Below are 72089 nucleotides of genomic sequence, written 5' to 3'. Positions count from 1 at the left end.
CTGGACACTTTGGTGAAATTTAATAAATTATAAAAATGCCTTTTATATCAAATATCAAAGAAGAAGAAAAGATGGGGTAATGAGAGAATAGCATCTTCTCTGGGGTGGAAGTGGGTTTTTTGTATATTTCTAAAAATTAAAGAATGAATGTCATTCAGATTTTTATCTCCAAATTCAGGGCAATTTGTGCCTGTGCATTCAGTAATTATTTTAAATGAATTTCCTAGTTTTTTTTTTCTTCTGATTTATTTCAGACTCAATTCATATATCCTGTTATTCTCTTTTGTTAATTTATTGATACACAATTTTCCCCCTAAGGTCTGCTAAATTTAGCTTTATCCCGTAACCTTTACATTATCTCTGTTATTTTTCCTCTTAAACTATTTTATTTCTTTCTGTTCTATTTGTTATTTAAAAACTTATTTATTTTCCATTTAGATCTATATCTTTTACTTCCTTTACTGATTATGATTTTTACTATATTATAATTGTAACTTTAAGAGGTTCTGGTGACTGACAAAGTCTGTTTCCTGAGCATTAACTTTGGTGAGAATGGAGAAGGACATCACTAGTTGGGTAGATAGTTGATAATTTTTTTTTATTTCCATGGCAAATCATAAAATAAATAAAAAAGACTTTCAGTCCTATATGCTCCTTTTTGTTTCTACAATAGCAGTGTCAGAAAGGCAGGAAATGAGACATAAGTTACTAAGATTCGCAAAATTTTACATTGTATAAGTTTTCATTTAACATCTTTATCCAGTGAATAAAAATATTGCTGGAAGAGCCAAAACACACCAGTCTCAACATTCTTGCTGTAAATGAATCCAAAAGGACATTATATCAGATGCAAGGATGACACACATTCTACATTCTATGTAGAATCATTAAAATCTTACAGAATTTGTTGAAAGACATAACAGAAGTAACTCTTCTATGGGCTTTCATGACACACTGTCTCTTGCTTTCCCTCTTATTTATATCTCTTGTCCAGATTTATTTCTTCAGTAGGCTCCTCCTATTCTTTATCCCTCCACCTTCACCTTTGGTGATTTCATCAGCTTCCATGAGTCTAATTATCATCTCTGTATTAATGCCTCCCAGGTCAATATCCAGGCCCAGTGTCTCTCCTAAGCTTCATGAACTCTGTACCACTAATTAATTGCCTATTAGAAGTTTCCAACTCAATGTCCCAGATATTTCAAGTTCAACATGTCCAAAAACAGAACTCATTATTCGCCATCCTTTTTCTAAACTTCTCTGTCTCTTCTAGGTGGTTCAGTGGATAGAGTGCCACACCTGGAGTCAAGAAGCTTCATCTTCATGAGTTTAAATCTGGCCTCAAACTAGCTGTGTGACTGTGCAATTCACTTAAACCGGTTTCCCTCAGTTTCCCCATCTGTAAAAATTCTCTGTCTCTCTGTCTCTCTGTCTCTCTGTCTCTGTCTCTCTCTCTCTCTTTCTCTCCCCCCACCCCAGCTCATTTTGCCAATGAGGAAAGTTAGAGTTAAGTGACTTGTCCAGGGTCTCACACCTAGGAAGTGTCTGAGGGCAAGATTTGAATTTAAGATGAGTCTTCCTTGACCCCAGGACTAGCACCATATGCTCTATAGCACCACCTAGTTGCCCTTAACATGGAAATTACAGGATAATAAAAGTATCTAGCTCACAGGATTGTCATGAGGATCAAATGAAATAATACATGTAAAATACTTTATAAACTTTTAAATTTGCCTCAGCTTCCTTATTTGTAAAATGAGATAAAAAAAAGGAAATGGCAAAGAACTCCAGTATTTCTGTTAAGAAAACTCTGGATAAGGTCACAAAGAATCACAAATATCCCAAAACAACTCATCAACAACAATGTGTAATATTTGTATTAGTTTTTTTAATACCTTTAAGCAAGTTTCTCATTTCATACCTTTTGACAGTAGTTATCTGAAATCATTATTCCAGCTCCTGCTTTTTTAAATTATATCTGAGATATAATAATAAATTATATTCCAATTCCTTATCTAACCGTATATGTCATTGTTTTAGACAGACTTTATGCAGCAAATTGTTGGATTCTGTTTCCTAATCCATTTAGTTCCTTTCTTCTGTTTTATGGTAGTCCACTAACATTAAAAATTATCATTTCTCTTTATCAAATTTTATATTAATTTTTTTTTTCTCAACCAGTACTAGGACCTTATGGTTTGTTTTGCTTTAAATAATCTGATCTCAATCTTCTCAGACTCTTCTCCTTCCAAACCTCCACCCCAACTCAACCCAAGCCAACCAGATTCCGACTGTATTTATTGTTACTTTTTCACATTTAACATGTTTAACATGCTTCTGTGTCCCTGCTGCCTATTCCCCATTGTCCCACATCTTTGCTGAAATGATATTTAACTGTTGTGATCTATTCACAGAATTACAATTCACTTCTTTTCCTTTCCCCTTCCTTGATTCCTCCAGGATATACTAGTATCTTACTTCTCTTCATTTTTTTTTTTCCAATTCGTGGTTTGTTTGTTTTTTTTGTTTTGTTTTGTTTTTTAATGATTTCACTCAAGTTGAGATTTGACACCTCTTGCACTCAGCCCTTCCACATATTTCAGGAATCTTCCTAACCCATTCCAAATTACTCTTTGAAACACCTTCATCCATGACTCCATTTGTAGAAATATTAATTCATAAAGGAGGCAACATTCAATTAAGTGACCATTAGATTCAAAGATCCATACCTGAATCTATATTCTTATCATTCATCAATCCCCTACTCTTCCTAAGCCTCAGTCATCCCTATCCATAAAATAAGGGAGTTGGACCAGACTACCTTCTATGTTCTTTCCCCTTCCACTCTCCTATTAACAGCTCTTTTCCAGCTCCTTCTCTAAAAAAAAAAATTTTTTTTTTACCCCAATTCTGTGGCTCTGCAATAAATGTTTTCTTTGTTCTCTTAATGACCTCACACAAGATATCTAAAAAATACTACTAGTCTTGAAGGCCCTTTGTTGCATGTAAACATTGATTTTGTTTTGTTTTGGTTTTTTTTGCTAATACTGATGAGAACTAGATAAGAAGTACCTATCGAAATTAGGTTTAATTGAAGTCTAGAGGCAGGTTTGGGGTACAGGGAGTCAAATAGAGCTCCCCTGCAACCCCTTTGGATTCAGCGCAAGGATACAGAGTTAAATGAGGTCTAGTAGTGCAAGAGTCCTCTGTAAAGGAATTTACAGACCCAAAAACCTAGAATGATAAAAGAGGTTTATTATGGGGTTTGGAATTAAGGTTAAAAGGTAGGAAAATACCAGAGCCTAGGGTTGGTTCTGGTGGGCAGAAATCCTTGACATGGCCGGAATAAGGATGCCATGTTTCGGATCTCTGCAAAGGGTGGACTCCAGTTTGGCCCTTTTTAATTTTATTTATTTTATAATTATAAATTTTTTGACAGTATATATGCATGAGTAATTTTTTTAATAACATTATCCCTTGTAATCATTTTTCCAAATTATCCCCTCCCTCCCTCCACTCCCTCCCCTGGATGACAGGCAATCCCATACATTTTACATGTGTTACAATATAACCTAGATACAATACATGTGTGTAAATACCATTTTCTTGTTGCACATTAAGTATTAGATTCCGAAGGTATAAGTAACCTGGGTAGATAGACAGTAGTGCTAACAATTTACATTCACTTCCCAGTGTTCCTTCTCTGGGTGTAGTTGTTTCTGTCCATCATTGATCAACTGGAAGTGAGTTGGATCTTCTTTATGTTGAAGATATCCACTTCCATCAGAATACATCTTCATACAGCATTGAAGTGGACAGCATGGTTCTATTCATTTCACTCAGCATCAGTTGATGTAAGTCTCTCCAAGCCTCTCTGTATTCCTCCTGCTGGTCATTTCTTACAGAGTAATAATATTCATAACATTCATATACCATAATTTACCCAATCATTCTCCAATTGATGGATATCCATTCAGTTTCCAGTTTCTAGCCACTACAAAAAGAGCTGCCACAAACATTTTGGCACATACAGGTCCCTTTCCCCTCTTTAGTATTTCTTTGGGATATAATTGGCCCTTTTTATAATAGGGGTTTTGGATAATCTGAAGGGGCTTGTGGGTGGAGTCCCAGGTTGGCTACTGGCTTGAGTTCCAGCCAGGGTTAGAATTTGAATGGAATTCAATGGGTTTTTAGATAAGGAGGAAACTGTGCTTGGGGTGGGACAGAGTCCCTGAGGCAGAGTCCAACGAGATTTTAAGAATTTTGGGGTTTCCTCATCAATACTGTCATGCTACATGAACTTATTTATCATTCTTGTGTTTCTTTGAATTTGCAAACCAAATTTCTGATATACATCACCTTTTTTTCTGTAAAAAATGATACAAATTCTTTCTTTAAACTGAACACAAAATGCTTTTTTCATTGTGAGTTTTACAGAATGTTATCTAGGGGCTACAAATCGATTTCCTTTGCTTTAGTAGGATGTCACATTTTAGCCTTTGCTTTCATTTCTATTGATGATAGAAGATTCAGAACATCTCTCTTTGAAATGTGATTTTCTCCTAAGCAACTTAAAAGATCCTTTGTTTAATGTTTAAAGCTCTGGAATTTGATAGCTGTATTTCTGAATGATCTTAATTTAGGGTTCTTCTGCCACACCCTGTGGATTCTGTGTGCTATGCTCTCCATTTTTAATGTTTCTGGGCAACTTTTTGTTACAAGTTCCTGGAGTATAGTATTTAGGGCTTTTATTTCATCTTAATATAATTCTTAGGTTATCTTACTATGCTCTACCTAAAAGGTGACTTGCCTTTGCTCCTAGAGATCTCAAGTATTCTTTTCTATTTTGCTAGCTATTGACCTATTATGTTATTTTTTGTTATATAATTTCATTTTTGAAGACAGTCTTTTCTTCCTTTTTGTCTTTCTTTTAAATATCACTTTTCCCAAGACTTCCATTTTCCCACCCAAAAGGACCTGCCCTTTTAATAAATGAGAGCAAATCAATACATTGGTCTTGTCTGAAATGAATGCTTCATTTCCTACCCATCTATATAGTCCACCACCTCTGCCAATAAGTGGTAGACATCAGTCATTCCTTTTTGTTCTAAACCATCAATTCTTTTTGAAGAATCATTAAGAAGCCTAACTTGACCTTATATCTACATTTAACAATTTATATTAAGCTCCCCAACTGTTCTAAGATTGCTGGAATTCATCTGATCTGTGTTAGGAATCAACTTGTAGTTATTATAGCATCATTCCCCTTTTCATCTCTTTTACTCCACACAATTTATTGTATTATTAGGCCTTTGTTGTATACTTATTTGTTCAGTACCTGCTGGGTTTTTTTCCACAGATTTTTCCATATTTCCTTTTACCCCTTTAGATTCATTTGGCACCTATCTTGTATTAAGATAATGAAAGAGAGCTGGGCTTTGATACCACCATTCACTTATTCATTTTGCTGGAATTCTCCTTTGTCTCTATATCTCCATAACCTAGCAGTATCTAGCCCAGACTAGGTATTTAATAAATGTTTGAATTTAGATTTTCATCTCCATTGTACCTAGGTGTTTTTCCTGACTAAGGAAGCATATTTGAAAGTATTTTATTCTGTTCATAAATGTTTTGTTCAGTTTGAGAACCCCTTGGAATGGTTTATCAACGGTGTGCTTCTCTTCCAAGTTCAGCTATAGAAAGGCAACATAGTACAACTGGAAAAGAATTGGACTTAATTATCAGAAGACCTGGGTCAAATCTTGCATCAAATCCTGATTCTGAAATTTATTAGATGACCATAGACTTGTCACTTAATCCATATGAACTGGTTTCTTCATCTGTAAAATGGTTATGGATGATTTTTGAACTATCTACCTCATTGTGTTATTAGGAAAGCACTATATAAATGTGAATTGAATTTAGCTATAGAACTCAGAGCTTAAAATGTGTACAATGTTACAACTAGATAGATTCAGAATTGGATGAATAGCTGAGACAAAAGGATAGCTGTTCGTGGTTTGATGACATATTGGAAAATGCAGTAAAGTGTCCCCCAGGATCTCCACCAATGCTGTTCTAATTTTTTTTAAATCAATGACTCAGATGACATCTGAATGCATGCTAGTCAAATTTATAAATTACACAAAGCTGAGAGGGACTGTTAACAGACTGAATAGCAGTCTGAAATTGAAAATATCTTCATAGGCTAGATACTGTACCAAAAAAATGCCAAACTTAATAGCAATAAACATCATTTTACATTTAGATTTTTAAAATTATCTTCACATATATAAAGGAGGAATGACTAGAGAACAGCTCACCTGAAAAAGCTGTTTTAGTATACAACAAGCTCAAGAATGTGAATGATATAAGAGCTAAGAAAACTAATAGGGAGGGAGGATAGAAAATAAACATTTATATAGTCCTTACTTTTGCACCCGGCACTGTCTAAGCAATATTCTCATTTGATCCTGGTGCAGTGGATAGAGTGCTGAATCTGAAGTCAGGAAGACCTGAGTTCAAATCTACTTTCAGACACTTAATTAAATTGTGTGACTCTGAGCAAATTACTTAATCTGTCTCAAATTTCCTCATTTGTAAAATAAGGAATTATAACAGTATTTAGCTTCCAGGATTGATGTGAGGATCAAATTGGCTAGTCATTGTGAAATCCTTAGCATAATCCCCAGCATACAATAAGCATCATATGCTAACTATTATTATATTATCTTTAGAATAACCCTGCAAGGTAAATGCTACTATGATCTCTGTTTTAAAGTTAAGAAACAAACAGAAAGCAATTTGCTCAGTCATAAGTATAGCTAGTGTCTGAAGCCAAATTGGAATTCAGAGCTTCCTGACTCCATGCCCAGAGCTCTATACACTATGGCATTACTTAGCTGCCAACCTTAGACAATATTAGAATATTCCTGAAGAATAAAGATCCCAAAATTCCACTGTTCTGTGCCCTGATTAGATTGTTGAGTGAATTAGTTTTGAGTTTAAATTGAGTCCAGGAAATTGAGTTTAAAAAGAGAGTCCAGGAAAAGCCTTGAAGCTCTGACCACCTTTACATACTATTGTGTCATAAACTCCAGGTGTTTTATCTCAATCCTTGCTAGGATTTTTTTGAAACCTTTTGGATTCCCCTCCTTTTGAGTTTTGCTCCGAATCTCACTGTCTCCTGCCCTTGACCTTCTTATCCTGACCCCTATCCTGTCAAGATTAAGTTATGATCCTTTCCTAGAATTCTGTTTTTTCAGTCCTCCCAATGTCCTTGCCCCCCTTATCTGCCTTTATTTCTCCTATAAGATTGCATTCTGTTGCAAATCCTACTTAGCTAAAACCCTGTATAAATTCCCTTCCTGGGTTTATCTGTGTCAAATGTTTTAGACAAGAGTTCCATGTGGCCTGTTAGCCTAAACTCTCCACATTAAAGATTAAAAACCAATCTCTGGAATTTATGACCAGAGGAGAACTAGAGATCATTATTGATCACAAAATAGAAGATTCTGATTACATCAAACTAAAAAGTTTCTGTACAAACAATACTAATGCAAACAAGATTAGAAGGGAAGTAACAAATTGGGAAAATATTTTTAAAAGTAAAGGTTCTGACAAAGGTCTCATTTCCAAAATATATAGAGAACTGACCCTAATTTATAAGAAATCAAACCATTCTCCAATTGATAAATGGTCAAAGGATATGAACAGACAATTCTCAAATGATGAAATTGAAACTATTTCCACTCATATGAAAGAGTGTTTCAAATCACTACTGATCAGAGAAATGCAAATTAAGACAACTCTGAGATACCACTACACACCTGTCAGATTGGCTAAGATGACAGGAACAAATAATGATGAATGTTGGAGGGGATGTGGGGAAACTGGGACACTAATCCATTGTTGGTGGAGTTGTGAAAGAATCCAGCCATTCTGGAGAGCAATTTGGAACTATGTCCAAAAAGTTATCAAACTGTGCATACCCTTTGACCCAGCATTTGCTGTTATTGGGATTATATCCCAAAGAAATACTAAAGAGCGGAAAGAGACATATATGTGCCAAAATGTTTGTGGCAGCTCTTTTTGTTGTAGCTAGAAACTGGAAGATGAATGGATGTCCATCAGTTGGAGAATGGTTGGGTAAATTATGGTATATGAAGGTTATGGAATATTATTGCTCTGTAAGAAATGACCAGCAGGAGGAATACAGAGAGGCTTGGAGAGACTTACATCAACTGATGCTGAGTGAAATGAGCAGAACCAGAAGATCGCTGTACACTTCAACAACAATACTGTATGAAGAGGTATTCTGATGGAAGTGGATATCTTCAACATAAAGAAGATCCAACTCACTTCCAGCTGATCAATGATGGACAGAAATAACTACACCCAGAGAAGGAACACTGGGAAGTGAATGTAAATTGTTAGCACTACTGTCTATCTACCCAGGTTACTTATACCTTCAGAATCTGATACTTAATGTGCAACAAGAAAATGGTATTTACACACATATATTATATCTAGGTTATATTGTAACACATGTAAAATGTATGGGATTACCTGTCATGGGGGGAGGGAGTGGAGGAAGGGAGGGGATAATTTGGAAAAATGAATACAAGGGATAATATTATAAAAAATAAATAAAAATAAAAATAAACCAATCTCTGTCGGCCTCAGTTTCTCTGGTATTACCAGACAACTTCTGAAATACTATAAAAGCCTCGGACATTTACTAGCTGTGTGACCCTGGACAAGTCACCTAACCCCAATTGCTCAATTGCTTTAAAAGAAACAATCACTATGTTTAGTTTTGCACATCACATTTTAAGAAAGACATAGATTAACCAGGTTGTGTCCAAACAAAGATTAAGTGAAAATCTTCAAGTTCAAACTTAAGGAGGTCCAATTGAATTAGGTATGGCTAGTTGAGAAAAGATTGGGAGGAAAAGGGAGATTTTCTTAAGAATTATAACATAAACGATGCATTTCATTTGTTCTATTTTGCTCCAAAGGGGCAAAGTTGCAAAAGGACAAATTTAGGCTTCTTGTAAGGAAAAAATTCTTAACAAAAGTGCTCAAAAATAGAATGGTCTGTCTCAGGAGTTAACATGTTCCCCTTATGGAAAACCTTGCAAAAGCTGGTATATTATGCCAAGGTAATATATATAATTAGATATGTTTAAAAAGGAATTCTTTTACTAGTAACTTCTATAATTTCCCCTTAATTATTTTCTATTTCCCCCTCTTTCAGTTACTTTAATTTTTTCCAAATTTATTTTACTTGAAGAAGCAAAATAAGTAAAAAAGAAAAATAGAAAAGCAATACAAAACAAAATGAAACAAAAGAAAACATTATCTTGTGTCCAGCAGAACATCAGGGAAGTTTCAAAGTATGACAATATGAATTTAAGGAAGTATATATATTAGCAGAAGAAATTCTATTCATGAGTGTCCCATCTTTTCTCTACTTCCTTGTAAATTGTTCTTTTTGTTCTCTGCTGAGCACCTTATTTACTTTATTCTTTTCCCCTTTTTCATTCTCACTACTCCCAAGCAAGCTATAATTAAGAAAAGATATATTTATGTATACATGTATAATATATACATACATAAACATACACACACACTCCAGATATACATAATTTTCCTATACCTGCTGACTCTTTCATTAAATTCTCCTCCGTAACTTGGCTTACTATTATTCAATCTCCCCTCACCTATGGATCCCTCCCATGTCTTCTTCCCTCACCCTTTGGTTCCCCTATCCTCCTCCCTTATTTCTTTATAAATTTGGAGGATGCTATACCCTTCATAGTATAGCTGTATGGTTGCATATTGAACCCATTCCCTATGTGAATAGATTTTCAGAACTACTCATCCTCCTCCCTCCTCTAATGTCTGTATCTATTCTTCCTCTGCACCTCCTTTGTATAACATGATCACTATTTTTACCTTCACTCTGCCAATCTACCTTTTGAACTTATCCTATGGATGATGTAAATCTTAAACATAAAATATACATTTCCTAAAGTAAAAAAAAAATTGTCCATGTTTAAACAGTGTGTCCATATTGAGTTCCTTAAAATTGCTCTTTGATATTGGCTTTTATATGTTAAATTTTCTGTTAAATTTGGCTTTAGTTGATACAAAGTCCTAAAAGTCGGTAAGTTCACTGTCCATTTTTCCCCTCTTTAAACATTAAAGATTATTTTGCTGGATATGATATAATTTGGCTATAGGCCTAGTTCTTTTTTATTGTCAGTAGATATGATTCCAGGACCTGAGGTCTTTATTGTGGTTGTACAATTCTTTTTTTTTTTTTTTCTTTAGTTTAGATTTTTTTTTATTATAGCTTTTTATTTACAAGATATATGCATGGGTAAATTTTCAGCATTGATCCTTGCAAAACCTTGTGTTCCAACTTTTCCCCTCCTTCCTCCCACCCCCTCCCCTAGATGGCAGGTAGTCCAAAACATGTTATATATGTTAAATACAATGTATGTATAATATCCATAGTTATTTTGCTACACAAGAAAAATCGGACTTAGAAATAAGGTAAAAATAACCTGAGAAGGAAATCAAAAATGCAAGTGAACAATAACAAAAGGAGTGGAAATGCTATGTTGTGGTTCACATTCATTTCCCATAGTTCTTTCGCTGAGTGTAGCTGGTTCTCTTCATTATTGAACAAATGGAACTGACTTGGTTCATCTCATTGTTGAAGAGAGCCACGTGCATCAGAATTGACCATCATATAAATGGTCAAAGAATATGAACAGACAATTTTCAGATGATGAAACTGAAACTACCCTTTGATCCCTTTGATCCAGCAGTGCTACTACTGGGCTTATATCCCAAAGAAATACTAAAGAAGGGAAAGAGATCTGTATGTGCCAAAATATTTGTGGCAGCCCTTTTTGTAGTGGCTAGAAACTGGAAAATGAATGGATGCCCATCAATTGGAGATTGACTGAATAAATTGTGGTATATGAATGTTATGGAATATTATTGTTCTGTAAGAAATGACCAACAGGATGATTTCACAAAGGCCTGGAGAGACTTACATGAACTGATGCTGAGTGAAATGAGCAGAACAAGGTGATCATTATACACTTCAATAACAATTCTGTATGAGGATGTATTCTGATTGAAATGGATATCTTCAACAAAGAGAAGATCTAATTCAGTTCCAATTGATCAGTGATGGACAAAATCAGCTACACCAGAGAAGGAACACTGGGAAATGAGTGTAAACTGTTTGCATTTTTGTTTTTCTTCCCAGGTTATTTTTACCTTCTGAATCCAATTCTTCCTGTGCAACAAGAAATTCAGTTCTGCTCACATATATTATATCTAGGATATACTATAACATATCTAATATGTATAAGACTGCCTGCCATCTAAGGAAAGGGGTGGAGGGAAGGAAGGGAAAAAGCGGAACAGAAGTGAGTGCAAGGGATAATGTTGTAAAAAAATTGCATATATATTGTCAAAAAAAGTTATAATTATAAAATAAAAGAAAAATATTTTAAAAAAAGAAAAAAAAGAATTGATCATCATATATTATTTTTGAAGTATATAATGATCTCCTAGCCCTGCTCATTTCATTCAGCATCAGTTCATGTAAGTCTTTCTATGCCTTTCTGAAATCATCCTGCTGGTCATTTCGTACAGAACAATAATATGCCATAACATTCATATGTGGTTTTACAATTCTAATTGTAGCTCCAGCATTTTTTTTTCTTGTTTCTTGCAAAATTTTTTCTTTCATCTGGGAGCTTCAAAATCTGTCAATAATATTCCTATGTTTTTTCCACAAAGGATCGCTTTGAGTTGGTGATCTATGGATTTTTTCTATTTCTACTTTCCCCTCATGTTCTATCACTACAGGACAATTTTCTAGGATTATTTCCTGCATTATTGTGTCAAGGTTCTCCTTTTGGTCACAATTTTCTGGCAGTCAAATTATTCTTATATTTTCTCTTCTTAATCTGTTCTCCAGATTTGTTGTTTTTCTTATGAGATGGTTCACATTCTATTTTCTCATTCTTTATCATGTTTTATTATTTCTTGGCCTCTCTTAGCTTCATTAGCTTCCCCTTGCCCAATTCCATTTTTCAGAATTATTTTTAATCTCCTTTTTTAATTGGTTAACTTTTTTTTTCATAATTTTCTTGTTTTTCTTGAACAGTTTTAATTTTTCTTTAGTTTTTCCCCAATGTCTCTCATTTGACTTTTGAATTTTTTTTTTTAGTTCTTCTATAAATTCTCTCTGGACAGGGAGCCATTTCACATTACTCTTTGGGGTAGAAACTTTTTTAAAGTGTCCTCTGAAAACGAATCCCGGTCTTCCCTGTTCCCATGTTTCAAAGGTGGAGTTCTTTCTTCTTTGCAAGTTCATCTTTTTTTTTTTTTTTTTTTTTTTAAAGAAGTATCTGTGTAAGCATCTCTAATCATGGGGTAGGGGGAATGATGCTTCAAGCTTCCTTTCAGCTCTCTACTCTGACCAAGAACTCCAAACCAAGGGCTCCATCCTCCTGCAGGTGCCCAGAGCCAGTAGGGTCCCTTGCCTCACTGCTGCACTCATGGGGTTCCTTCTCACCTAGGGCCTTGTCTCAGCAGCACAGCTGGACCTGGATTTCCCAATAAACCAATATTCACTCAGTCTTCCCCATTCAAACCCCTACTGGACCAACAGTCCAGGAGGTGAAAGTGTTTATAATTCCTACTGAGGCTCTAGCAACAACTAGCTAGCCCGAGGGGTCCTCACTTGGTGTTTCTAGGGAACTAGCCCAGAGGTGTTTACACTTCAGACTGGTTAATCCTGGCCCTGGATCTTTCTTCAGATCTTGTGGAATTGTATCAAAAGGACCCCTTTTCTGCCCCAGGTCTTGGTTTATCACTTCTTGGTTTGCTCTCAGGTACAAATTTGTAACACTTGTGGGGGAAATCGGAGAGAGCTAGAAATTTGCCAATCTATTCCATCATCTTCCCAGAACTTTCCCCTCTTTCAGTTATTTTAAAAATCACTCTCAGTATTATGCTGTCCCTAGCACAGGTATCCTATGTATATACTTAGTCTTATCCAGCTGACCTTCAAAATTTTATTTTCTTTAGTTTCACTCATGTAGCACGTCAAAGACTAGGGAGAATCCAAATGTGGTGACCATATTATCATTAAAGGTTAAAAAAAAAAAAGTATATTTAAATTTCAACAGATGTTTCATTTTTTTAATCTACTTATTTGTCATTCTTCTAGTTTCATCCTTGAATGTACATCATAATTTGACATGTGTCCCACAGAAAATTTTCTATATACTTATTTTCTCCAACTATTGCTTTTCTGTTATAATATGGGAGCCACCTGCCAGTGGCTGTTGGAGGTCTAACTCAGACCTGCAAAATGGATCTCTTCATGTGAGAGGATGATGATGATGATACAAGGAGACTGAGAGGCAGTTACATTGTTTGACCTCTCTCCTCTTACCTCTTGCCTCCAATTTATTTCATTCCCAATCAGCAAAGGAACATCTGCAAAGGCTCCTTTGCAAACTCCTTCAAGTTTATGATTTACAGCTCTAGAGACTCTCAGAGAATTGACCTGCCCCTTCATCTAAGCATGGTCCTTAACACTTTTCATTATTTTATGAGCAGTAATGCTCATGATCTTTCATTGGCTTCCTCCCCAAAATATTATAAATAAATCTGTATTCTAAAATTGTGTTAATCTTGGAAGTCATCTTTTTCCACTTAGCAAGGAATTCAAGTACTTCCTGGTTAAGACCGATGCTAAGATCTTTAGATCTTGATTTATTTTATCACTTAAACTCCATAGTTAATGGTAAAAGTCAAAGAATTAAAGTATTTGAGAGTTAAAAGGAATCTCAATAGCATTTAATTCACCTCATACATGAAAGGAATCTCCACTATAATCAGGTAAGTAGTCATCCACTTGAAGATCTATAAAGGGAAGAAACCCCCCCATCTCTTGAGGCAGAACATTGTTGATTCCAGTTTCTCAGTATCAATAACTTATTAAAATAAGTCATGCATGAGCATTTTTAATTGCACATTAGATCTTTATTTTATAATCTCATGTTGATTTTGATTTTTGTTCTAACAAGCTGATTGAGTTTACTGACATCAGTAAACAATAATTTCTTAACTCTTAAGATAGTCAATTGCATTTTTGTGATGTTACTTAGTGCTTGCCATAGCTAGCACCTACTACTTTGTCTTCTTGTATAAAGTACCTAAAATTGTGATAGAGCCCTAAGATTTTTTAAGCTCTTTTCATTTCTTGGTCATGAACCATATTTTTCGATACATTTTTGCCATCTTCTTCTACATTGTCCCATGCTTTTAAGTCAATAAATATAGGACACTTGCTGATTGCTTAAATTTGAAGGGTATTACCAAATTCTTCACAGAATCTATCTTATTATCCTCTGCAGCAGAGGTTGACATATATTTATTAATTATATTAAATAAACTGAATTAACTGGAAATGCATGAATGGGCCTAGTAAAATTAGGCCATTGATTCCTCCAGGAAATAAATGGTTCAGTTATACAGCATCATTCCAGTTAACTAGACCTCATTTGTATTACTCTTTATTTGGACTGGCTCTTGTCTTTTGGCTGCCATACAAATGGACATTAATAAAGCATAACCCAAAACTTTTAAATTAAATGATCTAGTAGAGACATGGATAAAAATGTTTTGGTAGATAGTATAATGGATAAAGCGTTGGTCCTTCAGTTGAGAGAACCTGAATTCAAATTTGATTTCAGACATTTACTAGCTGTGTGATCCTGAACAAGTCACAAATCCAATTGCCTCAAAAGGAGAAAAAAAACCAAAACTCTTAAACCAAGTCAGCATGAAAACCAATAATTTAACATCGTTTTCTTTATATCTACAAATTGCTTAATCAATGCACACTGCTACATAATCATACTATTTCCTTAGTTGTAATTTGAGGTATCCTGACTACATATAACGTACAGTGGCTATCAGAAAAATCAGAAGTATCAGTCTGTTCTCTGATGCAGTTATGAGCTCAGACAACTAAATCTTTTTAGTTTTTAGCATGTCTAACTCTACACAGGACAGGGCTATAGACCAGTGGTTCTCAAAGTATAGGCCAGTAGCCCCTGAGACCCTTTCAGGGATTCCATGAGGCCAAAACTATTTTCATAATACTACTAAGATGTTTTAATTTCTGATGTGGTAAAATGATAATTGGTAAAACCCACAAAATTATATGGGGAATTCTCAATAATTTTTAAAAGTGCAAAAGAGTCTTGAGAGCAAAAAGGTTGAGAATCATGACAGTAGACTTGAAAATATTAGTTTAAGTATGTTATTATATTCACTTCTTTCATTTTAAAAGGATTTAAGAAGAAAAATAGTCATTACAAGAAAAATATTTATAAAATCCTAAGTTAAAAAACTAATTGCCCAACTGGATTAGGAAACTATATTTATGTGTGTCTGTATACACACACACGCACACACACATACATACACAGACATGTGTATTGTATATTGTTAAGGAATTGGGGGAGGGAGCGGTCCTTTTCCTGACTTTATTATACCTTTCCCTCTCCCATGACACTTCCTTTTAGGAAATTTTTGTTTTCTCCTCTTTCCTTTGTTATATTGTCATGTATATGCAAACTTCTGTATGAATTGTGAACTCTATGCACTTGTTTAGATTAAACATGATATTCATTTCTCTTATAATAAATTTAGTTGAAATACAATATCTCATGGATTTATGATATTGTTTTTGATCAACAATGTTTGTTCTGTCAAATTCAAAATCCTCAAATATATCTTAACAATCCCACACTATACCACATATCTAATGTTCTCTGAAATTAACATGATTGTACCCTTAATAAAACTTTTGTAAAAATCTGCCACAAGGGGCAGCTAAGTGGCACAGTGAATAGAGAACCAGCCCTGAAGTCAGGAGGACCTGAGTTCAAATCTGGCCTCAGATACTTAGTATACTTCCTAGCTGTGTGACCCTGGGCTAGTCATTTAACTTCAATTGCCTCAGTAAAAAAAAAAAAAAAAAAAAAAAAAAATCTGCTACAAACTTATTAAACTTCACAAAATCATAGTATGCGAGAGATATGAAGATCATCTAATCCAGTATTATCCTTTTCTAGAGGTGCTGGCAGCAGATGGGCGGTGAGAAGGGGTGAGGGGGGAGAAAGGTTACCATAATTTTTACATTTTATTTATAGACAAAGTCTTGGGAAGCAACATGCATTGCCATATGTGGGTGCTGGTTATTATCCAAAATATCTTGTCTATCCTATACGGTTATAATTTGACTTTTAAAAAAACTCTTCTGGATTATACCCTTTTTCTTAAATACTTATGCTATATTTAGAAGATCTTAATCAACTATATCTTGAGTGTATGTAAAGAATCTAATTAGCATAAAAATGCTAGCAAGTGATTAACATTTAAGCTTTTAAGCAAGAAGAGAAACATTCAAGATAAATCTTAAAAAAAAAAAAACAACAAAAAAAAGCCCACTGTAAACCACAGAATATGCAAATATTAAATGCTAGCAAGTGATTAACATTTAAGCTTTTAAGCAAGAAGAGAAACATTCAAGATAAATCTTTAAAAAACAACAACAAAAAAAAAGCCCACTGTAAACCACAGAATATGCAAATATTTCTCAAAAATTTATTGATAGAAACTAGTGTTTTCAAATGCAGCACTGAGCAAAAAAATAAAAAGAGTCTGGAATGCCAATAACACTAGCGAATCTCACTCAGATTATTTCCTCTGATTTAACTAGCACCATTATTTCAAATATCAGAGATTAAATTAAAATCTTTTCTAAAAGTATAAAAAAATCTACCACTATAAAGATTAATTTAATATTCTGATAATGAAGTTTTATCCCAAATATATCCTCAAAAATCAAATCAGATTTTACCATTTATAGCTAACAAAAGTGGTTTAAAAACATATTCAATCCACAGCTGGTCAAAAAAAATTACCCATTAATGCTATTTTTTGGTAATATGGTCATTGAAGATATCTGAAATTGACTTTTCATAAATCTCTGAATGTCAAGAAAATACAGAAAATTAAACCTGGTACTATACCATTTCTAACACAAGTCTTAGAAAATATTTTTCTAGACTATAAAAATACTAAATTACATATCAAAGTTTCAGCATATCCAGCTTTTGCTACAGTAGACAAATATTTAAAACACATTTAATGATCTTGTACCACAGTATTTTTTATCATCCTGAACATAAAATACCTCAACAATTTTACTACTAAATTTATCCTGATTTAACGACCATTTTCCTCATAGTCTATTGTAATTAGATAGTTATACCAAGATATATGTTGCTAGTAAAAGAAATGGAAAAACCAACATAAATTTCTTGGTATTCAAATTACTTTTACAAGTACAATTACATTAGAGAGTTGTGGGATATCCAATTTAGGAGTACTTCCATTTAAGTAGTACCTATATCTGAACAAGATTAAGAATTATTGTGGATGAGGTTTGTTGGTTATATATTATATAGTACCATGTTGTTCAAGAAAACAACATTCTGAATCAGCAACCCTAAATTTATCTACTCTGGCATAAAAAGGAAAATCATATTTCTAAGCAACATCAACTTACAGCAGTATGTACCGTTTTATCAATGAAGTAGAAATGTACCAAGTTAACAAACTAGATCTTATACCAAATTATGGCAAAATATTTGCTATTCAAGTCAATCCACCTATATGGTCCTAAATTGGAATTTCTAAGTATTTTCAAAGCAATATTGTCATACTTTTTGAATCAGAAATAACCAAAGTGGTCATCTTCTGTATCAGCACAAATTTCATAAAATACAGACTGGTTTTTTTCTAAAATGTTTTTCGATGACATGCATCATAATAACTAGTACTATTTAAGACTGAAAACATGTCCCTTTTGACAAAGTGAACAAAATCTTCAAGAGGGCACATAGGCTTGCTGGAATGCTTGTGGTGTTCCTGGCAAAAAGAGGTGTGGAATGTGACATCAACTCCATTATAAAGAATACGGATGAAATGATCAGAAGGTTTTTCTCCATCTTGCCATAGTTCAAAGACCAATCTGGCTGCAAATCTTGGAAACCTGGCTTCAGTAATACCCAAGGCACTGAGAACTGGTGACAAAGTGACATCATGAGCAGAATAAAGAACAAAAATCTCTTCCTTTCTGCCTTCGGCAATACGCAGCATCCGGTTGACTGTCTGGTTAAGTACAGGATGAGAGGCCAACAGGGCATACTTGAAATAAAGTTTCCTTTCACGTCTCTCTTTCTCATCTTCTATCTGATGTGTCTTGATAACTTTAAAATGCTCTATATCGATACAGCCATTTTTAGTACAAGGGAAACTGACATTGTGGCAAAAGTGGCATAGCATAGAATCTATGGGATTAGCCGCTCTTAACTGCCTTGTGGGAATCCCCACTATTTTTGCCATTTCCACATACGTGTTCTCTAACTGGTTGTTTTTAACACGCAAGAGGTACTGGCGACGTTGTTCCTTTTCTAGATATTGATTTCTCATTGGGCAATCACAACTTCCAGAGCAGAAGATAGTACTCCACTGGTGCCTAAAGTTAATTTTCTTCCAATCAAAATCTGGGAGAAGACTATAGAGCAAGGCCAATCCACTCTGGAGAGTTCGGCTTTTTCCAGTTGTCTCTAAGTAAAGATGCTTTGTAGTCCAATCTTTTGGAAGGAGTTTGTGTTTCTTTAAATAAATGTCTCGTAACAGCTGTCCATTCTTCAAATGCTGAACAACACCTAATAAAAAATTACCACAAAAGTTTTCTTTAGTACAACAGTTGAAGGAAATTATATAAAACAACATATAAAGGAGAACAGTTTACAGGATGAGTTTATAAAAGCTTAATCCATCTTAAATTCTATGATTTTTTTTAAATGAATGTAAAAAAGAAATATTTAAACCCAACTCAAATGTGTAAGCTGGAAGACCATCGTCAATTAATAAAGGAAACTTTAATGCAAATTTATTGTATCAGAAATCACACAGAGATATATGACCTCCACTTATGGGAGGAATGTGATAATATATGTTCCACACCTGCTTTTCCTAGACAGCAAATATCTACTCATTTCCCCCAAATTCCCAAGGGAACAGTCACTGGCTATCTTCTACATTATTCTGGGAACTTCCCAAGAGGATAAGAATCAGCTACCATATATAGACAACTGGATGTCAAATCTTTAATTAGAAAGGACAAAGGGATGACTTTTTCTTCTCCATTAGCAAGTATTCTTCAGTTTTTAGAGGAGAATGGAGCTTCAACTTGCTCAGTAAATTCCTTCAAATGTAAATAAATTTTAAAAATCTATTCATCTGCTACTACTCCCTCATTTGTTAATCTCCCTTTTTTATCTCATTTGACCTTCTCATTCCTGAGCTGGTGGAAACAAACTTCTGTCTCAAGAGAAACAATTTAAACTCTTAAAAACCCTTTCACCTTAGTAAAAAAGATAAAAGTACGAGGGTACTATAAAATTTCAAAATCTGCAGACTCCACTAAACAATACTAAATAGTGAAATGTGAAGCTGTTAATGAAAAACTGAACACAAATTTCATAAAGCTATATGGCTATGCAGAAAAGAAGGGGGTGAATTTTAATGTAAGCATGTACAAGATAATATATGTAAGAAAAAATAAGCCAAACTAAGTTTACATAATGACTACCTCTAATCTAACAGGCACAATTAAAAGAAGAGGTCATGGGATCATTAAGTTGATGTACTCAGGAAGAAATATAAAATGTACTACTGACTATAACCAAAAAGACAATATGCTAGGCATCCTCAGGGGTAAAAATAACAAAAAAGAAAATGCATGTTACCCTTACATAAAACTATGAGTACAGAAGATACTCAGAATACAAATCTCTTATTATCACAGTTTATATCTTACTCAGCACTTATGATTTGCAGTTAATTTTGCACATGCAATAACTTCAACTAGATTGAGCTCCACAAGAAAGAAGGAATTCTGTCTTATCTAAATTTCATCTCTTTTTAAGTGAATAACACAGTCTTCTACATATAACAGGTACTTAACAAAAGTTTGCTGATTGAATGCAATTAAATCTTAAAATATTATAACAGACCTTGAAGCTTAAAAAAGAAAAAACAATATTTTTTCTATCAAAAAAGAAAATCTGTTTTACAGTGAAATATAAACTTAAGGAACCTGTTATCTACAGAAGCAGAATGGAACACCACATGGAGGAAAGGATCTGCTTTTCATTTTGTCTTCTTATTCCCCAGAGTCTAAAATAACGATTGTACATAGAAGACACTTAATAATTGTTATTGAATTGAACTGAATTTCAAAAAGTAGGGCAGATTTAAAATATAAATGATATGAACATCTATACAATACATTTTTGATAAATTCTTTGATCCATAATTAACTAAAGGGACTTAGAAATAAATGTTCAAAGCATATCCTTAAGCATTTGAAGTTGAGGCTGAGTTCATAAAGAAAACTGTACTCTCTTACATCATCTTCCCCTTGAAGACATTTTGTAGAGGCCAACCATATATATCCAACCACTTATCAGGGCTACTGGTTTGATGCACTATGACAATTCTTTTATTTAGTACTTAACTGCTTCTCTAATCATATTAAAGAAGTGACATTAGGTTCTCAAAAGTTATGCCCAAAAAAGCACCAAATATGAAAGGTCCCACACCAAGGTGGAAAATCTTAGAATAAGAATTTAGTGATTGTGTATATCTGTTGAGGACCAGTCTAGCTGAATTTGGAGAGGCTCATCACTTCCATGGAAACGGTTAACTCTAGAAAACTATATACTAATACATTAGGAGAGAATCCTTAACTTTGAAGTACTGAAGTAAAATTAATTGATGCTTCACTTGTCCTATGTGATGGGATAGATGAGAGGGTTGATCTTTTCAATTGCTTCAATTAACGAATGCTAGTTAGTTACCACTAGGATTAATGAAGCAAAAAACTGATGACAGCCCATAGCAATAGCTAACATTTATATAAAATTTACCTATGTTATCTCATTTGGTCATAATGTCTCCAAACAAGCTTTTTGAAAATTGAAGTTACATGCAAGGCGATTTCAAAAGAAAATAACTCTTTAATCACGTAAAAACAAGGGAACAAAGATTTTCTAAGGGAAAATCCATTCTTGAGAAATTCAAAAGAACAAAGAAGAAACTTGCCTGTCTGTGTGAGTTCTCCCATTTCACACAATGAATGACTAGGATAAAGAGGCAGAGTACTAAGAGTGCCTTCCATGAAGACTTCAGATGCCTTTGACATGTGATTGATGAAAGCTTCAAGTTTAGGATGATTTGGTTTCCTAAAATGGACAAATGAAAATACAATCTAGTCCAATAAATGGTTTATATTATAACAATAAAAACTATGATAAAATTGAATGGTTTGTTGTAAGAAATCATATTGTTCAAAGCTAGATTTTTTTTATACTTATAGTCTCTCTTCATAAATATTTTTAGTCTACATTTAAGAAAATGAGCTTCAAATCTACAAATGCATTAATGGGCAAGCAGTTTGGGCTATAGTGAATGGTTTGTTGTAAGAAATCATATTGTTCAAAACTAGATTTTTTTTTATACTTACAGTCTCTCTTCATAAATATTTTTAGTCTACATTTAAGAAAATGAGCTTCAAATCTACAAATGCATTAATGGGCAAGCAGTTTGGGTTATAGTAAGATCCTGAGGCTTTGTCACTAACTCTAATCCACCAACCATATTTAAAGATCAAGAGGTAAAAACTGATCTCAAGGATAAAGGGTAACAACCCTAAGCATTTCTCAGAGAAGCAAGCAAAAACTTGAGGGTGACATATTGTCATGTATAATGTACTGATCACTGAATTTTTAATATTAAAATTTAATTATTTGACCACTTACACTTATCAATAAAATTATCATTCTTCAAGTCTCAGCTTGAGTGCTTTACCTGCTATTTAAAGTTTTCCTTGGAAAGTTCAGATTACACTCATCTTTTCCTTAACTTCTATTATACATATTTGTTGCATTGTATAATTTAGCACTTTATTATACACTCCAACTTTTTGTTTCACATGTCTTGCCTTCATATGAAGATGAAAATTCAACTTTATAGTTCCTTTAAAGAATGGTAATATTTAACTCAGCTTGTTATAAATCAAACAACAAACAAATAAATGTAGGGCTATAAAGGAAATTTACAATTAAGTTAGGCAAAATAGATTTGCACATCATTTGTTTCTTTGTGTCAATTGAGCTGTACACACAAACTGTTATAGGAGTTCAAAGGAGTAAGAAAGGAGTGGAAAGTAAGCTGGAGTGATCTAGAAAAGCTTCATGTATGAATGATATTAGAGCAAGGCCTTGCAAGATGAATAGGATTTAGACAGATTGGAATGACAGGGAAATTATTCTATGCAATAAGAATGCCATGAACAAAGCCTGAAAGGTAGGAATGTGCTAGTCATGGGATTTAACTAGGAAATGGGTGGAAATAAAGTTAGAAACATTGTGGACAGATTGTAGGGGGCATTGAATGCCATGCCAAGGAGTTTAGACTGAGTCACGGCAGGTTTATCAGCAGACATATGAGATGATGAAAGCAGTATTTTTAAAGAATTAACCTTGTAGTGAATAGAAGCATATGATAAGCACTTCACTTCCATGATTAAAGCTAAAGCATTTTGCCATGTTTATACCACATTTAAACGCACCTTGAATCAAACCACTGGTTGGCCAAGAAAAAGAAAAAGAACCAGTATAAAACCTTAAGTTTTAATCTCGCAGTGTATTAATATAAAATTAATTTTAAAAGTTAAATATTTAGTAAGCAATTTCCCTAATTAATGAAATAATATAAGAATATATACATACTTCCCAACTGACTCCTAAATGATGACGTTTACTTAATAAGAAAAAGTGGGAAATTAACTGTTAGGTTATATAGGAAACAATAAGGAAAAAAGGCAAAAAACAAAACACTGCAAAGCAAACTCACCACTTGAGCTCTATTAACAGTGACATTTTAAATGAATGTAATTTTTGCTCTAAATATGCTAAAATGATTTCAGTAAATTCACCAAAAAAAAATGAATCTCAAAATGTCACTTTGGTACATCTTAAAATTATACCGTGCTAAACCTGGTATACTCTAATACAAAATGCTGTTATCCCAAATACTAGAGGGTACATAATATCTTTCACTAGAGCACAAGAAACAATTTTTTTTCACAAAGCTTAATACATATAAATGTAAGCAATCTTGGAAATTAACAGTTTTCATAAAATGAAAATAAAATTGATAATACTTATCTTCATAAACTATAGGTTACCCCAAGACACAGAAAATGCTTCTTTCAATATCTCTGGATTCTGATTCAGAATCTAAGCAAAAGTTTTGTGAATTTTATCTGGGAATTAAACTTAAAATATATAACTAAAGACAGTTACAAGAAACAGTTTCCTACATTCTCCATGTTTTCAATATGTCTATTCATAAATACTGCTTCATATTAAAAATAAATTAAATATCTGTTAGGTTTTTTTTTTTCTATAAGAAGCAGTTTTTGATCTTAGCTATTATCTCCACATAAAGGAAATACATATTCAGAAACTTTTACCTATAAAATTATTACTTAATATTTCAAAGATCTATGACTTCACTAGTGTAGGTACTTCTTTCATTTACACTGATCCTGATGCCTCCACAAATACAGTAAATATTCTTTAAGATGTTGCCAAGACCAAAAGAAAAAAAAAATCATCTTATAGGCAATGGTGGTAAATCTCTGAATTTAACTGGGCTAATCTCCAAAGCAGAGACATACAGTAATCAAAGACTTTCCAGCTTGGTATAGAACTTATGAGAGCTGCTATTAGCATAGCCTAAAATAAGTCAAGGCCACTTCTAACCCCTGAATAAAATATCAAATTACACCTTCAGTGAAGGAAGCAATTAACAAGGTATTTATCAGAAAAAGCTCCTTTCTCATACAAATTTTAAGCTGTTATACAGGTATTGGATCTGATAAAGATAGGAACAAATAATTCATCTTACCCTAATTTAACTATATAACTGTCCTTTTCTTAAACAATAGTTAATAAAACTAAGTACTTAACATATCCTCTACAGATAAACCTCAGGCATCATGTTTTTGACTTAATCTTAAGATTACAAGTTTTTGGCATTTTGGCATATGAAAATAAATGCTTCTTCAATAAAAATATACCTAACTTTGGACTCATCAGAAAATTTTATACATGTTGAATACTGAAAGTAATAAAAATGTTAAATTCTTACAAACTTCAAGGAACTGGTCTCATTTTCTTAATTCACTCTAAGTATCTATTCATATCATAAATGTTAATGCATAAAGCTTAATATAGGTCCTCAAGTCTATTTTGCATACCCATTAAAAAGTCAACAATACTGTAGTATAAACTATATACGCAATAAGTTCTTCACTAGAATACTAAAAAAAAAAAAAAGTAGTCTAATCAGAAAATAAATTCAAATAACACAAATTGGAATTTAAATTAAGTGATTCTGATGCATGCAAATTCATAGAATGACAGTTCAAGAGCAAAAAAAATAGAGGCAGCAAGGTGACACAATGGATTAAAGCACCAGCCCTGAAGTCAGAAGGATCTGAGTTCAAATCTAATCTCAGGCAGTTAATACTTCCTATTGCCTCAGAAAAAAGAAAAAAAAAATTAAGAGTAAAAACTTTTATGTATAAAAAGCATTCTATTAACTTTGAAAATTTTTTCTATAAAATTTTAAAATCAATTAATATTCTTTTATTCTAGTTTCAAGAGGTAATTTGATTCAATTCAATGAGTAGCTACTATATCTAGACACTTTGTGGGATACAAAATGAGCATATGAAAAAAGATCCCAACCATTAAGGACCTGATAATCTTGTTCAGATAAATTCAGTAGTTTTAACAGTTAAGATATTGTCCTACAGGAACATGGTGAATAGAAGGAGGAAAATTTCACTATAATTAAAAAAACAATGGAGAGAGGGAGGGGATAATTTGGAAAAATGAATATTAAAAAAAAACAAAAAAAAAAAAACAGTGAAGTCAGTTCTATAACACAGCAATTTGGATGTAGAAAACAAACTTAATTGAAACAATTATACAAGCCCTAATTGTACAAGCAGATTCAAATCTGACCCTAAGAAGTAATCAGCACAAGTTGGTAATTATGTGACATTTCAGGCCACTGAAGAGAGATACAAGCTCCAGTTCAGGTCAAAGAGTGTCTATACAAACAGGTAGAGGTGACCAAAGGAATTCACTTGATACCACCTTAATTCTGTTGTCCCATATGAACCTAGATCAAGTAAGAGCCTTTCTCCTTAATTTTTTGATTAGGTAAGTGATAAATATATTTCTATTATATAATTTAAACTAAAAAAGAAAAAAAGAACATTGTTAATATTTTAGAAATAAAATCTATTGCCTCATTAGTTGTCTTAAGGCAACTTCTGGTAAAGAAATTATTTCTATCAATGGCACTTGCTCAGAATTTATAGTCTTGAAGGAGGTAGAGGTGGGTGCTGAGGAATGAAATGATGGGTCACAGTCTGATAGTATGTATTAGAAGCAGAACTTGTACCCAAGTCTTCATTTCACCATGGCCAGCCCTCTAACCACATGACCACACTGTCTCTTGTGGATATTACATATTTCTAAATACATCCTTGGCATCTCATACTTTTTCTTGTAGTTAATTACCATTAAAATTTTAAGATCTTAGAATTTCCAGATTCATATTTTCCATTTCCTACTCTTGATATTCTTATTTATACATTCAAATATTTACTGAAAATGTAAGATATCATGGCTGGGCATAGTTGGGCATGACAAGATCATGGACCTAGATCTAGGACTTTTACAGATAAGGAAACTAAGGCCCAGGGAGATAAAGGGACTGCCAAAGTCACATGTGTAGTAAACTTCAGAGGCAATATTTGAACCCAGGCCTCCAGACTACACAACAAATATGTTCTTTCCACTGTGCCAAGTTGTCATCCAAAAAAGACAATGAATGAGACAAGTGTCTCTGCCCTCAAGAAATTTATAATCTAAATTTACATTTTTGGGCCCAAGGCAATCAGGGTTAAGTGACTCACCCAGAGTCAAGTGTTAAATATCTGAGGCCAGATTTGAACTCAGGAGAACTTGAATCCTCCAGATTCCAGGGATAGTGCTCTATCCACTATGCCTCCTAGCTGCCCCAATAACCTAAATTTATTTTTAAAAACCACAATAATCATTCATGTTTTTTTTTTTTAAATAGGATCCTGAAGAATGTTCTTTAATTTTGAAAATTAAAATGTATAAACAAAGTACAGCAACAGTTGGTGATGTAAAACAAAGGAAACAACATGTTAGTTTCAAAAATAATTATAATCATGGAAAAGACTTGTTAAATGCAGCTTACCTGTTAGCAACCAAAGTACAGTCAATTTCTGGTCTCTTTGTTTTAGGAATGGCATAAAGTGGGTATCTATCTCCATGACGAATTAACACATGAACAGAAACTAACTTGAAATAATAAGGTGCATGACCTACAAATAACAAATATATAGTTTAAATATTAACAGTATTAAGATATACTAGCTTTTATATGAATACTTTAATACAAAAAGGTATTCCTTTAAAAAACGGTGTACAGAGCAAAATTCTACTTATCAACATAAGACACTAATTTCCATGAAACATATTGGGACATATTCCTATTTTTTAAAAGATTTTTAACTTAAGATAAACAAACTGTAAGGCTGAGTCCACTTATTCCTACTATCATTTTGCCCTGCCCCCCCATTCAAGAATTTTAAACCTATAACTTTTTATTTCAAAATAGTTCTAAGAAAAAAAAGTTATTTATTGTAGATAATGAATTTCTTATACAATATTGCAAAAACCTACCTTCTGCACTACGTTCAGTAATGCTTGGAATATTGCAGTAAATACGAGCTTCATGAATAGGGTCAATAACAGGAGGTTCAGTCAATGGATCAGGCATTATTCTCTTGCGATTTTTACCATTTATTCCATTTTTGACTGGTGTTACTGGTGTTAGGTGGACTAAAAAAAAATTCAATGTAATTAAGTAGTTGCATGAATATAATTGTGCAATGCAATTCTGAATTTCACATTTAATTTATTTTTCTGAATTACATTACATTTAGTTAAGTGAATTATTCTTGAAGACACTTCAGTGTCAATTTCTTCACTGGAAATCTTTTTTATAACTTTTTCAACAGAATATTACATTTCTCTGGTGTGCTGCTGATAGCAAAGATTTGGGATATTTGGTAAGCTTTTGGGTTGGTTTGAGTTTTTTTAGGTAGTTTTGTTTTTAACTATGTATTAAACAAAACGAATATATCTAAAAGTACAACTGATTATAAAACACAAAAATTAACTACCTAGCCACAATTCCACTCACATAACAGTAAAATAATCCACTAAATTTAGGCATGCAATCTCATGTTCAACTGAAATCCTTTGCTGAAATAATTTAACAAAAGGATGGCTTCAAATGAAATTCTTTGCCAAAACAGTTTTTGTTTAGCAGGATGCACACAAGACGTAGCCATCATTTTTTTAAACTTTTGGACTAGATCCTGGAGATGATTAATTCTACTCCACAGAATACAATTGCAGGATGTTTAAAAAAAAAAAAATCACAACTATTTTGCTGATAACATAATATGGAGCATAAAAATGAAGCCTCATTTTGACCAATTTAGGTTTAAATAAAATATATTATCTATAGCTTCTTATCAGTACCTCCTATTATTCTATCATAGGACATCAGATCAGTCAAGTCAGCACAGTTTGTTCTTTACTGAAGCTCTATATTTGCTTTCTGGTACCTTGTATTCATAGGTGATTTTTTTTCCCATTCAATACCAATTCTTTATTACTAACATCTAATAAAAACAAATAGGTACTAGATTGTGTTTCAGTCTACAAATCTAAACTAAGAGATAATATGATAATTCGTGTCAGTATCTTCTCCAGCTTTAAAATTAAAGGATGTCCAAAGTCACCATAAGTGAGGCTTCTGACACATTGAGGGAATTCTTTCTGGGGATTTATAGTAAGAGATAAAGCAGTAACACAAAATGAGAACAGGAGGAAGTGAAATGAAGAACAGAAGGTAATAGTCAAATCAATAGATCTACTTATATATAAAAGAAGCCCCAAATCAAAAAACTCAAGATAACTAAGATAACTGTAGCAATAAAGGCAATAAACAATTCTATTTGTCAGAAGAGGATTTCTCTCAAGGGTTCCCTAAAAAAGTAAGTTCTAAATACATTACTAAAATAATATTACTATTACTAAAATATTATAATAATAAAACAAAATTACTAAAATAAAATAAAACAATAATAATAATAACACCTTGCAATTATATAGCCCTTTACAAATATTTTCTCATTTGATCACCACAAAAACCCTGGAAGTGCTTAGGTAAATTCAGAATTTCTGAATTCAAGCAGTCTACATTGTTAGCTTCTCTCTATAACAGGGATTTCAGGCATGTGTTTACCATACATGATGTTTTCTTTTTTTCTTTAAAGCAAGCTTTACATAAAAGATTCATAGTTTCACATATAATCTCCATTTTCTATTCTACTTTCAATATTCTTTTTTTTTGATGTTTGACAAGTTCAGAATAAAAAATAAAAATTTTAAAGTAATGATATTAATTTAAAAAGAAGAGTCTTAGATTTCAGAGATCATTTTGGTGACTGTGACCTGTTAGTCTATGAAAAATCACCATTAGAAAGAGCACACAAAAAGGAAATGAGGAAAAATAAAGTATTATCATTAATGGAATGAAGTCAATCATAAGCAAATATGCTTGTAATCTCTGTATAAAAATTTCAAATATCTTATAATTTTGCTTTAAAAAAGATTCTCCTTCCTCCCTAAATGCTTACTGCTTACCACATTCAGCCAGTCTCTCCCAAAAATCAAACTCAAATCTACTCACTACTACTTACTGAAGTTCAGTGCTATCTATATTGGTCAAATAAGCAGTATTCTCATTTCTTAGTTCCCTTACTCCCTCCAACTATAATATATTATTCCTGTATACTCCCATTTCAGAATCAAAGGATTAGCATTGAAGCAACTCTCCTCTGTTGATTCTCAATAATTAATCAATCAATATTTATCAAGCTCTTACTTTGTCCTAAGCACAATGATAAACTCAGGACTACAAAAAAAAAAAAAAAAAAAAAAAAGGCAAAAGACAGTTCCTTCCCTCAAGAATCTTGCAATCTAAGAGAGGAGACCAAATACATACAAAGTTATATACAGAATAAATAGGAAATCATTAACAAGGGGAAAACATTATAATTAAAAGGGGCTGGGAAAAGATTCCTATGGAATACAGGATTTTAATTGGAAAGAAACCAAGGAAGGTCATTTGTTGTTATATAAACTCTCCCTGATCTTTGGGGGGGGGAGGGTGGGAGGAGGGTTGGAAAGGCCTTCTGGGCTTTTGGGAGGGGCCCTACCTTCCTACTTATAGGAGAAACTCCCAGATAAGTAATTTCCTATGATTCAATTGGAGATCTTGGCCTGGGGCATAATCACTACCCTCTATTGGTTTGAAAATTAGTCCTTCAAATTGCTCCCTAGCTTGGGACAGCAAAAAAAATCAATAAAATCAAACCTGTGTGCCCAGACTTTTACAAATAATCCTAATAGTATTTTGCCTGCTAAAAATAGCTGTTTTCTTATGTAATAAACCCACTTTTTGCCACAAACTTCTCCAATGCAAAGAATCTGCAACATTGACCACGATCTCTCAATCCTCATTTCTCACACCTCAACAATTGGAATAGCCACAGTAAAGCATTCCAGGCTTATGGGAGAGCTAGAGAAAATGCCCAGAGCCAAGAGACAGATTGTTTTGTTTGTGGAGCAGGCAAGAGGCCAGTGTCACAGAACCTGAGAGTAAGTAGTGGGGAGGAAGGTGTAAGACTGAAAAGGTAGGAACAGACTGGGTTATGAGGATTTTGGGTGCCAAACAGATCACTCTGTATTTGATCCTGAGACAACAGGGAGTCAAAAGAGATTTCTAAGAGGCATGTGACATGATTAGATCTATGCTTTGGAAAACCACTTTAATGGATAAATGGAGAACAGATTGGAATAGGGAGAGCTGAGGCAGCCAGACCTAACAGCAGGCTATCACAATAGCCAAGGTGATGAAGGTCAGCCTAGGATGGTGGCAGTGGCAGGGGAGAAAGGGCGACTTGTTGCAGAAATGTGGAAAAGGTGAAGTTGTGGGGCCTTGGGGTGGGGAGGAGGCAGGAGAGTGAGGGATCCAGGTTGGCTTGCAGGTTGTGAGCCCAAAAGACTGAGAGAATGATGTTGCCCTCCACAATAAAAGGAAAGGTAGGAGGCAAGGAGGGCTCAGGGGAAAATATAATGAGTTCCATTTTGGGCAAATCAAGTGAGTTTCATATTCCTACAGGATATCCAGTTCAAGGTTCCTGAAAGACAGCTGCAGATAGAAGACTGGAGAACAGCAGAGACATTGGGGTAAGATAGGAGATTTGAGAATCATCAGCAAAGATATTAAATCTGTGGGAGCTGATGAGATCACCAAATGAAATTGTATCCAGTACAGGAGGGCACCTATGGTTAAAAGGCATGGTCTGGAAAAGAATACAACAAAGGAGACAGAAAAGGAAGTGTCAATAGTAGGAAGTGAATCAGGAGAGAATGGGATCCTAAAAATCTAGATAGAAGAGAGTATCAAGGAAGAAAAAGTGAGCAACAGTATTAAAAGCTGCTGAGGGATCAAGTAGAATAAGGACTGAGAAAAGACCACTGGCACTGGCAACCCAGAGATCTTTAGTAACAACACAAATAGATTTCATACAATGTTATAATAAAAAATCTGACTGATAACAGTGGTTTTAATATCATATTTTTGAGTTTTGTTCCTATTTGCACTAATGTCTTACACACAAATACAATCTGTGAAGGTCAATTCTTTCAACATAATTAGAAAATGTTAACTATAGAGAGAAAGTATCAATCTGCAAGTCTTAACCAAATAACTAAATAAATAAATAAAACTGAATGGAGACTGAAAATGTAATAACAAGCCAGAACCAACAGTGAAAGATATTTACTAAAACATAAAATCCATGCAACAGAGCTCAGGAATTTTGTTGAAGAAAAATGTAATTGATTATGATAATGCCTTGCACACAACAGGCACATAAGATTCTCTGAAGTTTAATCTCAGTTTATTTAAAGGTAATCCATATATTCACCCACAGTTAAAAACATTAACCAGTCTTCCTTATCTAAGTTTGAAAAATAAAAAAACTAAATATAAAAATAAAAGATTAAGCATGAAAGTGGTACTTAATCACCTCCAAGTAAAAAGCAGACACAAAAATAAAGCAGGTTCACGATGAATCTGTAAATCCCTAAGGTCTTTGCCATATGCACAACTTTATTTTTAAATGTTCAATTCAATTTAAGCTATTATATTTTCAAGCAATGTTTAATTAAAGCTGATATTTGCTCCTAGTAAGAAATAATATATGCTTCTTACATATTCTTAATTTTGTCTCTAACATCAGAATTTAGAATTCAACACCCAATTTATTAAGAACCTACTTAGAAGTAATGTTTTACCCACTCAAGAAGATAAAGAGCTTATATAACTGTCCAGTCCTGATATATAGCTCACAAACTAGAAAGGAGTTAACCTACAAAAATAGACAACTATAATTTGCAAAATTTCACTGTAATTGAAAAAAGTCCTTTATGAGATCTTAAGAAAGATACTGGAAAAGAATACAGGAAAGGAGACAGAAAAGAAGATATCACAAGTAGGAAGTGAATCAGGAGATTCTATGGGATCCTAAAAACCTAGATAGAAGAGAGTATCAAGGAAGAAAATGTAGTATTAAATAATGAAAAATGAAAGCAGAAATACCAGCAATTTCATAATTCAAAATATTAAAACATCAAAATTTCAAAAATCATTTAAAGCTATAAAAGTATTTCTATTTGTTACTTCCATATCCAAAACATTAGTTCAAAAAATGGGGCAAAATCCATTTATTTTAAATAACACACTTGAAGACTTCAGTTCATAAAGAAAACCTACTTAATTAAATTTTTACTATCTACTTCCCTATACACAATACTTAGTATTGTGTATGTAAATAAACCTAACTTCTATAGAATTAGTAATTAGAGGAATTTTTTAGGTTTATCTAGCAAAAAAAAAAAAAGCATATTTTATCTCTTTATATCTCTACACAATCAAATATAATGTAAATGATTAAATATCTATAAACTAATGGAGTTCACCTGTGTGTTTATTAAAATACTATTGAAAATAGAATGACATTTTTGTAATTTAAACAGCATCATGACTTCTGGTCAAAATATCAGAAAAAAAAACCCATTAATATAGCAAATAATATTTTAAAACAAAAAACCAAATATATTATATCTTATCATCATGTTATACTTGATTATACAATTTAAAAACACTTATGTTGTTAATTCACTATCTACAAATTAGTCAAAATAGTGATGGAAAATTCATTTAAGAAGTAGGAAGCCTAAAGAATTTAGGTTATACAGAAAACATGTTTAATTAAATTTTCACAATCTAGTTTCTTATACTATAACACTCAATATTACCTAAGTAGATAAACCTAATTTCCACAATAATGGAGGAAAAATTAGTTTCCATAAAAGTTTACCTAAGAGCAGAAATGATGTAAAAATATCCATGTCTTAATTTCTGATTCCTCTGTATCACCAATAAATCCAAGAGAAAAAATTGCTTGTACACAGGATAACTCACCCTGCAAAATGTGCCTATAAAAGTATGTCTTAAAATTGACTGTCCTAAAACAGAAGGTACTTTCAGTGGAGTTATATAAACAAACCAAGTAAGCCAATTCAATGACGTGGAAGCCAACTCATGAAATAGAAATGGAGTAGATAGAATGAACCCTTATTCTAGCTATTACCATTTAGTTAACTTGTCAACTTTTCAGAAGAAAAATTGGAGTTGACTCTAAGAGTTCACTTCTCCAAGCAAAGATTGGAAAATTTTTTAATGAAAAGTTATAATAAACAAACCACTGAGTCACATATTGAAAGTGTAAAGTTTTACACTTTTAAATTCATTAATCAGCTGTAGGTCCATTACTTTAAAAAAAAAAAAAAAAAAAAGAAAGAAAGAAAGAAAAGAAAAAGAAACCCAAAACAAAACAATATTTTCAATAATTTTGGTATCAACAATAACATTTCTTCAGCAACCATTATAAGCCTACAGGTTAAACAAAAAAACTTGTTAAAAACTCGCTTACCTAAATATTTCATCCAAAATTTGACTTCTCCCAAACTATACTTATATTCCCAGATTATGTTCTTTTCACAATCCCATTATGTTCTTTCTTATAATTCAATCTGCTTTGGAAATTTCACTCCAATGAAATCACTCTAGACTGATTATAAAAAGGATGACATCTACTTATTAAAAGTTCCTCGTTAAATGTTCAATTCCAACAGTTTGGGGTACCTAAATGAACTGAATTATTGAGAAGCAAATAACAGTAAGATTCATGACTAAGATAGAACATTTTGTCAACTGTCAAAAAAAAAAGTGACAGATCCAGAAACAGGTAAAATGGAAAAGGGATGACAGCCAATAAGGCAATTCCTAGTAAACCTTTGCAAGCAAAGTAAAAACAACAAAGAATTCAGATTTTTCCATACTTCATTATTCCTTAAATGAATAAACAAGGAATACCCAATCACTTCTTCCCTTCCGGGATATTCAACAATAAAAAGGTCAAAAAAAAAAATAAATGACATGACATGACATGACATACTTACAGAATTGCAGACTGATGCTCAAAAAGGCCAGTAAAGCAGCCAAGACCAGCAGCAACAAAAAACGATTTCGGAAAAGCATTATTATTTGTTCTACTTTTTCTTCATGGTTTCACCTCAAACTGGAACTATGCCCTGGAATAAAAGAGGCAATAAACTTATGTTGAAAGGTGGAAAACTAAATATGTCAACTGTTGGATTTTTTTCAATTACTCTTTGCCTAAGCAGACAAGAACTAATCCCTAACTACAGAAAATCTTTTTGTTTGCTCCTGTTCAGAAAAGCTTTGAAAATAAGTAACAATGCAGCAATCCTCCCTGTTCTGGCATCACAGAGTTTGAATAAAGTACCCCAATAAATAATTTTTTCCCAGATAATGAAACTTTTCTTTTTATTACCCTTAATTTCTTTTTAAATCTCTAAATCCTTCTAATAGAAATAATAACTTTTTATACATTTTCCTGCCTCTCTAAAAATGCTAATAAATTCTAAACTCCTACCATCTCTTAAAGAGTATGCTGTTTTTCACATTTTGTGTTCCCAACACCTATAAGTACCAAGTATCTAATAAAGGCTGAATTAGCACAATTTAAGCTTTTTTTTTATAAAACAGGATTATTATGAAATATTCGGCTTCTAGTAAGCTGTGTGATTTGGAGTAAATCACTTACTCTCATTTAACCTCAGTTTACTCATCTTCCTCCATAAAATAAGAAGAATGAGGAGAATGAACTTGTAATATTTTCTCAGGTCCCTTCCAAGATTCTATGGCTCTACCTATACTTGATGTTATACAGTGATGTCCTCAGGGGGTACTTAAGTGTATAAGGCTGTTTTGTTTTACCCTAAAGAATCACAAAAAGTCATTTATAAACATTTATTAAATGCTAATTATATGCCAAGTGATAGGGATAAAAATTTTTAAAGGAAGTCCTAGGTCTGAAGGAGCTTATTAATGGGAAAAGACAATATTTCCAAGAATTCTGAACAGGAAAGGGAGCAAGGAGATAAAAGGGGAGAGGAAAGGAACCTAGATAGATCAGGAGCATAGTGGAGAAATCAAAGAAATCCAAAAAGATTTTCCAAAATCCAAAAGAGAAGTCATTTCCTGGCTCAGGAGCCATGTTCTGGTAGATGGTAGATCGATACAATCTAGAAGATAGATCGATAAAGTGTTATCACAATTATTACAATTCAGTGTACAAATAAACCCCCTCTATTTTTCATTTGATCAAAATTAGGATAATAGGATAAATTTAGAGCTGGAGTTCTAAATCCTGAGAGTTAAACTAGAACATTCACAACCTCAATTTTAATTTAACAATTTGTTAAAACAAAAGAACTAGATGAACCATGTCATTATTTGTACTTCACAAGTGATCCTAACTGGGATGTGGTTATAAAGGAATGAGATTGCTCTTTTAAAAAAATATATCAGAATTTACACAGCCATGTATTTCCTCCTTTAGAAATTCATCTTAGGGGCAGCTAGTCGCAGTGGATTAAGCACCAGTCTTGAATTCAGGAGACCTTGAATTCAGGAGGCCCTGAGTTCAACTCTGATCTCAGACACTTAACATTTCCTAGCTGTGGGACCCTGGGCAAGTTACTTAACCCCAGCCTCCGGGGGAAAAAAAAAAAAAAGAAGAAATTCACCTTAGCAGATTTCCAATTTATTTCAACAATGCTGCTATTTTCAAAACATTTCTGGAATTCCTAATTTGAAATTACTTTCACAGACTATTTTCTAGATTGGTCTCATTTAAGAAATTTTAAGAAAACTGGTCTCATTTTACAATTACACCACCATGACCAAAAAAGAAAGGAAAAGGAAAGAAAAGGAAGGAGTTTATTCATAAGGCCTCCTTATGATCAGCTCCATTCTACTTCCAACTAATCTACCTTTTAAATGTCCAAGAGAAAGCACAAGTATTTATTATAGGAATTGCAACACATGATGATAAGTAACTATAGTAAAGGAAAAATACAGCAAATGTTATGTTGGGTGGTATCCAACTTTTCACAATCCCTATTTGAGGTTTTCTTGGTATACATAATGGAACAGTTTGTCATGTCCTTCTTTTACAGATGAGGAAACAGGCAAACAAGATTAAGTGACTTGTCCAAGGCCACATAGCAGATAAGTGTTTGAGGCCAGATTTAAACACACAGATCTTCCAGAGTCCACTGCTCTATCCATTAATACATTTTACCCCTCTTCAGTTCCTCCCCAATCTAGATGGTGGCCTTCTTGCTATTCCTCACATAGGACATTCTATCTCCCTACACCGTACCTCTTTACTGGCAATAAAACAAAATGTTCTCCTTTTTCAACTTCATCTTGCTGCTTTATCTTTCTTCAAGATTGGCTCAAATCCCACTTTTCTACAAGAGTCATTTCCTAGTCCTACTAATCTCCACTATTAAGTATTTTTTCTGGGAGATTATTTATAATTGTTGCCTTTTGGAAGGAGCTCCTGATTTTACAGAGGTAGTTTTTAATGCATCATAAGATTATGTTTTATTCCACCTGGAGTGCTGAGATTCCACATTCTTTACAACTGATCAGTAGGACTAGTTTATATTAATAAATTTCAATGAAACCATGAATAATTGACACAGTAGGGCTGTTTGCAAATTATCTCCCTAATTAGAATGTAAGCTCCTTGAAAGCAGTCATCATTTTTACTTTCTTTGTTATTAACACAATGCCACAGTAATAGCTTAATAAAGATGAATTTTTAAAATATCAGGTAGTGAAGTTTTTATTTATCTATGTATGTTTATCACACATAATGATATTTATGTATATGCATGTATGTATTATATATTACTCTTTATTACATTACTATTATATTCAATAAATTGTTACCTATTCTATATAACAAGAATTTAAGAAATGCTTACTGACATGACATCTGAAGAAGATCTTGAGTGCCAAACAGATATATATGGACTTTTTGTGGTGGACAATCCAATATGGATAATGAAGAACCATTGAATCAAAACAGGAAACATCATGACTGCTGCTATATTTAGGGAAATTAATCTGGCAGTAGACTAATCAAGGCTAGATTGAGAAAGAGTTAGCTATTACAACAAAACAATGTGAATTAGAGTGGTAGTTGTGAAAATAGTAAAATTATGTCAAGTACACTGTAGGGAACATGGCACAGATGCAAAAGTACTGGACTTGGAATCAAAAAATCAAGAGATACCCTCTATGACACTATACATGTTGCCTTGGACAATTCACTTTATAGATTTTATAACTCTAAAGTACTGTGTAAAGTATTAGTGTTGTTGAATCTATAGTGCAAAACAAATTACTACAAGAGTCAAAAATGTTTGAAAACTTGTGATTAGTTTAATTATTTATACCAGAAAAGAGGCAGAAATGGTTTTAAAAAAATAAATTTTAGTTTATGTTATTATCATTTTAAAAAAATTTTTTAGAGACATAGTATTCTAACTGAATATGTGCCATTGCAACTGAATGAGCCTCAGTTGTTCCATTTCCAATATTGTTCCATATTCAATAGCTGGCATTCCCCTTCAATTCTCTGGCTGCCTTTCAGTTTGACAGTATACCTAAATTACTTCAGTATTTTAAACCAGCACTATAATTACTAGTTTCTTCTACAGCAGCAATGCATGGGGCTGACTCAGCCACTTCTTTCACTATTTCTTTCCATAATTTTTGTCCTGGAATGTTCTCCTTCCCTCTCCCATAAGGAAACAATTACCACCAGTCTCTCAGCCTACTTAAATGGCTGAGTTCTGAGTCAATTATTCAAGCTTTTATTGGAATTTATCAATATAACTAGTCCTACTGACCAGTTGTAAAGAATGTGGAATCTCAGCACTCTAAGTGGAGTAAAACATTATCTCATGATGCATTAAAAACTACCTCTGTAAATCAGTTCTTATATTTCCCTTTTTGTCATTATTCTCTCAAAAGAAGTTCCTAATTTCTAACCCAAGAGCTCCTTCCAAAAGGCAAAGACTCTTCCAAGCTAAACTCATTCTAAGTAAACTCCATGACCTGTGAACAAGTTTTCTATTCCCTCATTAAAAGAGGCAATACATAATATATTCATAATGTACAAGCTTAAAAAAAAATAAAAATTGCTCATTAATGATCTAACAATTACTGATTTTGGAATAATAATACACATTTATTTATTTATTTGTTTTTTCTGAGGCTTGGGTTAAGTGACTGTCTTAGGGTCACACAGCTAGGAAGTGTTAAGTGTCTGAGACCACATTTGAACTCCGGTCCTCCTGAATTCAGGGCTGGTGCTCTATCCACTGCACCACCTAGCTGCCCCACGCATTTACTTATTTATGTTCAAGTTAAATTGGAGGAATTTCCAGATATCACTTAATGAATCAAAAAATTATTTATTAAAAACCTACTAAGAACCAGGCAATATATCAGACAATTGAAATACAAAGACAAAAGTGAAAGAGACCCTGCTTCAAGAAATTTACATTAATTTTATCAAGGACACAAATATCAGCAGCTAAAACAAATACAAGGCAATTTGGAGAAGGGAGAAACAGGAAACAACCTCTTGAAGAAGCTCTTAAGCAAAGTCTTAAGGGAAATTAGGGATTTTAAAATGTGAAAATGAAGAGAGTATTTTGCAAATATGAGGAATAGTCAATGTAAAGACATAAAGATGGAGATGCAGTGCATATATCATATGAGGGTCAGTAAGAACAGTATACGGCTAAAGATAAGGTGGAAATGAGTTTATGATTTAAATATAAAAAGTGATATTATAAGCAAATTAGAATTACAAGGAATAGTCTACCTCTCAGATCTATGAAGAAGAGAGGAATTTATGGCCAAAGAAGAATTAATGAACATTATAAAATGTAAAATGAATAATTTTGATTACATTAAATTAAAAAGGTTTTGCACAAACAAAATCAATGCAGCCAAGACTACAAGGAAAGCAGAAAGCTGGGGGGAAATTTTTACAACCAGTGTTTCTGGGCTAATGGCCTCATTTCTAACTGACTCAAATTTATAAGAATACAAGTCATTCTCCAATTAACAAGTGCTCAAAGGATATGAACAGACAATTTTCAAACAATGAAATTAAAGCCATTTCTAGTCACATAAAAAAGTTCTAATCACTATTCAAGAAATGCAAATTAAGACAACTCTGAGGTATCACTTCACATCTCCCGAGACTAACAGGAAAAGATAATGATAAATGATGGAAAGTATGTGGGGAACTTGGGACATTAATACATTGGTGAAGTTGTGAAATGATCCCACCATTCTGGAGAGCTATGTGGAACTATGCCCAAAGGACTATCAAACTGTGCATATCCTTTGATCCAGCAGTGTTTCTACTGGAGCTATAATCCAAAGAGATTATAAAAAAAGGAAAAGGACCTACATGTGCATAAAGGTTTGGTAGCAAGGAATTGGTAATTGAGTAAATGCCCATCAGTTAGGGAATGGCTGGATAAGTTACAGTATATGAATGTAATGGAATATTATTGTTTTATAAGAAATGATGAACAGGCTGATTTCAGAAAAGCCTGGAACTGATTCTAAGTGGAGTAGAACCAAGATAACTTTGTATACAATAATAACAAGATTATATAATGATCAATTGTGATAAAGTTGGCTTTTTTCAACAATGAAGGCAATTTCAATAGTGCCATCCATATCCAGAGAGAGAACTATTGAGACAATGTAGATCAAAGTATAGTATTTTCACCTTTTTTTTTTCCCTTGGTGGTGTTTGCCTGCTTTTTTTCCCCTTTTAATCTGATGATTATGAATAGAGACATGAAGAATAGGGAAATATATTTAGAAGAACTGCACATATTTAACCTATGAGAGATTACCTGCTGTCTTGGGGAAAAGGAAGGGAGAAAAATTTGGAACACAAGGTTTTGCAAAGGTGAATGTTTGAAATTATCTTTGCATGTATTTGGAAAAAACCAAAATAGTAAAAGAACAGTATGGCTAAACCATCATATTTAAAAGGAAATGAAATAAATCAGGAAAGGTAAGTTGAGGCCAGGTTGTGAAGAGCTTTGAATACCAAACAGAAGAGTTTATATTTGATCCTAAAAGTGACTGGGAGCCATTGAACTTTATTTATTAGGAGAATGACAGACCTGAACTTTAGGAATATCATTTGGCAACTGTGTGGAAGATACTTGTGGGAGTGGGAGACTGGAAACAGGGAGGCAAATTAGGTGGCCATAGTAGGAGTCCAGATGAGAGGTGATGAGGGCCCAAACTAAAGTGATGGCTCTGGGAGAGAAAGAAGGAAACAAAAGAGAGAGATGCTATGAAGGCAGAAATGGCATGATTTGGTCATGTAAGGTGAGAGTGAGGATTAAAGATCACACCAAGCCTGTAAACATGGATGACTGAAATTATGATCTTTACCATATTCCACCCAATGTTTTATTCAATAATGAAAAAGAAATTTATAATAAGTATAGTTATGAGAATAATCCATTTTAATTGATTAAAATGCTTGAAAATATGGCGATACAGCATCTGTATTTAAAAATATTTAATATACACCTATCATATCTAAACTGAATTCATGTGGTCAATTGCTTTAGATATTTATTTTTATTATAATGCATTATTTTTTAAAATGCAAAGAGGTATAATGGGTTGAAAGTTGAAAAGTTGAAAGTTTTTTCAACTCAGCTTATTTGCATTCAGTGCCAGAGCCACTGTATTGACAATGAAGGATAAAACATTTCAGACAGCACTAGTTAACAGGGAACTAAAAATTTATTATGAAATAAATGAGGAAAAATAAAAATTCAGAAATGTTATAAAGAATACTCTTTACGACTAATTTCAATTCCAAGTCCACAAACTTGGCACATTCACCTTTTCAAAGTTCTAAATTACATGTCTAGACAGACTCCGGTTTCAGAATATATGACACCACGGCCAACCTGCCAAATCTAGGCTCATTTACTTACTTCCTAGTTTCTTACAGTCATCAGCTCTCCTGACGGCTTTCCTTTCCCCATCATAGTGTCTGTCACCCAGTAAGCATTTAATACACATTTACTGATTGTTACTCACTTGTAGCCTTCAATAGACAATGAAAATGTTTTGTTCTACTCTGACAAGGGAACTTTGCTATTCTAAGAGTTTAACAAGTAAGTACTAATAGGAAAAAGACAATGGTTAAAAGTAACAAAGGGAAGAAAATACAAAGTTCATAAATCAGATCTAGTCCTAACTACAAATATATAGAGACCTTTGATTTTCTTAGTCACCTTAATGAGAACTAGATAAGGAGTATCTAAATGAAATTAGGTTTAATTGAGATCTAGTGACAGATTCGGGGTACAGGGAGTCAAACAGAGCTCCCCTGCAACCCCTTTGGATTTGGTGCAAAGATACAGAGTTAAATGAGGTCTAGTAGCAGCGCAAGAGTCCTCTGTAAAGGAATTTACAGACCCGAAAACCTAGATTGATAAGAGGTTTATTATGGGGTTTGGAAGTAAGGTTAAAAGGTAGAAAGACACCAGAGCCAGGGCTGGCACCAGCATACAGAAATCCTTGACATGGCCGGCGTAAGGATGTCATGTTTGGGATCTGCAAAGAGTGGACTCTAGTTTGGTCCTTTTATAATAGGGGCTTTAGATAATCTGAAGGGGGCTCATGGGTGGAGTCCCAGATTGGCTTCTGGCTTGAGTTCCAGCCAAGGTTAGAATTTGCTAGCTGGGGGTTGGGAAACCTGAACAGATCATTAGAATGGGGGCTGGGATAGCCCAAGTTGGCTCAGATCTGATGGGGGCTGGGAGGGCCTGGATATCTCCCATTGGAATTCAAAAGGGTGCTTTTGACCAGGATTTGTGAATCAAAGGTCCTAACTTCTTCAGCCATCTGAGCTTGGGAATCAGAAAGGAATCTTAAAGGGACCACAACCCACATCAACCTCTTCCCTGTTTAACTCCTTTTTTTGATGTTTCATCCAAGAATTCAGTCAGAAATATCCAAGAAGATACTAAGCCAAGCTCTAGATATTTAGATATGGTAGTTTTAACTATTGCTTCTGCAATCCACTTCCTCAAGATGTAAGGGCTCAATTGATCAATGATGGACAGAGCAACTACACCCAGAGAAGGAACACTGACTGGGAAATGAGTGTAAACTGTTTGCATTTTTGTTTTGCTTCCCAGGTTATTTTTATCTTCTGAATCCAATTCTTCCTGTGCAACAAGAGAACTGTTCGATTCTGCACACATATATTGTATCTAGGATATACTATAACATATTTAACATGTATAAGACTGCTTGCCATCTAGGGAAGGGGGCGGAGGGAGGGAAGGAAAAAGTCGGAACAGAAGTGAGTGCAAGGGATAATGTTGTTAAAAAAAAAAAAAAAAAAAAAAGTTATCCAGGTATATGTTCTGTCAATAAAAAGTTGTAATAAAAAAAAAAGTGAAAAAAAAAGATGTGCTTTGTGGCACAATCATTTCTTTTTCTGGGTCTTACAACATCCTCATTTGGGTTTCAAGTCTTCAGCCACTTCCTGGATCTTCAATTTCACTGGCTATGGAGCCTGTTAAAATACTGTCCCTGTCCCTGTCCCATGTCACCATAAGCCTCCTGTACTATAGAACCCTCCTCTAACACTCTCAATGGCTCGGGTAACTGGAAATTCTTTCTCACCATATTCTCTCTCCTTGTTACTTTAACTGAAGGTAATCTGCTAGCCCAATTATTATAGATATTTCTGTGCTCTGTGGTTGTTAGCTTCTCCAATAGCTCTACTAAATCAGCACACCTGCATCTCCTCCTCTCTGAAAGCCATGCAGCCCTAGATTATGCAGCTTATTATGCTACCTACCCTAAAGATCCTTCTTTTGCCTTATGTCTCCACTAATTCCTGAAATGATTTCTACCCAGACTATTCTATCCTATAAGTAATTGAAAATGCAAATCTGGATTTCAAAGGGAGGTCAGGGTTGTGATTACAAATTTGGAAATTATCTGTACACAAATGACAACAGATAGAATTACTTAAGACCCTATCTGGCAAATCATATTCAGTTCTAAGCCTCGAGGTCATATCATATAAGAACTAGTTGTAGGAATTGGGCATGATGGAAAAAAAGAAGACTTGGACAGGGGAGGGGAAAGGAAGCATACTAATTTGCTAATGATAACATGACCCTACTCAGGAATGAAGGAAGTAAAAACACATGATAGCTATTTTCAAATAGTTAACAATAGATAGAAGTTGGAAAGAGAAAATTTTAGGGTTAATGTCAGGAAAAACTTCCTTAAATTAGAGCTGTCCGAAAATGGAATGGTTTTCTTCAAGAGATGGTGGTTTCCATCTCCTTGGAGTTCTTCAATAGTTGATTGACTACTTGTCTAAAATGTTATCGGGAATTCTTTCATATATGAGTTGGAGTAGATGGTTGCTAAGGTTCTTTCCAACTCTCATTCTGAGGTCAATGTATTATTATATAGTCTGTCAATAAGAATCCTTAAATCTCTGAGGATAGAGGGAATTAAATGAAGAAAACTAGGAACCTGATTCTAATATTAAGGAAATCTGGAGAGTGGGCCAGAAGTGCCAGAGGTTAAGATGTAACCTCTTTGAGTTGGGATTTTTTTCATTTGTTTAAACTGTATCCCAAGTACTTATCATTGTAGTGTCCGGTAAACAGTAGGGCTTAATAAATGCTTGTTGTCTGACCACAATTGCCAGGACTTCACAAGAAAATGGTTATTCTTGAAAGAATGAAAGGTCCTTGAAAGTATGGACTGTTTGCTTTTTGTCTTTGTATTCCCAGCACCACAGCTTATTAACTGGTATTAAGGATTCATCAGAAAACAAGTTAAAAATAACAACACTGTTGTTGAAAGAGGTTGCTTCAATCTATACTCTTTGTGACCCTCATTTATGACTCCATGTGACATTGGAGTGTTTGCCATTTCTTTCTCCAGCTCATATTATACATAGAAAAACAGAGGTAAACAGTGTTAAGTGACTTGCCCAGAGTGACACAGCTAGTAACTGAAGCTAGATTTGAACTCAAGAAAAGGCACTCTATCCACTGCACTATCTAGCTGCCCTCAGAAATAGCAAGAAGGAACAAGAATTATATTACTCTCTTCCACACTTCATAAAAAGAAAAAAGAAGAAAAGAGATCTATCATTCTGAAATAAAAACCAAATTTTAGTTAAAGCATATTTAAAGCATAGTTAAAGTATAAGGAATATGTTTATTATACCTTTTTATTTTTCCAAATACAGGTAAAGACAGTTTTTAACATTCAGCTTTGCAAAACCTTGTGTTCCAATTTTTTTTTCCTCTCTACTCCCACCCTCTCCCATAGACAGCAAGCAATCCAACATAAGTTAAACATTGCAGTTCTTCTAAATCTATTTCCATATTTGTTATGTTGCACATGAAAAATCATATTAAAATGTGTAAGAAAAACAAGTAACAACAACAAAAAACTGAAAATACTCTGATCTGATCACATTCAATCTTCATAGTTGTCTCTCTGGATGCAGATAGCACTTTCCATCACAAGGCTTGAAGTCTAAGGGTCACAAGCCTTGAGTCACCTCATTATTGAAAAGAGCAAAGTCTATCACAATTTATCATCCATAATTATGTTGTTGTTACTGTATACAATGTTCTCTTGATTCTACTCACTTCACTTAGCATCACTTCATGCAAGTCTTTCCAGACTTTTCTGAAATCAGCCTGCTTGTCATTTCTTACAGAACAACAATATTCCATTACATTCATATACTATAACTTGTTCAGCCATTCCCCAACTCAATTTAGGTGGAAGAAATATTAAAAGAAAAGTTCAAGAGAACAGATAAATTTGCTATTAAATTTATAAAACAGGTGATCCAAAGGATACAGTAGAATTACCCAGGATAAGAACAAACCAAGATAGAATGCGTTTATGATCTGAATATGTTTAAAGTTTCAGGAGTAAATAATAGGCACCATCAAAATGGATTCCAATAAGTAAAATGAACGATAGATGGTATGGCATGTTGGTAGAGGACAGTGACTGTTCAATCAACAGAAATTAAACATTCTAAGAACCTAAAAGATCCCAAAATTCTAAAGAGGATGCTGAATTGCTAATGTCTTGGAGTATGCTTCCTGTCTTCCTAAGCTTTAGTGACAATAATGAGAAAAGCACAGAACTTAGAACTAGAAGACTAGATAGAATCTTCTCTCTCATCAATAAAATACAGATATCTTACTCTTATTCAAATAATATTTAAAGTATACATATATACAGGACTTTTTGATGTAGAATGATTCTTTTCAGAATTTTTAACACCAAGTATGTAGTAGTAATAGAACATAAGTATATATATATAGGAATGTTTACAAAAAAGTTATATATAAATGTATATTACATAAAATATTACACAATAATATTCTATGTGGAATAAATGTAGTTGTTTCTCTTTGGATCATAAAAAGAACACTTTCTGCCCTTGCTAAGATTAAAAAAAAGAAATATTTTTCTCAAAAATTCATTCTGTGTACTGGTGATATGTTCTCTATGTATGTCTTTGCTCTGCTAATGAAGTTGTCTTATTAAGTCTGTATCACTGCTGGATCCTAATTTCCCAAAATGCCAACTATCACTACATTGCGATACATTCTGTAGCCTCCTGAGCTAGAGACAATGGTAGTGCCTCTCCAAATACTGGAACCGTCAAATTTATCCTGACTTTAGGGGTTTCCAGCTCTCTAGCAGTTAATTAGTTTTATTTAACATGAAGCTATACTTTTGGGTAAGAGAACCAGAGTAGCAAAGATTTGAAGGTGTATTTAATTTAATGCTTTCCTCTGACACAGATAATAATGATTATCACCAGAGCCAAATCTCAGCTCTGCAAATAAATGCCAGGTAAAAGATCTTTCTCCCAAAGGGGGGAAAAAAAAAAAAAGCTAGAGGTTGAGTATACTTTATCCTGTTAAGATTTGTAAATTAGCTATTGTTGATGAAAATGTCTAAGTTCAAACTATCCACTCCTGGAATCTAAGGTCTGTGATTTAACCTTGGGTCAGGACATTGTTATTTATTTATCCTCCATTTGGATGAAACATTTGTGGACAGTTGCTGCTGCACTCTACTCCTTTTCTTCTCTGAAGTTATTCAGATAGGTGGCAAAGACTTCTGGATGAGGATCAGTTAACAAGGATATATATTTTGCCCAATCTGGCAACCTCACTCACATGATTCAACATTTAAGTAAGGGAGGTCAGGGTGTCAGTCCTTATGGCTTACATTATCTATGTAGGCTTTCCTGCCATGCAATTTAGCCCCATCTTTCTCAGGGTATGATTATCTGTTTCAGGGTTAGGTTAAGAGGTCAACCCTGCCTTATACCTTCTTGGATAGAAATGCTTGATGTAAGAATACCTTCCAGAAGAGTCAGAAATCTTACTATCCCAGTAGAGTATATGCTATGTATTCATGCAAAGCACTTTATCTCAGGGCCAGACAGATTGAACTGAGTCAAATGCATTGGTCAGATAGAGCCAAGCAACTCCACCAGTTCCTTTTTGTGTTTGTCGTCACCTAAGAAAGAGTACAACAAGAAATTATGTTTACTGGGTCCATCAATAGGCATGAAGCCCTTATGGTTGATATATAAGTTCCTTGTATGTCTGACATGCCAACGGTATAAATCCTACCCTAAACCCTACAGCTTAGGGGTATGGAAGGCAAGTCTGAATTGCCTTTCTTATGAATTAAAATGGTGGTAGACAACTGCCTCTTCCACAGGACATAATTAAGTGGATGTAGCATGTTTTTAAAAACTGTTAAAATATGCTCTTCTGGGCCAACGTTCTTTAAAATCCAGTAATGCCATTCAATCCAAGGCCATGTTGTTGCAATGTTTCAGATGGCACCCTATTTCAATAAAGAACAAATCTATATCAACATGGATATTATAATCTGATATCAGTTTGTGTGGAAAAATATAAGGAAAGTGGCATAGCATAAAAAAAAATTGGATATATTCATATAAAACTGCTGTTGATATCTGACATATTGGTTGGCCTTCATGAGTCCTCTTTCTAAAAGCAAAAAAGGTGATTAGTCCTAGTCTTTGCAACAGGGCTTCTTATTTTGCCAGATTTGATATTTTGGATCTATAACTTGTTCAGGCAATATTGCATTTATAATCTTTCATGTGCTTTTAATAAAATCTGATCCATTTTTACAATTTTTGAAGTTTTCTATTCACTCTTTTTGAAAATCATACAGAGATGGAATCTTTTAGGTAGTGCTCTATGATTCAAAATATTGCTCTCAGTTTCCTTTTATAAAAAATATTTCCTGTGTTTTAGCAGTTATTTAGGAAACATTAACCATGGTAGTTTTATTCCCAATATCACCATATCTCTATCTGCACATATACAGATAATTAAATAAATAATAAGTAATTCACTAATTATATCACATGTTCATTATGCAAAAAGTCTTTTATTAGCTTTAAAGTGCAAAAGAAATGCCAATCATCCTTATAACTGTCATCAAATTGAGAGCAGTTCTCAGAAGTCTAGGTATGAAAGTTTACTGAAATACTCCAATAAGGATATTGGTGGGGAGGAGAATGCTAATTTTCCAGCAACACCAAGAAATAACTACCCACCACTCACCTCAAGAAAGAAAAAGCAATAAAGCATCCTGTTAAAAAAATAAATAAATTTAAGTTTGCAAGCATTTAAAAGTTGCTGGAAATATGCATCCATTTATCTTTTATTCTTGAAGTTTAAATCAAAATATGTAGCAGATAGATAGCATTAAATAATGGTATTAAATGAAAATACATTCTTGATCCTTTTAACACCCTACTATAATTTTTAACAAATCTATTAACTAAGGAGGACATATAATACACACTTAACAAATGCCCTTCCTTTTTTCAGATCAACTAAAACAGAAGTGTTTAACTGCAACCTCAATTTTGAGTAAAGAAAGCCCAATAGACTCTACGGGTTTACTGAAAACCTCAGCCAACAATCTGAATCAATTCACAGCATTCATTAAGATTTCCAATGAAACTTCAAACCAACATTTGCTGATTTTGTTTCAAATGATGCATGATAGAAAACTCTACAATTATACACAGTGACATGCAACATGAAAGGATTTTGCTAGGAGTTCACAAGTATCTATCTATAAATAACTAAATTTAGTAATTTGACAAAATGTGAATAACTTGTTCTAAGAGAATACATGCTTTTCCCCCCTCTTTTTTTTCCTACTTCAACAGCCTTCGAACAAAAGTGAAGTCTAATAGATACAGATAACCCAAACTAAAAGAAAATTATATTAGCTGTAATAATCAATCTCCAATCCATGTTGCACATTACTACCTAATCTTACTAAAACAACACTTTAATAATTACTTTTCTCAATGGCTTCCTAATATCTCTCCTATCAAAGATAAATTTCTCATGATCAGCAGGATTTCAGAAAGCCCATGTAGGAGAAACCTACATGGATTGATGTTAAGTGAAGTGAGCAGAACCAAGAGAACATTGTACACAGCAACTAGATTATATGATGATCAATTCTGATGGATGTGGCTCTTTTCAACAGCAAGGTGGTTCAGGCCAGTTCCAATGGTCTTGTGATGGAGAGAGACATCTGCCCTCAGAGAGGATTCTAAGAACTGAGTGTGGATCAAAACATGGTAGTTTCATTTTTTGTTTGTTTGCTTGCATCTTTCTCATTTTTTCCCTTTTTGATCTGATTTTTTTGTGTGTGCAGCATGATAATTATGGAAATATGTATAGAAGAATTGCACTTGTTTAACATATATTGGATTACTTGCTTCTAAGAAAGGGGGGAGGGGAAATGGAGGGAGAAAAATATTTGGATCACAAGGTTTTGCAAGGGTGAATATTGAAAACTATATATGCATATGTCTTGAAAATAAAAATCTTTAAAAAAAAAAAAAAAAAGATAAATTTCTCCTGTAAACTCCCAAAGCTCTCAATAATCTGGCCCTATTCTAAAGCACAGTACATGTAGTCAGGAAAACCTGGGTTCAAATTCCATTTCAAATATTTAGTACCTGTGTGACCCTAGGTAAATCCTAATCCTTTTAAATCTCAAGTTTCTGACTTATAAAATATAGATAAATTCATCTACCAAACTGAATTGTTGTGAAGATCAAATTACATAACATATGTAAATCTTTTTGAAATCCTTAACATACTACCAGCTTTTATTATGATGATGTTGGTTAAAAACGATTGGGGCAGCTAGGTGGTGCAGTGGATAAAGTTCCAGCCCTGAAGTCAGGACCTGAGTTCATATCTGGTCTCAGATACTTAATACTTCCTAGATATGTGACTGGCCAAACCATTTAATCACAATCGGCTCAGCAGGAAAAAAAAAGAGTGATCACTAGTTTTTCAATGTTTTCATAAAGCACACCTTTAATAATCTCTTTTTTGTATTTTTCTAAGAATTCATATCAAGTTTATTGGTTGTAGTTTTAAGAATCTACTTTCTTCACCTTTTAAAAAAGTGGGACGAGGGGGCAGCTAGGTGGCGCAGTGGATAGAGCACCAGCCCTGAATTCAGGAGGACCTGAGTTCAAATTTGGTCTCAGACACTTAACACTTCCTAGCTGTGTGACCCTGGGCAAGTCACTTAACCCCAGCCTCAGGAAAAAAAAGGGGGGAGACCTTTACTTATATCCACTTTCATAGTATGTATCTTTTTGTAACTTTGTTCTCTTATCACTTCTTAATGATTCCTCAAAGATCACTGAAAGTATTATGGTCTTATTTATAAATTTTCATCAAAACTTATAAGCTATTATTTGACTGAAACCATCTATCAAAGTTGAAAACAGAGAAGTTGCTCCTGTTTCTTTTCACTTACGTGGGCTTCCAAAATAACCAGTGAACTACTTTTTTCTTCTATAATAACCCATCTAAGAATAATGATTATTCTTCTTGGTAGAAAAAAGGTATAAAGTGGGTAGGGTTATTTCCATCTTCTTGTTGACTGTCCTATAATGAAATCTCTTCCCTTTCTTGTTATTTCTCTTGCCTTCAACATAACTAAAAAGGGTCTTTTTATTATCACTAATATTTATCACAAGTTTCAGTCAATCCTGGGCTTTAGTTTTCCTGACTATTCTAAAAGAATTATGTCAGACTTGTTTTCTTCTCATCTTTTTGAACTTCATTTCTCATTATTTTTTAAATAGCCTATAATTTTACAGTGCTTTACAATGCAGAAAACAGCCTCAAAAAATGTCCCTATGATAGCAATCTAGTGCTAGAAACGAGCATTTTCAAGCCCATCAATCAAACCGCATACAATCTTAATTATAGGTAAAATAAGCATTGCTGCTTTAATCACACATAATTAAGCAGTAACAAGTAACTGTAGTATATTTCAGTCTACTGACTATGAACATGTTCAAGGAAGGTGAACATATGAATGCATAATAGTTCTCTTGATTTTTTAAGATCAACACAGTGAAGAGTTTAAAGAAGATGCTTAGCTAAAGATAACCAACCTAAATTCTGAGTAATGACATCTTATATTATGGAAAGCTATATAGAATTATAAAGTATTTAGATATCTAAAACTGTTACTCCTCTGCAAAGTAAAGGGATCGAATGAGACAAAAGGTTCTGATCTTTTCTATGTAATAGAACCCTTTGGTGGTCTACTGAAACATACACATTCCTCCACAGGGTTCTATGACATAGTAAATATTAGTAAATATTAGTTAGAAGTTGGGGAAAATAAAGATGTAAAATTTTTTCCCATTCAAGTTCACAGACAATCACACACACACACACACACACACACACACACACACACACACACACACACACACACACACACACACACACACACATCTATTCATGGACACCCAGGTTAAGAAACCCTAGAATAGATAATCCCTGAGGCTCCAGATCCCAAAACTCCATTATCTTGTCATCCATTCTCTCATGTGACAATAGTATAGTTGTAATTTTTTAAAATTAGAGATTTAGAGATTAGAGATGGATTGAAAAGGATCCATATGTCACTATTCTGAACCCAAAAATCATTCAAGAATTAATTAGTAACAAATAATTGATGCAAAGGATATCAACAGAAATCAAAACACAGTGTCAATGAAAACTCAGATGGTGACAGCTAAGAAACAAGGGTGGTACAACTCATTCAAGTGTGTCAGAAATTGGTCCCAGGCCTCCTTATAACCATACCAGTCTATATCTGAACCACACATATCACTTAAACTGGCAAATGATTGCTTTTGCTTTTTTTAGGGTAAAAAGACTTCAATTACTGGTCCATCAAGTTGCAATATTCACTTTTATATGTTGTATCTAGTTAGTTTTTTTGGGATGTCAGTCCAAGTTGCCTGCCTGCCCCATTTACAAAGTTTCTTTTTTTTAAATACCTTAATTGAAAGCATTTAAAATTAGTTTTATTATTTCAAGCTGCCAAAAACAAGTTACCTAAATAAAAGACATCAAAGAGTGTGCAATTTAATTACATTGAACAACTGAAACAATTTTTTTGAAACAAGCTTTTAATAAAGCTAATTATTTTGCATGTGAAGTAAAATTTACTATTTTAAATACCTTAAAATGAAAGGAAAATAAGACAGCAGCAAATTGGTGAAAATGTTAAAAAAAAGAAATGTCATGACACAGGGTGGAAACTTGCTTCTTAAAATAACTTTTTAAATGATGGAACCCTCTGTACAGTCTTGACAGATATAGTAACCAGGTGTTTGCAGTTATGTAATCAGATAAATGATGCTACTACATTATCTTCATTCTATAAAATCAGCATTTCTACTGAAACAGTAGTATATGACTATATAATCCTCAAATGAATAGGTGAGAATATACCACTGATACCACTAATTGTACTTTTGGTGTGAAAATATCTACAATAAGAGACACAAAAGTCACTTAGCAAAGCTGCTGCCATAACTATCTGTTATGCCATTTTAAAACTCATTGTGTTACATTCTTCAGTTACTAAATAATGTGGTAGCATGCTGCTCATAAAAGTTAAGTTTTTGTCAATGATTGTTCCTAATGAAACAAACTACATGACTTTACAAAATTTTTACATTAATTAAAGGAATGGACATCAGATAGATGGGTGGCACACAGAACAGAGCACTGAACCTGGAATCAGGAAAAACTTACTATGTGACCTGCGCAGATCATTTAACTTGTCTGCCTCAGTTGTCTCAAGTGCAAAATGGGTATAACAAATAACAGCACCTACCTCACAGGCTTTGTTATGAGGATTGATTGAGATAATATTTGTAAAGAATAGTCCCGATACACAGTAAGTGCTATATAAATGCATGTTCCCTTCTCCTTCCCTTCTATAGTCCAATGAACTTTCTATTATATATACCATGCTGCTTTTTGAGCATTACTGGACTGAAATTTCTTCTGAAATGTGACATTTGGATGAGCTAGGCAAGTGAAGTAATCAACAAAAACAGCAACATATATCAATACCACTTCCTAAAAGGGTGAGAATCAAAGCATACAGAACTGGTTTGATTTCTGTTCCTAAAATAACCTCTTTCTAAAAATAGCACTGACTTCTGTTAACTGGGCTGTCTTTCTTTTAGAAGGGTTGATTATTCTGAGATCTTATCTATAATATAAGTAACATTCAAAGTCAAGACAAATGCAGATGTTTACTAAGGAAAACACTATAGGAAGACACACTATTCATGCCAGAAAGACTAAAGCAAAACACAGACCTGGCAAAACAAACTAACAATTGTTGAACACTATTCTGCTCATGAGTCATAAGTACATATAAACATACATCAGCATATGGAAGGTTTTAGATGATCACTGTCAACACTGCATTTGGTTGCAAAGCACAAATTAACATGGTGAAGTATGTTCACAAAGAATTTAGGAGATTTTTGTTATTATTGTTCAGTTCTATTTCAATCATGTCTGACTCATTGTGACCCCATTTGAAGTTTTCTTAAAGATATTGAAATGGTTGGCTATTTCTTTCTCTAGGTCATATTATATGTATGGAGAACTGAGGCAACCAAGGTCAAGTGACACAGCCAGTAAGTGTCTAAGCAAATTTGAACTCTGGAATATGAATTTTTCTGTATTCAGGCCCAGCACTCTTATCTACTGCACCACCAAGCTGCCCCAATTCAACAGAAAAGTGTTTCTAAAACACTGCTTTGATTAGATTACTTAAAATCTCAAATAGGTCAAAAATCTTCAAAGGCTCTCCACTTCCTAAAAAATCAAAACCCTTTAGACTGGCCTTTAAAGCTATCTATAACCCAACCAACTTGTCCAACTTCTTATTTTACTATTTCTCAATATAGAGGCCTTCTGCTATATTCATTCAACATGAAATATTCATTTTCACTTGCTATGTATAAGGAATTGCATCTTAGCAAAACTGATCTATTCATTCCTCCAAACAAGGAGCACTTGCCATACTCCTGGCTCAGAATATTCTATCTACCTAAAATGTTGGCTCCCCCCCACCCCACACTTATTTCTGCCTACTGAAAGAATCAATGTTTTTCAAGGTCCAGTTTAAGGTCTACTCCTTCTACTTTCTGACCATTTTACCTAGTAATGCTCTTCTAAATCCCCGTATTGCTTAGAACAGTCATCTCCAAAGTTAAGGCCCAGAGTCTCTCTGGAAAGTGTAGCTTGACCCAAATGGTGGAGGGGGGTTGGGGGAGAGGATATCTACACACATATACACACACACACACACACACACACACACACACACACACACACACACACAATCATCTAATCAGAGATTGGGAAGAAAGGTTACAAAATTTATCTCCAACAAATCACATCTACCCTTATTCCCCAACTTTCTCCAAGCATTTTGCAGAAAGCATTGGTCTCTTGGGGCAATTATAATTTAATTGAGTGAGTACCCACAATCCAGCTTCAGAGATGCCATTGGAAAATTTTCTCACCAGCATATCCATCTCCTATCCCTCAGATAACTTTGTAGCTACTGCAGGTACCCCTCAGAAAGTAAGCTCTGGTTTGGGGCAGTGCACAGTAAGACCTCTGCCTCTATTATTTTCATTTTGGGTAGGCAAAATGAGTCTCAGAGATTGACCAATTATAGATAAGTTGCAATATTCATAGCAGATCTTGTTATTGTTCCTCCCAAACCTGCCCTTCTTCTAAACTTCCCCATTTCTATTAAGAGCACCACCACTCCTCCAATCTCCCACTCGTAACTTTGATGTCATCTTCAAGTTCTCACTCTTCTTCTCCCTACATATCCAATCACTAGGCAAATATTGTTGTTGCTATCTCCACAATGTCTCTTGTATCTGCTTGTTCTCTACTCACATGGCCACCACTTACATCTTACCTGGACTACTGCAATAGCCTCCTAAATGATCTATCTGCCTCCCTCAATTAAATCCTTTCTCTGAAACTTCCAATTAGGTGCCAGTGATTTTCCCAAAGTATAAGTTTCACCAAATCACTCCCCTATTCAATAAACTCTAGTGGCTCCATAACCACTCTAGAATATTATTTCATCTTTAGCTCATCATTTTTAAATTTCTATTTTGTATAATTTTTATAAGATATAATTATTGGTATGATAGTAGACACATATAATTAATAAGTTACATATACATATATGAGGTGCTCAAAATCTTTTTTTATTAAGAAAAGTGTACAATCAAAAAAGTTTATGGCTCACTGGTTTAGACCAGTAGTTCACAATCACACTAAGAGAGCACTTCTTAAGATTTTTTTTTTTAAATGTACTGGCCTTTACAGGATAATTATATAATTACAATCTATTGGTTGAGGGAATATATGTTGACAGAAAGCAACTATGAATTCAGTAACACAAATGAAAGTATGTGTTATTAATCACAACAGCACTCATATATTTGAAAAACATTATTGTGTAAGGAATTATTTATTCAGTATACTTAAGGTGCCTTTGCTCACTTATTATATGTCACACTGCATATTTTGCTGGGTCTAAAGATCAAAATTACAGCTCTTGATACACATAAAGATATGTGAACTCTGCAATAATTTCAAAACACCCCTCTTTAGTCCTACCTCTATCCCATAAGCCTCATCTTAAAGGTTGGAAATTATTCATCTAGACCATTTATCTGTCAATTAAAAATGCAAGTTTTTATACTACATTTTAAGTGTTATCTCACATATCAGAACTTAACTTTTCATATGTTTATTTCCAAAAGAGAGGAAGAGGATTCACTGCAGAAGTCTACACTAACAAGTATTCTTATAAACTATGCCTGTAAAAAGTAGACACTCGTGACTTGAAAGAAATTATATGAGAAGCCACTCCCACTTCAACTTTTATATAGAGTGAAGTGCTGTACATTGCACAAATTTTCAGATTTTTATATTGTATTCACTAATTATGCTATTTTTTTCTTTCTCCTTTTTTGTCATTAAAAATATTATTAGAAGTTTAAAAAAAGCTTTAATAAAAAATTTATTTTTTTAAAGTGGCCACTAAATTGGACTAACTAGCAAATCTAAGTCACAATCCTTGAAGGCAATTAAGAATACTATCAAAATAAAAATGTCATAGAATCTTAAGTGAATCCTTTTTGAACTCTTCTCTCTCTACCCTCTCCTTTGGCCATCTCATTGATACCCACAGCCTCAATTACAACCTACCTCAAAATAGATGTTTCTCAAATCTCCATGACCTCTGCAGAGATAAACTTCAGCTCCAACTCATCTACGGATGCCTCAAACATGATCAACATCTAAAAATCAAAATGTCAGAAAGTATGCCATCAGTGCCCTTTTTCTGTTTCTGGTGATGGCAACTTGACTCCCTGGTTCAAAACTTTGATTTATCACACACACACACACAGAACAATCTGTCAAGTGTTGAAGTCCACCTTTTTAACTACTAAATCCCTTCTATTCTCATGAATCACACTACATGCCAGAATGACTGCAACAGCCCAATAATCCTGCCTCTATTCCTCTCACTCCCAGAAACTGATTTCATCTGCATAAAAATTTTTCCCATGTGGAAATTCCCTTCACTAATTTGTTGTTGCTCAGACGTTTCTCAATTGTATCCCATTCTTCATGACTCCATTTGGGGTTTTCTTGCAAAGATATTACAGTGGTTTGCCCTTTATTTCCCCATCTCGTTTTACAGATGAAGAAACTTAGGCAAAATGGGCTAATTATCTTGCTCAGGATCATCCAGCTAGTAAGTACATCTAAGGCCAGATTTGAACTGAGGAAGACCTATAGGTCCAGCACTCCACCCTAGCTGCCAAGAACCTTTACTAATATAGATCAGCAATCAGTCAGTACTTCATTCTTAACAAATTGCTTAAGACACAGAGATTACATAGTTTGCTCAGCATTAAGAACGAGACAGAATCTGAATAATTTTTCTTATCTATAAATTTAACACCTGGGACCAAAAGATAAGAGAGGATCCCAGAGTCAGAAGACCTGGATTCATTCCCACGTTTGATACATAGCTTTGTGACCCAAAACAACTCACATAATTCTCTGCTTTTTCTCTCCACTTCTACCTCCCGTTTCTACAGGCCACAGACTCTTAACCTTTTCTGTGTCTTTGACCTCTTTGGCTGCTGAGTAAAGCCTATCGCCCCCCTTCTCAGAATGTTATTAAAATGAATACATTAAAATGCAGGAGTTTACAAAGGAAATCAATTATATTTAAATACAGTTATTCCCACAAGTAACTAACTTCCAACTCTCAAAATTCATTTATTTCTTTCTTCAACAATGTAATGTGCTCAAGCAATATGATCATAGATTTGAAGCTGAAAGGGACCTTAGAGGTCACTTATGTTGTGCCACAATTCCCTTTTATTGTCCTGACTCAGTTTCCCTAAATTGTTCTGCCTCAGTTCCTAATTGTAATACTCAATCCTGCAACAGCATCTTTCTCTCTTAATCATCAGAATCAGGATAAAGATCTTATATCTTAGACATCATTAGAATATCAGGTGCCTCTCCCCCTCCAGGGCCTCCCCTCATTATATCATCCCCATCCCAGGTGCCTTCCCCACCCTGTCAGAACGGGATTTTTCCTGCTCTCAGTGCTCCGACTCCACCCCTGCCTGCCTCGATCTACTCCTGTAGCTGAGCCATGTGTATATATATATATGTCATTGAGAACTCACTTTGGCTGCTTGATTCTTGGAGACAATAATCTCATTCAACCCTGAGACCAAACCATGGATCCATTTGGTCCCAGTAAATCTCTCCCTTTCAAATAAAATATTTAAAACTCTCTAATCTCAATCTTGTATCAGTTTCTTCGGCATTACATTTAGTCCAACTACCTCACTTTAAAAATGAAGAATCTATACCCCAGAAAGATTAAATCACTTGCCCAAAGGTTACAGATAGTAAACAATTATACTCTAAGGGAAAGGATATATAGAGTATAATTGTGGCTCTAAGGAATGTGGAATGTTGCAGTGTGCAGCTTAATGATTTTAACAATTCAGAATTCAGGACCTCTTGCATTGACACTGATGGATGAGGCAAGTCTTTAATCCAAAGGTATATTTCATTCCTTTTGTGTCTTGTGTTCTGCTTATACACCTCTCAATTGCCCATGTATCCCATGTGTGTTCTCCTGACACAATTTACGTGACCACACACTTGTCTGTGACCAGATTATTATTGTTCAATCATTTGAAGTTTTCTAGGCAAAGATATTGGAATAATTTGCTATTTCTTTCTCTAGTTCACTTACAGATGAGAAACTGAGGTAAACAGGGTTAAGTGACTTCCTCAGAGTCATACAGCTAGTATCTGAAGACTTCAGAACTCATTATATGATATGGGAGACACTTACCAGGACCACCCAGCATGGCAGGCCCTCATCAGGGAAGGTGCTGTGCTCTACAAGCAAAGCAGAACTGAATTAGCTCAGAAGAAACACAAGATGCAGTTAGAGAAGTACCTCCATGTTTGTGTCCAACCTGTGGTAGAGCTTTCCAAGCTACAAATACACTGTAACTAGACCCTAACATAGTGATGTCATTTTGATCCTCTTCTAGAAAGAAGGATAACAACTAATTGGGCTGTATTTGAACTCAGGAACATGAATCTATCTACAATGCCACCTAGCTGCCCTGACCACAGAGTTACTAACTCAGAAATCAAATCCTTAGCATATCAGTAAAGTATATATTGAAAATGAATCCACATGCACTTATCAACTGGGAGAATAGCTAAATAAGTTGTGGTATGTGACTGTAACGGACTACTATTACCATTCTGTAAGAAATGGCAAAGGGGATAGCTTAAAAAAAAAAAAAAACCAATGGGCAATACCAGGTAAACATTGGAACTGAAACATTTTAACAGTAATAAACTATGAAAGACTTAGCTACTCCAATCAATACAATGAACCAAGACAATTCCAAAGGACTCATAATGAAAAATGATATATACACACAGAGAAATAAATAATGAGCTCTGGGTAGAGACAAACTTTTTTTCCCACTTTCTTTTTCAGTAACTTGATTAATATGGAAATGTTTTACGGGAATTCACATGTATAATAGATATCTTACTATTTGCCTTCTCAATGGATCAAGGAGGGGGTTGAAGAAGGGAGAGATTATGCAATTCAAAAAATTTAAATAAATGTTTTAAGTATATATACACATACACATATAGAAAAATAAAAACTAAAATATATACATGTATATATACACCAGCATTATAAAGGATGATCCATAAATCTCTCCCTCTTCAATCCCTATTACCGCTAAATAATTTAGTCAGATGGCATATAAAAGCTGGAGAAATAGCTGTAAGAACTACAAGAGGATGAAAGCCTAGGATAAGAAGGCAAAATCTTCCCTTATGAATTACAGCAATAGTTTCAATAATTCCTCCTGTTGCAATAGTATTACCTTTAGTAATCTAAGGCTCCTAATACAAATTTGGGGTCAACAAGAACATTAGATTTTCAGAACCAATGCAAATTAGCATTTTAAAGCCTAGCTTCAAAGTTTTCAAGAAATTGCTATACAGTACCTTTTTCTACTGCCTACCTAGGAACAATAAATGTGGACTGAGCTGACCCTCTATATAAGAATGAACACCCATAAATCTAAGGATTGGCTAGGAGACCTTAGTCTATCATGATACATTATCATCAGGCTCCCTATAGCCAGTATTTCCAATGGTACATCCCTGATCGTGTGATCCAACAATGTAAAAAGGAACCAATGAGATAGGAAGAGGCCTTTCTGAGGCAAGAACAAGCAAGCATAAGAGGTTGTCTGAAAAAGGCAAACACCAAATGCTGGAACTTCAGCTCTAAACTTTCATTTTAATTGAACTTCCATCTACCCCTTGACTAAAGGGTGACATTCAGTAGCAACATGGCTATGGACCACTTAGCACTTATAACTAATGTTGATGATAAAAATTTAACAGGAAAAAAAAATTCAAACCAGCTTTAAAATTCCAATTTTATAGCTCCACAGAATCTCTATCAGCAATCTGCCATATACCCCAAAGAGTAAAGACAGTTTTCATTTTCTTCACTAACTACTTGCTGGCATTCGATTGACAGCCTCTATTTATAGCCTAAGTACTACCTGGGAATAGAACCAAATCAGATGTAGGGAGAAAGGAATGAGTCCCAGTGGGTAAAATTCCCTTCTTCAAGTATTTCCACAGATAGTCAATGTTCTCTAAACTAAAAAGCATGGAAAAAGCATGTACTATACTTAGCCTAACAAACCACAATTACTTATAGTAAATAGTCATTAAAATCCATCAATTAATGCAGCTGTTTTAAGATAATGAGTGGGTAGTAGGATATGATATACAAAAGAAGAAAATATACTAACTTGGGAGATAGGAAATTAAGTGAACAGAAAGAAAGAGAACATTTAAGTTCCCTTTTTTGTTGAACAAGTTATATGCTATATTAGATTATCACTACAATAAGAGACAATGATTTTTCATCCATAAAGAAATCTATAAAAATCAAACATTTATGCCCTAAATTTTAGTATAATGTATCATATTTTGACTTTTTGGATCTTTATTTTAATTAGGCACAGAATTAAAAAAAAAAATAAAGCAGCCAAAGACAAGTGCAAGTAAAATCATTAAAAAAACAAAAAACAAAAAACAAAAAAACTAAAGCTTTGATCTTTCTTCCCTCTTCAAGTTTCTTCCTGCTCCAATAATACCACCCACAACTCATATTCCTATAGTGCTATATGGTTTTCAAAGTGCTTTGATATTTGTAACAAACCACTAAGATTGGTATCAACACTATTTTCAGATAAGGAAAAGGTTTGCAATAATTAAATAATTCTCAAGAGGTCACAGTTACTTAAGCATTTGAGGAAGTATTCCAGCCTGGGTCTGGCTGACTAACTTCAGTGCTCTAACAACTATACAATACAGCCTCTCCCAAAATATATATATAAGACCTGAGTAACCAAAGTTAAAGTGTTTTTTTTTTCTTTTTTATATATTAATTTGGAATAAAGTACTTTCAAAAAGTAGTAAAAAGTACATTCATTGAAATTCAGGCAACATCTGGTTAAGAACTGGGGAGATACAGAGCAGTATGGTTTTAAAAAATTAGTGATTGAGAGGTTATTTGAACTCAGTTCTGACCTGATTCCAAATGCTGAAGCATTCCTTCCATCAAATTATGCTGCCCCAATGAAAGCATGGAATTTGGGACATTATTTACATCTTGAAGATAATGCAAAAGATAAAGAACTGTGCACAGCTGCAAGGCAGTCAAAATGGCGTACAAAATAAAAACACAGTATCCATACCAATGAAAACACATTCTTATACTAAGGAGCTGGTGTCTAGAATTTAACTGCATCTCTACAATAAGCAAGAGAGGTTTTCTGGATGAAGGAGAGGAGAGAAAGTGGCAATCTGGTTTATTACTTCCGCTAAAGAACTGAAAACATAAAAAGTTACAAATCATAGAATAATAGTTTTTAGACACAATAGTCAATAAATAGAGTAATCTGTTATTTTATAACCCAAAGACTCCAGTTTCTAGGATAAGAACTCACTATCTGACGAAAATTGCTGGGAAAGCTGGAAAATAGTATGGCAGAAGTGAGGCATTCATCAACACCTAATACCCTATACCAAGATAAGGTTGAAATGGGCTCTTGATTTAGATATAAAGGGTGATAATATAAGCAAATCAGAAGAACAAGGAATATTCTACCTCTCAGAGCTGTGAAAAAGGGAGAATTTATGGCCAAAAGAAAATATTATGAAATACAAAATGAATAATTTTCATTATATTAAATTGAATAGCTTTTGTACAAGCAAACACCATGCAGCCAATATTAGAAGGGAAGTAGAAAGGAGGGGGAAAAAATTTTACATCTAGTATTTCTGTTAAAGGCCTCATTTCTAAAATATAGAGAGAATTGACTCAAATTTATAAGGAAATGAGTCATTCCCAAAATGATAAAAAGTTAAAGAATATGAACAGTTTTCAGATGAAGAAATTAAAGCCATTTTTAGTTATATGAAAAATGCTGTAAATCACTATTGATTAGAGAAATGCAAATTAAGACAACTCTGAGGTACCATTTCAGACCTCTCAGATTGGCTAAGATGACAAGGAAAAGATAATGATAAATGTTGAAGGGGATATGGGAAAACTGTAATACCAATACATTATTGATAGAGTTGTGAACTATTCTGAAGAGCAATGTAAAACTATGCTCAAAAAGCTATCAAACTGTGCATACCTTTTGATCCAGCAGTATCTCCATTAAGTCTGTATCCCAAAGAGATCATTAAAAAAAGAGAAAAGGACCCACATGTGCAAAAATCTTTGTAACAGACCTTTTTGTAGTGGCAAAGAACTAGAAACTGAATGGATGCCCATCAGCTGGGGGATGGCAAATAAGCTATGGCATATGACTGTAATGGAATATTAATTGTTCTATAAGAAATAATGAGCAAGCTGATTTCAGAAAAGCCTGGAAAGACTTACATGAACTGATGCTAAGTAAAGTGAGTAGAACCAAGAGAACTCTGTACACAGCAACAAGAAGAGTATGTTTTAATGATCAATTGTGATGGACTGGCTCTTTTCAACACTGGGGTAGTTCAAGGCAATTTCAATTGATTTGTGATGGAAGGAGCCATCTGCATCCAAAGAGAGAACTATGGAGACTGAATGTGAATCAAATCATAGTTGTTGGGTTTTTTTCACTATTGTTGTTGTTGTTTGCTTGCTTCAGTTCTTTTCCCTCTCATGTTTTTTTTCCCTTTTGATTTGATTTTTCTTGCACAGCATGATGAATATGAAAATTTAGAAGAAATGCACATGTTTAACCTCATATTAGATTGTTTACTGTCTAGGGGAGGGGAGAGAGAAGAGAGAGAGAAAAATTTGGAACACAAAGTTTTGCCTAGGTCAATATTGAAAACTCTATTTGCATGCATTTAGAAAAAATAAAGGCTATTATATATATATGTATATATATATATATATATGTGGAAGGTAAGGAAAGGAAAATTTGGTACACAAGGCTATGCAAGGGTCAATGTTGAAAAATTATCTGTGCATGTTTTGAAAATAAAAAGTTTTGATTTTATATATATATATATATATATATATATATATATATATATATATATATACACACACACATTTTTTTTAATGAAAGAAACCTTAGAGATTATTATTCTAACCTAGCAATTTTACAGAAGAGGAAAATGAAGCCAAGAGAAGTCAAGTGACTTAATGAAATCATGTGGCTAGCTGACTTGATGTGGCCAATATTCTTTCAACTCTACACATTATATGTGTATTGTAAAGGCTGAAACTCTTGGGTCAATGCACTGGGGTCAAACAATCGAGCACTTGAGGCTAATTACTGATTGGACAATACTCTATAAGAATATGCTTGGAAAATGGCCCTACCTACTATCCTGTGCTGGCCCAATCATTTAGTGTATACAGAGAATTGTGGGAGGGACTAGGAGGTGCAGTGAGACTAGCCAGGGTCACTTCTGCCAAAGAGAAGAGGTGAGGCTGCAGAGATCCCACTTGTCCACTCTCTTTACTTCTACCACTAAAGACCAAGAATAAAGACTTTTGCTTATTCTGACTCCGGCTGATTCCAAGGTACCCAGGGTGCTAACAACATCGCCACAGTGTATCTCATAACTAAGAAACCCAAGTGTAAATATCTGAAAAGTAATAGCCAATATGTGAAATCTGACTTGCTTCAAATTTTTCTTAGGTCCCATATATTTCAGTGCTCCAGGGAGCTCTCTAAGATTACAGACAGCTAATGTCTCTCTCATGTCCCTCTGCATAAGGACAGGCAGTTTCACCCTGGGAATCCTAAGACCAATAAAATCAGATGCAAATCTAAAATAAAGTTTCTGTATATGTATTTCTACATTGACTTCATTTACCATTTCATATGCTCAACAAAACATATCTGTCCATTATGCTTTATTTTCCCCACTAAGCTTCAATTTCTCTCCTTTTTGTCCCAGCTCAACCCATGTTTCTAAAATTCTAAAGAGTGAAAAAGAAAATCACATATTCTCCAACTACAGTTTTTCTTAAAATGTTTCCAAAAGAAAAAAAAAATTTCCATTAAATTCCTTTTCTTGGTTTAAGAGGTGTATTTCTAAATATTTCCCTATTAAGTTGTCTTTTGCATTTGTTTACTAACAATTTATTTGTTAGAGGGGAAGGTGAGGAAATCTGAACTATTTTGCTGTTCTCAAGGATAGAGATGAAATTCTGATGCCAAATGGCTGTCCAACTGTCCTGTCTCCTTTCTCCACATTCCAGATCAATCTTTGGCTCTATAGAAATCAAATGAAATCTTCTCCAGGGACAAGGAAACTAGTTAAATTACTTCCCTTGATAGCACTATAATCCTTCCAGGCTTCCAACTTGAAAACCTTGGTGTCATCTTCAATTCTTTCCTCTCCTTAACTTATATTATCAATCTGTCAACACAATTCTGTTATTTCTTTCAAAATGTTTCATTGTCTTTCTCTTCATCCCCACCAAAAATATTCTAATCAAGAACCCTACTTCCCCCTATTCCTGGATTACTCAACTCCCTCTTTAGTGGCTCTTGCCTATAGCGTCCTGTGATGCTAGATCTAAAACCAAAAACAACCCAAGAGGTTATTTAATCCAGAAACCCCATTTTACAGAAGAAACTGAAGTCAATGGAAGTCTAGTGACTTGCCTAAGGTAAGTGACTCAGAAGGTAAGTGACAAGATTAGGATTTAAACTTGAATCCTTTGACCCCCAAAACACCTTCAACTTATCTAAATTAATTTCTCATTGCCTTTGAGTAACCATCTTCAGTTCTACTCAAGTTCCTCCCTGTAATCATTCCCACTACTATGTTGTTGTTCATATTGCTAACACACCCCTGAATATCTTTCCTCTTCTTCTCTAATCATCAAAATTCCTTTAGGACTCATTTTCTACTCTAAAATCTAATTATGTAGTGTCTTGGATTACAGAATGAAAAGGCATTCATTTATTAGCATTTACTAACACTGTGACTAGGACTTAGTTTCTTCATCTATTAAAAAAAAAACTAACTCACAGCATTGTTATATACGTATAAAATATTTTAAATAATAAAAGTAAATTATTATAATCCATACAAATCCCTAAAGAGATCTAGACTAAATGATTACTAACATCTCTTTCAGCTCTAAATCTGTGATTCCGTGATTCTATGTAGGGTCCCTTCTAGTACCTAACATAATAAGCAATAAATGTCTCTGGAACCAAATTATATAATTCCTTCCAAAGTATATCAATATTCTTATAAATCAAACTTTCACCAGCTTTTTGTAATTTGATGCAACATACAATGTCTATAAGTCAATTCCCAGCTTAAAGATGGGTGGTGCTCAAATTAGTTTGATAATAAAGAAAAAAAAATTAGGTAAATCTCAGAATCTCACTCCCTTTTCTACTCCAAATCCAGCTCAGATTTAAAGATGGGGGAGAAAAGTCCTTAATTAATCAAACAGAACGGAGAAGTAAGTAGCCTCCCCAACTACCTCACCTTTCTCCAAGGAAAATAATCTACTTTAATCACTCATAAGGATGGCCATACCCTAAACTTTACCATCACCCTAAATGACACCACCTTCATAACAAGAATCCCAAATCCTTTCATTTCCTCCTCTGCTTTACTCCTAAATTTATTCTTTGTCCTCACTACAATCTTCTTTCCTTCTGTCCTATAACTTCCAGCTTCTCCATCCTGATCAGTCCTTCATCTCTCCTGACTCTCCTTTCCTCTCTTCATAATCTTGATCTGATAATTGATAAGGCTCTCCATTGTCCTCCACACTTGACTCCTTTGTTCTCCTTTTTTACTGCCATTTTCATCCAGCCAAACCTGCACTCTGAATCATCCACACAATTCTTGTCTGATGCTTGAGATTACCAAATTAAGATTATAGCAAACTTATTCTTTCAATTCTATCCCATGCTCTGATAGCTGTTCCAAACCTTCTCAGCACCAATTTTTTTTTCCAGCAAATGTTGCCTCTTGCTTTATTGAGCAAATAGTCATATGCAGCTCAATCTCTCTTCTCTTAACACTCCTCTACATCAATGCCCATTCTTTCCTTCTTCACTTTAGTCTGTGATAAAAAGATGGCCTTCTCTTTGACAAAACCAACCTCTTTATCAATCCTCTCCTCTCCTAACTCTTTCCCCAGGGATATGTACCAATTTACCTCTTCTACTTTTCTACTACTATGACTATTAGCCTAATATGTCTTCATCACCAGTTGCCTAAACTATTGTAATATCCTCCCAGTTGCTTCCTCTACTCTGAGTCTCTCCCCTCTCCAATCAATCTTCCATATAATTGCCAAAATAATCTTTCTAAGATCATGCCACTTCCCTATGGCTTCCTATTGCCTACATCTTGCCTTGTGGCAGGTGGGTGGTACAATGGTTAGAGCTCTAGGCCTGGAGTCACAGAAAGTCAAGTCAAATCTCAAACACTTAGCTGTGTGACCCTAGGCAAGTCAAAATCTTTGTTTCAGTTTTCTCATGTATAAAATAGTAAAAATAATAGCCCCTACCTTTCCAGAGTTGTTGTGAGGATCAAATGAAATAATAATTGTGAAGTATTTAACACAGCATCTGGCACATAGGATGCACTATTTAAATGTTAACTATCATTATAGAATAAAATACAAATTCCTTATTTAGTCTGATATTTAAGGCCACATCACTACTTTTCATATATTTCACATTCCAACAAAATTGGACTACTAGCTGTTTCTAATTGCACAGACACTATTTCACAATTTCTGCCATCTCGGAGAAACAAATTTCCCCATTTTGCTATATACTTCTTGCACAGGCTCTATCTCCAAATACCCAACAAGTAGAAAGCATTAGATGTCCAACTAGCATCTTCTGCATGTACCCCAGAATGTCCTTGCAGGATTAATAATTCACCTTTAGCCTCTTGATATCCATACACACTATCCCTTATTTTGACAATACATCCCTTCTTCATTTTTGCCTCTCATAATCCTTGTCTCTCTTCAAGACACAATTCAGGTTCATTTGTGAAGCCTTCCCTTACCACCACTGTTGGCCCTTGTTCTTTACAATTTTCCTTGTACTATAATTAAAGTACAAGTAGCATTCTCTCACAGAATGCAAATCCTAGAGACTTTATATGTCCATTACTGAGCATAATGTCTTGTATGTGATAAAAGCTTAATAAATATTTACTGGATTAAATTATACCCTGAGAGAGCATAAGTGCCTCGGATATTTTTAAGTGGATGTCCAGTAGATATCTTAAAATGAAAATGTCCAACAAAGAGAGTAGTATCTCTCTCCCAAATCTTCTGCCTCCCTTCCCTATTACTATAGGCAACATCATTCTCTCCATCTCTCAAAACCCAAGACTCATCCTCTATTCTCACTATTTCTCACTATCCATATCCAATCTGTTTCGAAAACCTGATGATTTAACCTTTACAACATCTCTCCAATATGCCTCCTTCTCTTCAGAGACACTGTACCACTCTGACACAAGCAGCTGGACTATTATAATATCTTGCTGATAAGTCAGCCTGCCTCAAGTCTCTCCCCACTCCAATCCATTCTCCATTCCATCCCTAAAGTGATTTTTCCTAAAAAACAAATCCAATCCAACCTATCACCACTGCCTCCAAGATCAAATGCAAAATTCCCTTTTTGGTATTCAAAGCCTTAATAAACTAGCCCCTTCCTACATTTCAAGTCTTCCTTATAGATCCCCACTACTTCATCTAATCCAATGACACCAGTGTCTTTACTGTCCTGCCAACAAGATATTCCATCTCTCAACTTCAGGCATTTTTTTCTGTCAATTCCCAATGACTGGAATGCTCTTCCTAATCACTGCCTATTGGTTTCTCAGACTTCTGTTAAGTCCTAACTAAAATCCTCTCTTCCATCTTTTGAGTCTCCACATGAAAGTGTTAACTCTTTGACAGCTAGAAATGCTTTTTGCTTCTTTTTATTATCTCCAATGTTTAGCACTTGATGAGTGTTTGCTGATTGGTTGATTGGTTCTTCTACCAAGATAAACCATAACCCTTCTATTTAATCCAGAATATAAACCTTTCCACCCCCATCATCCCAAAAAGTCTGACAAAGTATATTTAAGAAAATGGCTTTTGTACTCTTTAAAATATGCCATAATTAAAAATTAAGGTGTTCTCTGCTAAGTGCTTTTGCTTTTTATCTTCCTTATAGTTTAAAACAAATGGTAATTCTCACAAACTTAAAAATTTGGGCACTATCACTAAATACAGGCAAGAATACAGGGCCTGGAGTCAAGAAGTCTCATCTTCACAAATTCAAATATGGCCTCTTTGGGCAAGTCATGTAACCCAGTTTGCCTCATTTTCCTCATCTGTAAAATGAGTTGAAATGACAAACTATTCCAGTCCTTTTTCAAAGAAAACCTCAAATGAGGTCAGTAGAGACCAACTAAGGAATAACAACATCACTGCTTTATTATCAAATCAGGTTCGATTAACATCTCAATATTCTAACAAAAATTATGTCTTGATCATACATTCCATGCTTGTAATAAAAATAAGTTTCATTCCAGTGAAATTTGGTGCATCCTTATCCAACCTGTGGTCATTCTGAAGTTTTAGCAAGCCTAAATTCTAATGTTTGCAGTAATGCATTCTTTTTACTCAAAGAGCCAGCCAGATTAACCTTTCTTTGAAGAATATTCAGAAATAACAGGGAATGAAAAACTAGAGAGAAATAATGGTTATAAAGTCTCCTTAATAATACCAATAACTCAAAACTATCATTATTTAGACGACCACCTCAAGGCTTTAGCATAAATAAATTAATTAATAATATATATATATATTTAATATCAAAAGAGAATTCAAGTTTTCTGACTATATAAGCCCGTTCAAAGAAAATCACTGACAAAAATATTACAGAATTTAACCCAAAAGCCAAAACACAAGATTTTTAAAAAATGAAACCTTACACTCTATTAATTACTTCATCTTCATTAATCAGTTTGCTCCCCAATATAATCAATGTTACCTCACCAATTGCTTTTCAAAGAAAAAGAAAAAACACAGATATACACACACATACACACATACATACACACACACACACACATATTTTTATGGCAACCCACACAAAAATATCAGAGTGGCAATGTTATTCTTCAGATCTTACCTAAAGAACCAGTTTTTGATTTTCCAAATAGAGGGAAAAAGTAATTTCGAAAATAATGTCCATGGTCTATGTTGAGAAACAGGGAAATGAGGATGAAATTTGAGTGGTAAGAAAGCAGGTGTGAGCTAGGTAAGTTTGGCAGTACACAAAGCAAGGGAAAAAAGCTGAGATGTTCTTTGGAAAGAAGGGGAAAGCAACAGATTTGTTTAAGGGGAAAAAAGAGGTGAAGAGGTTTGTGGTTTTGAAAGTGAAAAAAAGGAAGCTGGTACCAAGGAAGGAGAAAAAGTGAAATTTAAGTGGGGGGGATAGGAAGGAGAAGTTACTGAAAGGGGGTGAGGATAAGAAAATTAAGGTAGCAAAGATTTGGTTAGGAAAGGCAGGAGACAGAAGGATATAAGGACTCAGATTCACCCATCCCAAGGAACCGAGTCTGCCCCTCCAATGTGGGGGACAAGCTTGCTCTACCACCTGCAGCGCGAAGGAGGAATGGAGTGTGGGAAGAGAATGGGGAGGAGAGAAATAATGGAGAGGGGAGAAAAAAGAATGGGAAAGAGAAGAGAGAGAATGGTGAAAGGGGGGAACAGAAGGAGAAAGGGAATAAGGAAAGATAAAGAATGTAGAAGAAGGGAGAAAATGGGAAAGGAGAAAGAGACGAAAAAATAGAAAAGAAAGAGAATAAAGAGGGGAGAGAGAAGGCCAAGGGAAAACGGAGGGAGACAAAATGAGAAGGAAAAATAATGGGGGAAGAGAGAATAAAGAAGGGGAGAAAGAATGGAGAGAGAACTGGAAGGAAAGAGAATGAGGAAGGGGAGAATGGGGAAGGGGCGAAGAACGTGGCTTTCTCCCCCGTCTATCCCGTTCCTCTCTCTCTCTCTCTCCAGCTAGTTCCACCGCCCCCCCTCCGCTGCCAGCCCCCCTTTCTCCCCTCCGCGCCCTCACCCCAAGTGGTCCCCTTCTCTCCCCTCCTATCCCTTTGCCCCGCCCCTCTTCCCGCCGTACCATCCCCCCAATGTCTCACTGTTCCCCAAAACTAAAGGGGAAAGCGGGGGTGAGCCCCGGGGCCGGCGATCCAAGCCCGGCCGCCCCGCCCCTCTCCCGTGGGCCTGTCCATCGCCTCCCGAGCCTCCGTGGCCTCCCCAATCCCGGCCTCTCCCTCACCTCCCATGATCCCGGCCCCGGCCCGGACTCCAGTCGGACCAATCCGTCCTGCCTTGGCTTCGGCTCCCGCTCCGGCTCCGGCTCCGGCTCCGGCTCCGGCTCCTCCGCGCGCGCTCCCCGCCTCCTCGGGGGAGGAAGGAGGGAGACCGCCCACCTCCCGAGTGCGCCCCCTGCCAGTCCCACTGCGCCGTGCAGCCTTGTCTCTGAGCGCAGCGTTCTTTGGGACCCGGCCCCGGCGACGCTGCGGGTACCGCGGGATTTGGGTTCCGGCGCGGTCCCCGCCCTTTCCCCCCTCTCCCCCCATTCTCCCCCCTCCCACCTCTCCCACTCCTATCCCCTCCGGCTTCTTTCCTGCAACCCCTCTCCCGCCAGACTCAAACGTTGCTTCTGGTTGGAGAGCTGACCCTTTTTTCCGAGTGAGGGACAGGTGCCGATGCAGCCACGTTGCTCCTTTGTCCCTATGTCTTTTGCTTTTTTGCATAAGTAAAATGTGTCACCAAGTCACTTTCAAGCTTGGAGATTGCAGGGTCCCCAGGGTTTATCATAAAATCAGAGACTAGTAGAACTGCAAACTTAAAAGGTCATCGAATCCAGACTCTTGTTTTACAGATGGGAAACAGAGGCAAAGCTGGACGGGACTAAAGAAACCGTCAAATCCCTAATTTTACAAACCAGGAAACTGAGGGCCGATAAAGTCATAGGGTCAAAGAGCTAATATGAGCTTAGAGGCTATCGGTCCATCTAGTTCAAACTCTTTATTTTACAATTGAGCAGCCATATCCCCAAAGAAGTTAGGACAGTTGCCTAAGTCCTTTATCTGGAGATGCTCAAAGTTATATGCAAAATAATGGTGGGGATCATCAATCAACAAACGTTGATGGAACACCTAAGGGTTAAGCACTGAAGATACAAAGAAAAAGTAAAAACAGTTCTTTCTGCCAAGGAGATTACATTGTTTCTAATGAAGGACACAACTATATAGATTGTTACATAGACGCGAGGGCAACACAAAACATAAAGGCAGGAGAGGGAGCCCTGTTCTTTGTCAAATACCGTAAGCATACCATTGTGACTGAAGGACAGAAATCTATACAGACTGGAAAGACAAGGGGCCAGTTTGTGAAGAACTTTAAAAGCAAAACATTGTTTTTTATCTTAAAGGAGCCCATTGGAGAGGTGTATGTTTAGGGAGAGGTGACATAATAAGATTAAATGTTTAGCAAAATCATTTTGACAACTGAGGGGAAGATGAATTGGAATAGGAAGAAACGTGAGGCAGGAACTCCAGTTTAAAAACCTATTGAAGTTGGGGCAGCTAGGTGGCTCAGTGGATAGAGCACCAGCCCTGAATTCAGGAAGACCTGAGTTCAAATCTAGCCTCAGACACTTAACACTTCCTCGCTGTATGACCCTGGGCAAGTCACTTAACCCCAGCCTCAGGGGAAAAAAAAAAAAACTATTGAAGTAATCCATCTGAAAGGTGGCCTACAGTGGTGGCCATGTGAAAAGATTTAAGGGAACATCTATGCTGGAGAGAAAAAAAGTATAAGATTTGGCAACTGATTAGACGTGTATGTAAGTGGCTATGGAGTTCAAAATGTACAATAATCAATTGCTTTTTTTAAAAAAATGGGAATGAGAGAAATTAGAACTAGATGTATATAGATCTTGGAATGATAATTCAACCCATGGGAATTGTGAGAAAAAAAATTGTGAAAAAAAAAGTGAAAGGATATTGGGGAGAGAGAGAGAGAGAGAGAGAGAGAGAGAGAGAGAGAGAGAGAGAGAGAGAGAGAGAAGAAGAAGAAGAAGAAGAAGAAGAAGAAGAAGAAGAAGAAGAAGAAGAAGAAGAAGAAGAAGAAGAAGAAGAAGAAGAAGAAGAAGAAGAAGAAGAAGAAGAAGAAGAAGAAGAAGAAGAAGAAGAAGAAGAAGAAGAGAGGAGGAGGGAGGAGGAAGAGAAGAGAAGACGGGGAGTAGGTGGAGGGAAAGGGAGGAGGAGGGGGAAGAGAGAGAGAGAAAAGATGCAAAGGACAGCAGA

General features: G+C 34.5%; 1 protein-coding gene across 11 annotated transcripts; it reads right to left on the bottom strand.

The window, feature by feature from the left end:
• Positions 1–16702: 16702 nt before the first annotated feature.
• Positions 16703–70248, bottom strand: PXYLP1 (2-phosphoxylose phosphatase 1). 11 transcript variants are annotated; one of them, XM_074301679.1, is made up of 8 exons: positions 70052–70225; positions 55791–55882; positions 46480–46638; positions 34041–34172; positions 27054–27212; positions 26566–26692; positions 21298–21437; positions 16703–18854 (listed from the first exon to the last, which is right to left on the bottom strand). In XM_074301679.1, the coding sequence occupies exons 4-8, from the start codon at positions 34117–34119 to the stop codon at positions 17923–17925; spliced, it is 1437 nt and encodes a 478-aa protein (XP_074157780.1). In that variant the 5' UTR covers positions 34120–34172; positions 46480–46638; positions 55791–55882; positions 70052–70225; the 3' UTR covers positions 16703–17922. The 11 variants fall into 11 exon arrangements, with proteins under 11 accessions (XP_074157780.1, XP_074157777.1, XP_074157778.1 ...); XM_074301676.1 differs by lacking the exon at positions 46480–46638 and adding an exon at positions 57979–58025 and having other exon boundaries at positions 70052–70178; XM_074301677.1 differs by lacking the exons at positions 46480–46638; positions 70052–70225 and adding exons at positions 57979–58025; positions 69893–70033.
• Positions 70249–72089: the final 1841 nt, after the last annotated feature.

Source organism: Sminthopsis crassicaudata, chromosome 3 (assembly GCF_048593235.1).
Source record: "Sminthopsis crassicaudata isolate SCR6 chromosome 3, ASM4859323v1, whole genome shotgun sequence".
In the NCBI taxonomy this organism is placed as follows: domain Eukaryota; kingdom Metazoa; phylum Chordata; class Mammalia; order Dasyuromorphia; family Dasyuridae; genus Sminthopsis; species Sminthopsis crassicaudata.
Note: the sequence above shows the minus strand (reverse complement) of the source record. Positions and strands in the feature narration are given on the sequence as shown.

Coding starts and splice junctions, on each gene's coding strand:
- PXYLP1 (XM_074301674.1), bottom strand. CDS start 34,119: ATGCTTTTCCGAAATCGTTTTTTGTTGCTGCTGGTCTTGGCTGCTTTA. Junction 26,693..27,053: donor TACTGAACGTAGTGCAGAAG/GTAGGTTTTTGC, acceptor TGTTATTTGTAG/GTCATGCACCTTATTATTTC. Junction 21,438..26,565: donor TGTACTTTGGTTGCTAACAG/GTAAGCTGCATT, acceptor TGTCCATTTTAG/GAAACCAAATCATCCTAAAC.